Source organism: Bactrocera neohumeralis, chromosome 4, assembly GCF_024586455.1.
Source record: "Bactrocera neohumeralis isolate Rockhampton chromosome 4, APGP_CSIRO_Bneo_wtdbg2-racon-allhic-juicebox.fasta_v2, whole genome shotgun sequence".
Lineage (NCBI taxonomy): Eukaryota > Metazoa > Arthropoda > Insecta > Diptera > Tephritidae > Bactrocera > Bactrocera neohumeralis.
In genome coordinates this window covers 51,912,183-51,969,840 of record NC_065921.1, presented here as the reverse complement: position 1 = coordinate 51,969,840, position 57,658 = coordinate 51,912,183, and the positions used below count along the sequence as shown (strand labels likewise).

General features: G+C 35.2%; 1 protein-coding gene and 1 pseudogene across 1 annotated transcript; both read left to right on the top strand.

Moving 5' to 3' along the window:
* Positions 1-9,043: 9,043 nt before the first annotated feature.
* Positions 9,044-35,275, top strand: LOC126755751 (uncharacterized; annotated as a pseudogene).
* Positions 35,276-36,139: 864 nt separating this feature from the next.
* Positions 36,140-42,203, top strand: LOC126754519 (dynein regulatory complex subunit 6). Its single transcript, XM_050466573.1, has 4 exons — positions 36,140-36,422; positions 36,578-37,828; positions 37,898-38,494; positions 41,196-42,203. The coding sequence occupies exons 1-4, from the start codon at positions 36,315-36,317 to the stop codon at positions 41,343-41,345; spliced, it is 2,106 nt and encodes a 701-aa protein (XP_050322530.1). The 5' UTR covers positions 36,140-36,314; the 3' UTR covers positions 41,346-42,203.
* Positions 42,204-57,658: the final 15,455 nt, after the last annotated feature.

The following is a 57,658-nucleotide window of genomic DNA, read 5'->3' as shown; positions in this document are numbered from 1 at the left end:
ACAAGAAAATCGACTTTATACCTAAATATGAGATTATGGAATTCATCCAAATGCACTGGCATTATGGATTTATGTCAACTTCAGTGAGATGAAGAAGGTTAATTAAGTTAAATATGTGAAGTTATTGATTTGGAGCAACTCCATGCCAATTGCTAAATGCGTATATACAAGAAAATCGACTTTATACCTAAATATAAGATTGTGAAATTCTTCCAAATGCACTGCAGTTATGGTTTTATGTCAACTTCAGTAAAATGAAGAAAGTTAATTAACTTAAATATGTGAAGTTAATGATCTGAAGCAACTCCATGTCGATTGCTAAATGCGTATATACAAGAAAATCGAATTTATACCTAAATATAAGATTTTGCACTTCTTGCAAATGCACTGCCGTTATGGCTTTTTATCAACTTCAATAAAATGAAAACGGTTAATCAAAAATGTGTATACACAAGAAAATCGACTTTATACCTAAATGTGAGATTGTGAAACTCTTCCAAATGCACTGGCGTTATGGATTTATGTCAACTTCAGTAAGATGAAGAAGGTTAATTAACTTAAATATGTGAAGTTAATGATCTGAAGCAACTCCATGTCGATTGCTAAATGCGTATATACAAGAAACTCGAATTTATACCTAAATATAAGATTGTGCAATTCTTCCAAATGCACTGCCGTTATGGTTTTATGTCAACTTCAGTGAGATGAAGAAGGTTAATTAACTTAAATATGTGAAGTTAATGATCTGAAGCAACTCCATGTCGATTGCTAAATGCGTATATACAAGAAAATCGAATTTATACCTAAATATAAGATTGTGAAATTCTTCCAAATGCACTGCAATTATGGCTTTTTGTCAACTTCAGTAAAATGAAAAAGGTGAATCAAAAATGTGTATACACAAGAAAATCGACTTTATACCTAAATATGAGATTGTGAAATTCTTCCAAATGCACTGGCGTTATGGATTTATGTCAACTTCAGTAAGATGAGAAAGGTTAATTAACTTAAATATGTGAAGTTAATGATCTGAAGCAACTCCATGTCGATTGCTAAATGCGTATATAGAAGAAAATCGACTTTATACCTAAATATAAAATTGTGAAATTCTTCCAAACGCACTGCCGATATGGTTTTATGTCAACTTCAGTGAGATGAAGAAGGTTAATTAACTTAAATATGTGAAGTTAATGATCTGAAGCAACTCCATGTCGATTGCTAAATGCGTATATACAAGAAAATCGACTTTATGCCTGAATATAAGATTGTCGAATTCTTGCAAATGCACTGCCGTTATGGCTTTTTGTCAACTTCAGTAAAATGAAAAAGGTGAATCAAAAATGTGTATACACAAGAAAATCGACTATATACCTAAATATAAGATTGTGAAATTCTTCCAAATGCACTGCCGTTATGGCTTTATATCCACTTCAGTAAGATGAGGAAGGTTAATTAACTTAAATATGTGAAGTTAATGATTTGAAGCAACTCCATGTCGATTGCTAAATGCGTATATACAAGAAAATCGAATTTATACCTAAATATAAGATTTTGGGTTTCTTGCAAATGCACTGACGTTATAGTCATGTCAACTTCAGTAAGATGAGAAAGGTTAATTAACTTAACTATGTGAAGTTAATGATCTGAAGCAACTCCATGTCGATTGCTAAATGCGTATATACAAGAAAATCGACTTTATACCTAAATATAAGATTGTGAAATTCTTCCAAATGCACTGCCGTTATGGCTTTTTATGTCAACTTCAGTAAAGATGAAGAAGGTTAATTAACTTAAATATGTGAAGTTAATGATTTGAATGCAACTCAATATACCTAAATAAGATTTTGGATTTCTTGCAAATGCAATTGCTAAATGCAAAAATGTGTATATACAAGAAAATCGACTTTATACCTAAATATAAGATTGTGAAATTCTTCCAAATGCACTGCAGTTATGGTTTTATGTCAACTTCAGTAAGATGCAGGAAGTTAGTTAACTTAATTATGTGCACTTAATGATTTGGAGCAACTCAATGTATATTGCTAAATGCGTATATACAAGAAAATCGAATTTATACCTAAATATAAGATTGTGAAATTCTTCCAAATGCACTGCCGTTATGGCTTTTTGTCAACTTCAGTAAGATGAAGAAGGTTAATTAACTTAAATATGTGAAGTTAATGATTTGAGCAACTCAATGTCGATTGCTAAATGCGTATATACAAGAAAATCGACTTTATACCTAAATACAAGATTGTGAAATTCTTCCAAATGCACTGGCGTTATGGATTTATGTCAACTTCAGTAAGATGAAGAAGGTTAATTAACTTAAATATGTGAAGTTAATGATTTGAAGCAACTCCATGTCGATTGCTAAATGCGTATATACAAGAAAATCGACTTTATACCTAAATATAAGATTTTGGAATTCTTCCAAATGCACTGCCGTTATGGCTTTATGTCACTTTCAGAAAGATAAATTGCTAAATGCGTATATACAAGAAAATCGACTTTATACCTGAATATAAGATTGAAATTCTTCCAAATGCACTGCCGTTATGGCTTTATGTCAACTTTAGTAAGATGAAGAAGGTTAATTAACTTAAATATGTGAAGTTAATGATTTGAAGCAACTCCATGTCGATTGCTAAATGCGTATATACAAGAAAATCGAATTTATATCTAAATATGAGGTTATGAAATTCTTCCAAATGCACTGCCGTTATGGCTTTATGTCAACTTCGGTAAGATGGAGAAAGTCAATTAACTTAAATATGTGAAGTTAATGATTTGAAGCAACTCCATGCCAATTGCTAAATGCGTATATACAAGAAAATCGACTTTATACCTAAATGTGAGATTGGGAAACTCTTCCAAATGCACTGGCGTTATGGCTTTATGTCAACTTCAGTAAGACGAAGAAAGTTAATTAACTTAAATATGTGAAGTTAATGATTAATTGCTAAATGTGTATATACAAGAAAATCGACTTTATACCTAAATATAAGATTGTGGCATTCTTCCAAATGCACTGCCGTTATGGCTTTTTTTATGTCAACTTCAGTTAATTAAATATGAAAATGTTAATTAAAAAAATATATACAAGAAAATCGACTTTTTATACTAAATCCAAATAATGGATTTATGTCAACTTCAGTAAAATGAAGAAGGTTAATTAACTTAAATATGTGAAGTTAGATGATTTGAAGCAACTCCATGGATTGCTAAATTTCAAGAAATCAAAACTGCAGTTATGGATTTTGTCAACTTCAATAAAATGCTAAATGGTATATCAAAAATGTGTATATACAAGAAAATCGACTTTATACCTAAATATAAGATTGTGAAATTCTTCCAAATGCACTGCCGTTATGGATTTATGTCAACTTCAGTAAGATGAAGAAGGTTAATTAACTTAAATATGTGAAGTTAATGATTTGAAGCAACTCCATGTCGATTGCTAAATGCGTATATACAAGAAAATCGAATTTATACCTAAATATAAGATTGTGAAATTCTTCCAAATGCACTGCCGTTATGGCTTTATGTCAACTTCAGTAAAATTAAGAAAGTTAATTAACTTAAATATGTGAAGTTAATGATCTGAAGCAACTCCATGTCGATTGCTAAATGCGTATATACAAGAAAATCGAATTTATACCTAAATATAAGATTGTGAAATTCTTCCAAATGCACTGCAGTTATGTTTTTATGTCAACTTCAGTAAGATGAAGAAAGTTATTTAACTTAAATATGTGAAGTTAATATTCTGAAGCAACTCCATGCCAATTGCTAAATGCGTATATACAAGAAAATCGACTTTATACCTGAATATAAGATTGTGGAATTCTTCCAAATGCACTGCCGTTATGGTTTTATGTCAACTTCAGTAAGATGAAGAAGGTTAATTAACTTAAATATGTGAAGTTAATGATTTGAAGCAACTCAATATCGATTGCTAAATGCGTATATACAAGAAAATCGACCTTATACCTAAATATAAGATTGTGAAATTCTTCCAAATGCACTGCAGTTATGGTTTTATGTCAACTTCAGTAAGATGAAGAAGGTTAATTAACTTAAATATGTGAAGTTAATGATTTGAAGCAACTCAATATGTCAAATCAGTATTGACTGCTAAATGCGTATATACAAGAAAATCGACTTTATACCTAAATATAAGATTTTGAAATTCTTCCAAATGCACTGGCGTTATGGATTTATGTCAACTTCAGTAAGATGAGGAAGGTAAATTAACTTAAATATGTGAAGTTAATGATCTGAAGCAACTCCATGTCGATTGCTAAATGCGTATATACAAGAAAATCGACTTTATACCTAAATATAAGATTGTGAAATTCTTCCAAATGCACTGCCGTTATGGCTTTACGTAAACCTCAGTAAGATGAAAAGGTTAATTAACTTAAATATGTGAAGTTAATGATTTGAAGTAACTCAAATCGATTGCTAAATGTATATATACAAGAAAATCGACTTAATACCTGAATATAAGATTGTTGAATTCTTCCAAATGCACTGCGTTATGGATTTATGTCAACTTCAGTAAGATGAAGAAGGTTAATTAACTTAAATATGTGAAGTTAATGATTTGAAGCAACTCCATGTCGATTGCTAAATGCGTATATACAAGAAAATCGACTTTATACCTAAATATAAGATTGTGAAATTCTTCCAAATGCACTGCCGTTATGGCTTTTTGTCAAGTTCAGTAAGATGAAGAAGGTTAATTAACTTAAATATATGAAGTTATTGATTTGGAGCAACTCCATGTCAATTGCTAAATGCGTATATAAAAGAAAATCGACTTTATACCTAAATATAAGGTTGCGGAATTCTTCCAAATGCACTGCCGTTATGGCTTTATGTCAACTTCAGTAAGATGAAGCTAAATGCGTATATACAAGAAAATCGACTTTATACCTAAATATAAGATTGTGAAATTCTTCCAAATGCACTGCCGTTATGGATTTATGTCAACTTCAGTAAGATGAAGAAGGTTAATTAACTTAAATATGTGAAGTTAATGATTTGAAGCAACTCCATGTCGATTGCTAAATGCGTATATACAAGAAAATCGACTTTATACCTGAATATAAGATTGTCGAATTCTTCCAAATGCACTGCCGTTATGGTTTTATGTCAACTTCAGTAAGATGAAGAAGGTTAATTAACTTAAATATGTGAAGTTAATGATTTGGAGCAACTCAATGTCGATTGCTAAATGCGTATATAGAAATAAATCGACTTTATACCTAAATACAAAATTGAGAAATTCTTCCAAACGCACTGCCGATATGGATTTATGTCAACTTCAGTGAGATGAAGAAGGTTAATTAACATAAATAAGTGAAGTAAATGATTTGAAGCAACTCAATGTCGATTGCTAAATGCGTATATACAAGAAAATCGACTTTATACCTAAATATAAGATTTTGCAATTCTTCCAAATGCACTGCCGTTATGGCTTTATGTCAACTTCAGTAAGATGCAAGAAAGGTTAATTAACTTAAATATGTGAAGTTAATGATTTGGAGCAACTCCATGTCGATTGCTAAATGCGTATATACAAGAAAATCGACTTTATACCTGAATATAAGATTGTCGAATTCTTCCAAATGCACTGCCGTTATGGTTTTATGTCAACTTCGATAAGAAGAAGAAGGCTAATTAACTTAAATATTTGATGTTAATGATTTGAAGAAACTCAACACCGACTGCTAAATGCGTATATACAAGAAAATCGGCTTTATATCTAAATATAAGGTTTTGGAATTCTTCCAAATGCACTGCCGTTATGGCTTTATGTCAACTTCAGTAAGATGAAAAGGTTAATTAAAAAATGCTAAGAAAATCGACTTTATACCTAAATATAAGATTGTGGAAATTCTTCCAAATGCACTGGCGTTATGGATTTATGTCAACTTCAGTAAGATGAAGAAGCTTAATTAACTCAAATATGTGAAGTTAATGATTTGGAGCAACTCCATGTCGATTGCTAAATGCGTATATACAAGAAAATCGACTTTATACCTAAATAAAGGGTGGAATTCTTCCAAATGCACTGCCGTTATCGTTTTATATCCACTTCAGTAAGATGAAGTTAATTAACTTAAATATGTGAAGTTAATGTGTTGAAGCAATGCAAAATCTATTGCTAAATGCGTATATACAAGAAAATCGACTTTATGCCTAAATATGCTAAATGCGTATATACAAGAAAATCGGTTTTATACCTAAATATAAGATTTTGGAATTCTTCCAAATGCACTGCGTTATGGATTTATGTCAACTTCAGTAAGATGAAGAAGGTTAATTAACTTAAATATGTGAAGCTAATGATTTGGAGCGACTCAATAAGTATTGCTAAATGCGTATATACAAGAAACTCGACTTTATACCTAAATATGAGATTGTGGAATTCTTCCAAATGCACTACAGTTAAGGCGTTAGGCCAACTTCAATAAGATGAAGGAAATGAGTTAACTAAATTATGTCAAGTTAATGATTTGAAGCAACTCCATGTCGATTGCTAAATGCGTATATACAAGAAAATCGAATTTATACCTAAATATAAGATTTTGCACTTCTTGCAAATGCACTGCCGTTATGGCTTTTTGTCAACTTCAGTAAAATGAAGAAGGTTAATTAACTTAAATATGTGAATTTAATGATTTTAAGCAACTCAATATCTATAACTAAATGTGTATATACAAGAAAAATGACTTTATACCTAAATATTAGATTGCGGAGTTCTTCCAAATGCACTGCCGTTATGGTTTTATGTCAACTTCAGTGAGATGAAGAAGGTTAATTAACTTAATGATTTAATGATTTGAACCAACTCAATATCGATTGTTAAATGCGTATATTCAAGAAAATCGACTCTATACCTAAATATGAGATTATGGAATTCATCCAAATGCACTGCAGTTATGGCTTTATGTCAACTTCAGTGAGATGAAAACGGTTAATCAAAAATGTGTATACACAAGAAAATCGACTTTATACCTAAATATGAGATTATGGAATTCATCCAAATGCACTGGCATTATGGATTTATGTCAACTTCAGTTAGATGAAGAAGGTTAATTAAGTTAAATATGTGAAGTTATTGATTTGGAGCAACTCCATGCCAATTGCTAAATGCGTATATACAAGAAAATCGACTTTATACCTAAATATAAGATTGTGAAATTCTTCCAAATGCACTGCAATTATGGCTTTATGTCAACTTCAGTAAAATTAAGAAAGTTAATTAACTTAAATATGTGAAGTTAATGATCTGAAGCAACTCCATGTCGATTGTTAAATGCGTATATTCAAGAAAATCGACTCTATACCTAAATATGAGATTATGGAAATCGTCCAAATGTACTGCAGTTATGGCTTTATGTCAACTTCAGTGAGATGAAAACGGTTAATCAAAAATGTGTATACACAAGAAAATCGACTTTATACCTAAATATGAGATTATGGAATTCATCCAAATGCACTGGCATTATGGATTTATGTCAACTTCAGTGAGATGAAGAAGGCTAATTAACTTAAATATGTGAAGTTAATAATCTGAAGCAACTCCATGTCGATTGCTAAATGCGTATATACAAGAAAATCGACTTTATACCTAAATATGAGATTGTGAAATTCTTCCAAATGCACTGCCGTTATGGCTTTATGTCAACTTCAGTAAAATGAAGAAAGTTAATTAACTTAAATATGTGAAGTTAATGATCTGAAGCAACTCCATGTCGATTGCTAAATGCGTATATACAAGAAAATCGAATTTATACCTAAATATAAGATTTTGCACTTCTTGCAAATGCACTGCCGTTATGGCTTTTTGTCAACTTCAGTAAAATGAAAACGGTTAATCAAAAATGCGTACACTCAAGAAAATCGACTTTATACCTAACTGTGAGATTTTGAAATTCTTCCAAATGCACTGGCGTTATGGATTTATGTCAACTTCAGTAAGATGAAGAAGGTTAATTAACTTAAATATGTGAAGATAATGATTTGAAGCAAATCCATGTCAATTGCTAAATGCGTATATACAAGAAAATCGACTTTATACCTAAATATAAGATTGTGAAATTCTTCCAAATGCACTGGCGTTATGGATTTATGTCAACTTCAGTAAGATGAAGAAGGTTAATTAACTTAAATATGTGAAGTTAATGATCTGAAGCAACTCCATGTCGATTGCTAAATGCGTATATACAAGAAAATCGAATTTATACCTAAATATAAGATTTTGCAATTCTTGCAAATGCACTGTTATGGCTTTTTATGGCTTTTCAGTATCAAGGTTAATTAACTTAAAATGAAAAATTTGGTTAATCAAAAATAAATGTATATACAAGAAAATCGACTTTATACCTAAATATAAGATTGTGAAATTCTTCCAAATGCACTGGCGTTATGGATTTATGTCAACTTCAGTAAGATGAAGAAGGTTAATTAACTTAAATATGTGAAGTTAATGATCTGAAGCAACTCCATGTCGATTGCTAAATGCGTATATAGAAGAAAATCGACTTTATACCTAAATATAAAATTGTGAAATTCTTCCAAACGCACTGCCGATATGGTTTTATGTCAACTTCAGTGAGATGAAGAAAGTTAATTAAGTTAAATATGTGAAGTTATTGATTTGGAGCAACTCCATGCCAATTGTTAAATGCGTATATACAAGAAAATGATTTATACCTAAATAATTGCAAAATGCGTATATACATCAACTTCAGTAAAATGAAAACGGTTAATCAAAAATGTGTATACACACGAAAATCGACTTTATACCTAAATATGAGATTATGGAATTCATCCAAATGCACTGCCGTTATGGCTTTTTGTCAACTTCAGTAAAATGAAAACGGTTAATCAAAAATGTGTATACACAAGAAAACGTTCAACACCAAAGAGGCAAGCGCAAGACAGAGCAACCCGATATAGCGCAAGCGTCAACGACGACAGAGGCAACGTTAGACGAGAACGTTGTGAGCAGAACGAAAGCGATAGAATGACGACGGCACGCTTTGCAACAAACTTTCGCGACGTAGAAGACAGCATTCGTAACTTTGATGGTACTAATTCTATGCCTATTGAAGTGTGGGTAAATGAATATGAAGAACAATCCGAATTAATGCGATGGGATGATTTTCAAAAGTTTATTTTTGGAAAAAAGGCATTAAAGGGAATTGCGAAATTATTTGTAGCAAGCGAACGAGGATTGAATTCATGGAACGCGTTGAAAGTAGCGCTGCTAACAGAATTCAAGTCCACTGTAAACAGCAAGCAGATACACGAATTGCTCGCTCAGAGCAAACGAGGTAAAGCCGAAGATGTTTTTGAATTTTTTTATCGGTTGAAAGACATTTCGTCAAGAGGGCATATTGACGACGACGCTCTAATGCAATATGTGATAGACGGAATAGACGGTAAAGCAACAAATGAAACAATTTTGTATAATGCAAAAAATATAACTGAATTCAAAGAAAAATTGAGAGTGTACAAAATAATGAGCGAAAAAGAGAAGAGAGAGACTATAGTGCATGTAGAGACAATTCAAAGAAGAAGCTAAAAGAATTGCTTTGTTTTAATTGTGGTGAAAAGGGACACGTTTCAAAAAATTGCCAAAATAAAGAAAAGGGTAGAAAATGTTTTGATTGTAACTCGTACGGCCATATTGCAAAAAATTGCAATACAAAGAAAACAAGTGACCCAGTCAGAAAAGTAAACACGATTGATGCAAAGAGCAATATAATGCATAAGACGGTAAACATTGGTGGTTGTAATTATTTGGCTCTGTTTGATACAGGGAGTAGTGCGAATATTATGAGCAGTGAAATTTATAATAAATTAATTAATCCACGGTTGAACAGTTGATCAGTACAATTGACAGGTTTTGGCAAATCAGCTAGTGTTAAGCCGTTTGGCCAATTAATGCAAACCATTGTAGTAGACAATGAAAAATTTGACTTACTTTTTTATGTTGTGCAAGCAAATCACCTTGATGTAAATGTAATAATAGGTGCGGATTTTTGTTTAAAGGCCGAAATTTTAATAAATCCATCTGGTTTAAAGATAAGAAAACTTTTAGATACAAGTCAACATGAAGAACTGTCAGTGCTTAATATTGACGTGACTGATGAGAATGAGTATGTTGACATATGCGATACGGTGAGTGCATCGGCCAAGCAAGAAGTGTTTGAACTTATTTTAAATTATAAACCCTTAAAGTCGAAAACAACAAACATTGAAATGCGTATTATTTTAAAAGACGATTTACCAATATTTTCGCGACCACGTAGAATGGCGTTATCTGAACAAGATATCGTTGACGATCAAATCGATGAGTGGCTAAAAAATGATATTATTGAAGAATCGAACTCTGAGTTTACTAGCCCGATAGTTCTTATTAAAAAACGTGACGGTTCGCCGCGACTTTGCGTAGACTTTCGTAGAATCAATAAGGTAATTGTTAAATATCGTTTCCCTTTACCATTAAGAGAAGATCAGTTAGACAGACTACAAGAGGCAAGAGTATTTAGTACCATTGACCTCAAAAACGGGTTTTTCCACGTGCCTGTTGCAGAGTCAAGCCGAAAGTATACGTCGTTTGTTACGCAAAACGGCCAATATCAATTTCTGAAGGTGCCGTTTGGGCTGTCAAACTTACCAGGCGTGTTTCAACGACATGTAAACGCTATTTTCAGGCATCTGTCGCGCAAAGGTATTGCTTTGCCTTACGTTGACGACGTTATTATACCTTCTAAGGACGAAAACGAAGCTGTACAGAATCTCAAAGAAGTCATCAACGTATGTAAAGAGTATGGCTTAGAATTAAATTTGAAAAAATGTAGTTTTTTAAAGACGCGAATACAGTTTCTTGGTCATATCATTGAGAATCAAAAACTGTACCCATCTACAGAGAAAATTGATCAAGTAATTAGGTTTAGAACTCCACAAACGTTAAAACAGTTAGAAAGTTTTTTGGGCTTAACCGGATACTTCAGAAAGTTTATCCCAAACTACGCAGTAATTTCAAAGCCGTTGTCGAATTTAACTAAAAATAACGTAAAGTTTGTAATTGGTATACAAGAAGAAGCCGCAATCAATCTTCTGAAGAAACTTTTAACTGAGAATCCAGTACTGAACATATACAACCAATCGTACGAAACTGAGGTGCATACAGACGCTTCGATATATGGATTCGGTGCAGTTTTATTGCAGAAATTACCAGACGACTCCCAGTTACATCCAGTATATTTTATGAGCAAAAAGACGACAGAACTTAGCGAAAGTATACTAGCTATGAATTAGAAATATTGGCGGTGATTGAAGCTCTGAGAAAATTTCGAGTTTACTTGTTGGGAACACATTTTAAGTTAGTCACCGACTGCAACGCTTTCACGAAAACCTTAGAGAAGCAGAATTTGTGCACGAGGGTTTCACGTTGGGTTCTTTTCTTAAAAGAGTTCGACTATACCGTTGAGCATCGTGCTGGACGGCGTATGCAGCATGTCGACGCGCTCAGCAGATACCCGATATTGACGATAACTAAAGATGACGCTTGTGTTGGCATTGGTAGAGCACAAGCAAACGACGAAAAATTAAAAGCAATTAAAGAAATTATCAGCGATGAAACAAAAACATATGAGAATTATTTTCTTAGAGGTGATATTTTATACAAACTAGTAAACGACGTTGAGCTGCTGGTAGTTCCAAAAGCAATGCAAAGGCAGATCATTAGCAATGCGCACGACAGAGGTCCTTTTGCGGCAAATAAAACAAAAGAATTAATTTGTAGATCTTATTATATCCCACAATTGGAAGACAAGATTAAGCAGTACATCGAATGCTGCATACTCTGTATCATGAGTAACCGTAAACGAGGCAAACAGGAAGGGTTTTTACATCCGCTTCAAAAAGAAGACGTTCCATTATATACTTACCATATTGATTTCTTAGGTCCACTAGATTCAACACATAAAGACTATAAACACATTTTAGCCGTTATAGATTCTTTTACTAAGTTTTGCTGGTTATACCCAACGAAGTCAACAACGTCGAAAGAAGTAATTACACGGCTTAGCAATCAAAGTTCATTGTTTGGCAATCCAGCGTATATTATATCTGACAGAGGTTCTGCTTTTACCTCTCAAGACTTTACTAAATATTGCGATGACGAAGGCATCAAGTTGGTTAAGACGACAACAGGTTTACCACGAGTTAATGGTCAAGTTGAGAGACTGAATGCAGTCATTATCTCAGTCCTCTCTAAGCTAAGCATCAACGATCCATCTAAGTGGTATAAGCACGTTAGTAAAGTACAACAGGCGATCAACTCAACATTCTGCAGAAGCATAGACGCAACTCCTTTTGAATTATTGATTGGTACAAAGATGCGAACTCGAGAAGATATTCAGTTACGAGACTGTATCAGCAAAGAATTTTTAACCACGTTTTATGACAATCGAGATGACTTACGAGCAAAGGCAAAAACAACTATTTTGAAGGTACAAAACGAAAACAAGAAGACATATAATCTACGGCGTAAAGCAGCACGACAGTATAAAATCGGAGCACATGTAGCTATAAAGAGAACGCAGTTTGGTAGTAACCTTAAGCTGAAGCCAAAATTTTTGGGTCCCTATCAAGTCGTTAAGGTCAAGCACAACAATTCATATGACGTTCAGAAGATAAGCAGCGGTGATGGTTCAAAGAATACAACGACTTGCGTAGAATATATGAAACCATGGTCCACGTCCAAAGACGACGCAGATAGCAACGAAGCATCCGAGACGGATACTTAGTCAAAATGGCCGAATGTGGGAATCTAAGGTGAATGGGCATTAGAAGAAGAGGAAGATTAGAGAAAACGGCAAGGAAAGAAGTAGTTGTAATTCAAATCGATTGATAAATGTGTATATACAAGTAAATCGACTTTATACCTAAATATAAGATTGTGAAATTCTTCCAAATGCACGGCCGTTATGGCTTTATGTCAACTTCAGTAAAATTAAGAAAGTTAATTAACTTAAATATGTGAAGTTAATGATTTTAAGCAACTCAATATCGATTGCTAAATGTGTATATACAAGAAAATCGACTTTAGACCTAAATATAAGATTGTGGAACTCTTCCAAATTCATGGCCCTTATGGCTTTATGTCAACATCAGTAATACGAAGAAGGTTAATTAACTTAAATATGTGAAGTTTATGATATGCAGCAACTCAATATCTTTTGCTAAATGTGTATATACAAGAAAATCGAATTTATACCTAAATATAAGTTTTTGCAGTTCTTGTAAATGCACTGCCGTTATGGCTTTTTATCAACTTCAGTAAAATGTAGAAAGTTAATTAACTTAAATATGTGAAGTTAGTAATTTGAAGCACCTCATTGTATATTTCTAAATGCGTACATACTACAAGAAAATCGAATTTATACCTAAATATAAGATTTTGGGTTTCTTGCAAATGCACTGCCGTTATGGCTTTTTATCAACTTCAGTAAAATGAAGAAGGTTAATTAACTTAAATATGTGAAGTTAATGAATTTAAGCAACTCAATATCGATTGCTAAATGTGTATATACAAGAAAATCGACTTTATACCTAAATATAAGATTGTGGAACTCTTCCAAATGCATTGCCGTTATGGCTTTATGTCAACTTCAGTAGGATGAGGAAGGTTAATTAACTTAAATATGTGAAGTTAATGATTTGAAGCAATTCAATATCGATTGCTAAATGTGTATATACAAGAAAATCGACTTCATACCTAAATATAAGATTGTGGAACTCTTCCAAATGCACTGCCCTTATGGCTTTATGTCAACTTCAGTAAAATGAAGAAGGTTAATTAACTTAAATATGTGAATTTAATGATTTTAAGCAACTCAATATCTATAACTAAATGTGTATATACAAGAAAAATCGACTTTATACCTAAATATAAGATTGCGGAGTTCTTCCAAATGCACTGCCGTTATGGTTTTATGTCAACTTCAGTAAGATGAAGAAGGTTAACTAACTTAAATATGTGAAGTTAATGATCTGAAACAACTCCATGTCGATTGCTAAATGCGTATATACAAGAAAATCGAATTTATACCTAAATATAAGATTTTGCACTTCTTGCAAATGCACTGCCGTTATGGCTTTTTATCAACTTCAGTAAAATGAAAACGGTTAATCAAAAATGTATATACACAAGAAAATCGACTTTATACCTAAATGTAAGATTGTGGAATTCTTGCAAATGCACTGCAGTTATGGCTTTATGTCAACTTCAGTGAGATGAAGAAGGTTAATTAACTTAAATATGTGAAGTTAATGATCTGAAGCAACTCCATGTCGATTGCTAAATGCGTATATAAACGAAAATCGACTTTATACCTAAATATAAGATTGCGGAGTTCTTCCAAATGCACTGCCGTTATGGCTTTGTCAACTTTAGTGGGATGAAAAAGGTTAATTAACTTAAATATGTAAAGTTAATGATCTGAAGCAACTCAATAACTACCTTATACATACGCATTCATCAAGCGATATCGAGTTGCATAGAAACATTACATTGTGTTATTGCAGTCGTCGTTAAGCCATAACGGCAATGCATTTAGAAAAATTTCACAACCTTATATTAAGGCTTAAAATCGATTTTCCTGTAACTTGCTTATACACATTTAGCTGTCAATATCGAGTTGCGTGGAAACATTATTTGCACGTATTCGAATTAATTCAACTTCTTCATGTTATTGAAGTTGTCATAAAGCCATAACGGCAATGAATTTGGAAAAATTTCACAATCTTATATTAAGGTTTAAAATCCATTTTTTTATATGTATATACGCATTAATCAATCGATATCGAGTTGCGTGGAAACAATAATTTCATATACTCGAAAAAGTAACTTTCTTCATGTTATTGAAGTTGTCGTCAAGCCAAAACGGTAGTGCATTTAAAAAAAATCCAGAATCTTATCTTAAGGTTTAAAGTAAGTTTCCTTGTAAATTATATATATGCATTTATCAATCGGTATCAAGTTGCGTGGTAGCATTAATTTCACATATTGGAATTAATTTAAAATCTTCATGTTATTGCAGTTGCCATCAAGCGATAATGGCAATGAATTTCAAAAATCTCCACAATCTTATATTAAGATTTAAAATCGATTTTCATATAACTTTCTTTTACACATTTAGTTGTCAGTATCGAGTTGCGAGGAAACATTATTTACACGTATTCGAACTAATTAAACTTCTTCATGCTATTGAAGTTGTCATAAAGCCATAACGGTAATGCATTTGGAACAATTTCTCAATCTTATTTTAGAGTTTAAAGTCGCTTTCTTGTAACTTATATTTACGCATTTATCAATCGATATTGAGTTTCAAGGAAACAATAATTTCACATCCTCGAACAAATTAAGCTACTTGATATTATTGCAGTCGTCACGAAGCCATAATGGTAATGCGTTTTGAAAAATTCAATAATCTTATATTAAAGTTAAAAGTCGATCTTCTTGTGACTTGCTGATACACATTTAGCAATCGATATCGAGTTGCATGGTAACATTAATTTCACATATTCGAACAATTAAACCTTTTTCATATTATTGGAGTTTCCATAAAGCCATAACGGAAATGAATTTGAAAAGACTCCACAATCCTTTATTAAGGTTTTTAGTCGATTTTCTTGTAACTTATATATACACATTTAGCAATCGATATCGAGTGTCGTGGAAACAATAATTTAATATACTCGAACAAATTAACCTTCTTTGTGTTATTGCAGTCGTCATGAAGCCATAACAGCAGTGCATTTGGAGAAATTTCATAATCTTATATTAAGGTTTAAAATCGATTTTCCTGTAAGTTGCTAAAACTCTATCTGATTCTGTCAGTTCAGTTAATGTACACGAAGCGAACTGTTTGTCTTCAAATCAGCGACAGAGAACAACTTTGTATCACTAGTGATCAGCTTATACCTGATTTGTTTATGAACGTTCGTATCACCAGAAAATACCCAAAGTGATGCAAACTCATGCTTCAATGATTGAAATGATCAACGGAGTTTGGTTCGTATAAACCACTGATTTACTAGTGCATTTTTGTTCTATTTCAAATACATATGTTTGTATATACATGTATATATGTACATATCTTATATATATAAAGGAAATTCCATCGAATACATACATACAACTAATGTATGTATATACGTACATATGTACGTTCTCGATAGAGTTTCCATTGTTTACGCTTCGGAAATTTGTAACATACGCACATTTTCAAAGCTGATACATTTTTTGCCCCACATGATTCAAATCAGTCCAACAGAACATTGTTGTTGTTTGCTGTACTCATAGATTTACCCATAGATTTACTCGAAAACTTACAAATAGCTTACCCAAAGTTTCATTTCAATTCAAACAATTGTCACAACGCTATGAACTGACATGATACGATTGCAACCGAAGCCAACCAAAAATACTTTTACACGATCGTGATTGCCGAAGAACATATTGTTCGTGTTGCATCAGGTCAGTTGACGCTGGCAGATACACGAATTGATTAACAATGTTGTCTATGCTGATCTGAATTGATTGGATTGTGTTTTTGGCACGACTGTTTGTTTTGATTTTATCATACTCGTTGCAGCTACCTGTTGCTAATACACATTTAGCTGTCAATATCGAGTTGCGAGGAAACATTATTTCCACTATTCAAACTAATTAAACTTGTTCATGTTATTGGAGTTATCATAAAGCCGTAACGGCAATTAGAAATGGATATCGAGTTTCGTTCACATCCTCGAACTAATTAACCTACTTCGTGTATTTGCAGTCGTCATGAAGCCACAACCATAATGCGTTTGGAAAAATTCCACAATCTTATATTAAAGTTTAAAGTCGATCTTCTTGTGACTTGCTTTTACACATTTTGCTGTTAATATCGAGTTGCTTGGAAACATTATTTACACATATTCGAACAGATTAACCTTCTTAGTGATATTGCAGTTGTCATGAAGTCATAACAGTAGTGCATTTGGAAAAATTCCCCAGTCTTATATTAGGGTTTAAAATTGATTTTCTTGTTACTTGCTGATACACATTTAGCAGTCGATATCGTGTTGCGTGGAAACCACAACTTCATATACTGGAACATATTATCCTTCTTCGTATTATTCGAGTCGTCATGAAGCCATAACGGCAGTGCATTTGGTAAAATTTCACAATCTTATGTTAAGGTTTAAAGTCGATCTTCTATGCACATTCTGATGCACATTCAGCAATTAATATCGAGGTGCGTGGAAACATTATTTGCACGTATTTGAACTAAATAAATTTCTTCATGTTATTGGAGACGGCGAAAAACTCCACATAAAGTAGAAAGTCGATTTTCTTGTAACTTATATCGGGTGATAAGAGCTTGATAATTAGGTGGTCCATTCGGAAAGTCCAATTTTGGGCAACTTTTTCGAGCATTTCGGCCGGAATAGCCCGTGGAAACATTATTTGCTGGCTTATTTCGTATTTGAACTAAATAAATTTCTTCATGTTATTGGAGACGGCGAAAAACTCCACATAAAGTCGATTTTCTTGTAACTTATATATATCGATATCGATGATTTCTTGTTAGAAAAAATTCAAAGCATACTGAGCATCTTTCTCTTTGCCACCATGTCTGAAATCCCACGTGATCTGTCAAATACTAATGCATGAAAATCCTAACCTCAAAAAAATCACCCGATATATATCGATATCGAATTGTGTGGAAACAATAATTTCATATCTTCATCTTTATTGGTGTAGACACCGCTTACGCGATTATAGCCGAGTTAAGGACAGCGCGCCAGTCGTTTCTTCTTTTCGCTACGTGGCGCCAATTGGATATTCCAAGCGAAGCCAGGTCCTTCTCCACTTGTTCCTTCCAACGGAAAGGAGGTCGAATGCGATATTCGCAGTGACCAACGCGCAAATGACCGTAAATCTTTCGCAGAACTTTTCTCTCAAAAACTCGCAACGTCGACTCATCAGTTGTTATCATGGTCCAAGCCTCTGCACCATATAGCAGGACGGGAATTATGAGTAGAGTTTGGTTTTTGTTCGTTCAGGCCCATCCCAAGTGAATGGCAATCAGAGAACTTTCCTCACTTGCGTGAACACATGAAATTCCGTTTGATTCTTTCGCTTTCCAGTACACAAATAAAGAAGTAATTAATAATGGGTTGTCAAAAAAGTCTTGCGGTATTTCTATTGATTTTTTTTTTATTTTTATTGAAATTGAAATGAATTTTTGATGACTCATGCCCAGCTCTTGACCGATGCTACGGCTGCTACGGAAATTTAAACTGTATCGGGTCCATAAACTGCACAAATTTTATTGGCGGCTTGAGATGCATTTTTGCCTTTATCGTAGTAGTACTGTAAAATATGCCGTATTTTCTCTTTATTTTGCTCCATGTTTGTGAAGCTATAACTCACGAACGACTTAAAACAAACGACAATCAAACACGTGTTAGCGCGTGAAATGAGCTTTCCAAAAAGATATAGCATGACCCGATGCGACGAATAAAAGTAGAACTACGCGCTTTCAGCGCCAACTAGCGGAAATACCGCAAGACTTTACGCATATAACATGCTCGGTTGCAACCGAACTTAGCCCTTCCTTACTTGTTTTATTTTAATATATTGCATTATTATATTCAATCATGCATTTTTAATCATTTTTATTTATAAAATAACTTTAAATAATTTTGTCCGGTTTTTGAGACCAAAAGCTCCTATGTGCGTCGGCCAGCTTATCAAGTTCTTCGTACTCACGCATTTCGGCCTCTCTCGTCTTTTGTCTGCAACAACGTCTCGCTTTCCTCTACAACTCTCGGTATCTTGCGCATCCCGCACGTGTTGTGGTCGATTGCGAAATCATATCATCGTACCAGCTGTTCTTTTGCCTTTTCGTTCAATGGTTCGATTTATTTTTTTCGGGCATTACCCCTGTCGGTCAGCTTGTCTAGCTCTTCATACTTATGCATTTCGGCCTCTCTCCTTTTTTATCCTCCCGGTATCTATCCCATCCCGCACATGTAGTGGTCGACACATTGCACAACACGATCGATCTGGTTCATCTGGATAGCTTGATGAAATCTCCAAGCTGGAGTCTAGTACTCATAGAAGACATCTTTGGTCACATCGTCCTTCTTTTCCGTCGGGCAAGGGCGTGGGTAGGCGTTCATCCACCAGTCTCTCTCCTACCACGAATTATAATCCTTTATATGGCCACTGTAGTAAATGCTACAAGACCCTACAGGCCTCAGTCTTTGCCCGTCCATCGCATCCTTGGGGAGGGATATTTCGCCTTCTCACTTTAGTTTTTGGGCTACGCAGAGGATACTTATGTAATTATATGTATATAAAAGAATCGTTTCTGGTCACTACTAAGCGAATGGCGCTTTCCTCACTTGCGTGAACTATGGTAAGCAATGCTATTCGCACACTTGGAACTTTAATCATTTTTACCGCTCACCTATCCAACTTCGACAGTTGACTGGATCTGGTAGGTTCTGCCATTTCGCAATTGGAATGGCTGGAGCGTCGATTGTGGCTGAGTTAACAACATCGCGACAATTCGAAATCCCAAGCGAACCCAAGTCCTTCTCCGTTTGGTCTTTCCAGCGGAGTGGACGTCTTCCTCTTCCTATTGACCTCTAATGTCAGTTCTGTTTTGACATTTGTGTAGTAAACACATGCGAAATATACATAAATAAACAAGGGGACACTGCGTTTTTTTTTTTTTTTTTATAGTAGGGGAAAGCATCGAAAGCTGAAGTGCGGAACTTTAACCCGCTAAACCTAACCTACTCCCAACTCAGGACTCTCCCACGGAACCACCGGCTAGGTATTACTTCGTGGGAGGGACAAGACATTTAAGTCTCCTCTATTGCGCGGACTGACGGACGCCTAGTCTGTTGAAAAGATCTCAGTTTATTCAATGAGTGTCGTCAAGTTATCGACCGTAAAACTACCACCGAGTGTGGTTTTTAGCTGTTCTCTTGTATTCGAAAATCGAGGGCAATGAAATAATACATGTTCAGAGTCTTCTATATGCTCTGTACACGTCGGACAGTTCGGACTAATGTCATTGTGGAATCTGAAAAGGTAGCTTCTAAAGCATCCATGTCCACTAAGTATTTGGGTCAGATAGAAATCTAAGTCGCCATGTCGTCTGTCTATCCACGAGTGGATGTCCGGTATAAGTCGATGGGTATGAGTAAAACTTCTGTTTTTTCCTCCGCCCGTTTCAGACTCATAGATAAGAACCATTGGCGTAGACTATTTAAGCACTCATTATATTTATTTCTCAGGTCGGCTAATTGTTTGGCGACTGCTACCACCATGAGGTCGTCCGCTACATAAGCTACTAGTTTCACGTCTGTTGGTTGCTGTCTTCTTAGCACCCCGTCATACATAAGGTTCCATAATAGTGGGCCTAACACTTAGCCTTGTGGTACTCCACTTGAGGTAGAGTAGCTCGTGGTGCCTTCGTCCGTCTCAAAACTCAGCTTTCTATTTTTAAAATAGCTCGTTATTATGTTTATGAGGTACTCTGGGGCCCGTATTTCATCCAGGGCTTTAATTATGTCTGCCCATTTTGCTGAGTTGAACGCATTTTTGACATCCAGGGTAATCAGCGCACAATACTTTTTTGTGCCACCTTTCCATCTTTTGCCACTTACTGCACATTTCGCAATATCGACGACTTATCGTAGTGCGTCAATAGTGGATATCTTTTTTATGAAGCCGTATTGTCTCTCTGATAATCCGCCGGCTGTTTGGATAGCTAGTTCCAAGCGGTTTCTTCCAATACTTTCGTACACTTTCCCAATCGTGTCGAGCATGCAAACAGGTCGATATGATGAAGGTTCTTCTGGTGGCTTTTTTGGCTTTGGAAGTAGAACCAGACGCTGAATCTTCCACGGATCGGGGAACACCTCTTCTAATATGCACGCATTGTACATGTTAATAAATAAACTGGGTCTAAGAGTTATGGCTTCTTTAAGGGCTCTATTTGGTATACCATCTATTCCAGGCGCTTTAGAGTTTTTGCCAGTCAATAGTTCGTCTTCTGTGACTTATAGAGGTGGCTCCGTAGCTTCGTTTCTTTTAATGTAGGAAATAGATGCATGTGTGGGGATAACGCTTCGACAACATTTTTCATAAATGATGCGTTCTTAGGTTGCAGCGACTTATTTTTGAATTTCGACATACAAATTTTGTATGCCGATCCCCAGGGGTCTATGTTCGCTTCCTCACATTGCTTTTCGAAACAGAATCTCTTACTACGGATAATGGCTGACTTCAGGAGCTTTCTTTGGCATTTAAATGCTTCTCTGAGGCGGATTTCGTTTTCCCCTCCCTGGTTTTGTTGTGCGCGACGTCTAGCTGAGTGACAGAGCTTCCTCAGCTTGGCAATTTCGTCGCTCCACCAGTATACCGGCTTTCGATTGTTATTATATCTCGTCCTGCGCATAGTTGCGTCGCATGCTGCAACTAGTTCCTTCTGCACAGCGGATACTAAGTGGTTGGCGTCTTCGCCTGGTGCCTTTGCCGCACTCCAGACGCTCTCAAAGACGTCGGTATCAATTCCTTTTCACGCCAACTACGTTTTCGAGAGGGATTTCTGCGAGACAGTTCCCTTTCTTGGGAGAATATGGTCGCAATTTATGTAAATATCTGACACCTTCCACTTAATATGTCTGCTAAGCGTGTCGTTAGCAAACATTAGGTCTATTATAGAACCTTTATTACCCTTTTGAAACGTATTTTTTGTGCCATTGTTTGGAATCGTGAGGTTTGTTTGACTCAAAAATTCTAACTTCTTTGGAGCGGGATGAGAAAGCTTGTCCTTTGCAGGCCCATATTGCTGCCTTGCCACTTCTATCTTTACACCAAGTGCTCTCCGAACGCAGTCTATATGGTTCGCTTAGTAAGGCGACATGTATATTCTCTTCTTGAACTGTTTCTTTTAGCAGATCTTGTGCTGCAGCGCAGTGATTAAGGTTTAGCTGTAAAAGCCTCATTTTTGCATTGTTTTCATCATTTGTACGTACTTCGGACATGTCGTACTTAAGACGGAGTGCTCTCTTTGCAAAGGATACAACTCGGAGCATTTTTGCATACTTTTGCTACGTGCCCTGCAGCTCCGCAGCGTGTACAAAGGGCTGACCGATCAGTCTGACTGACACATTTGTGTGCTATATGACCCAGTTGGAAGCACCTAAAACATCGGGTAATGGGTGAGTATTCTCTAAGACGACAGATAGACCACCCTATCTTCACTTTGCCCAATTTTAGTGCAACTTTAGTGTCTTGAGCGCGCAGACAAATAAGAGCTATTTGTGTACCACCTCGGGTTTTCCTCATATTTTTGACGCTTGATTTCTCCAGGTTTTGGAACCCACAATCTTTTTTTAGTGCCTCGCATATTTCTTCTGGTGTTGTAATTTCGTCTAAGTCCTTACACACTATTGTAACGTTATGGGTTTTTGGCTGTATCAGCGCCATTTCACCCACCGCTCCCTCTAAGACGGTTTGAAATGATTCGGCTCTCTTGTCTGCCTGGCCGCGCTCTAAAAAAATAACCCTGGCCGAGCGAATACCCGGGGTGACTGAAGTAATATCGCGTAGTACTCCTTTCTGCGTTGGCGGCCTTCGGCCGCGCTCTAAAAAAATAAACCTGGCCGAGCGAATACCCGTGGTGACTGAAGTACTATCGCGTAGTACTCCTTTCTGCGTAGGCGGCCTTCGGCCGCGCTCTAAAAAAATAACTCTGGCCGAGCGAATACCCGGGGTGACTGAAGTACTTTCGCGTAGTACTCCTTTCTGCATTAAAAATAAAAAAATATATTGACTTTTTGTTATAAAGTGGTTATATTCTTTGGTTATTATGCATTCATATTCAAACAAAATTTAAGTTTTCGTTATAAAATTGATAAATTTTGATTATTATTTCTGTCAGCGATTTCCATTTATTTTTTATGATACATTGGTTTGTATATTAGGTGATGGTATATATAGTATTATATTTAAAATATGAGTTTGAGTGCATAATAACCAAAAGATATAACTACTTTATATCCAAAACTCAAATTTTGTTTCAATATGAGTGCATGATAACCGTAAAATATAACCACTTTATATCCAAAACTCATATTTTAAATATAATAATATATATATCGTCACCTAAAATACAAACCAATGTATCATAAAAAATAAATGGAAATCGCTGACAGCTACAAGAACCAAAAAAATTTACTACTTTATATCCAAAACTCAAATTTTGTTTCAATATGAGTGCATGATAACCATAAAATATAACCACTTTATAACCAATATTCAAACAAAATTTAAGTTTTCGTTATAAAATTTATACATTTTGGTTATTATATCTGTCAGCGATTTCAATTTATTTTTTATGATACATTGGTTTGCATTTTAGGTGACGATATTTATTTTTTTATTTTTATTTTATAAAAGCTTACATAATAATACAATTATTATACAAACTTAAGAAAATACGCAGCACTAGCATCATGGGCTATCGGCCGACTGGTTATGTTATATGCGTCGAAGAAGGTCGCTGTCTTTCAAAAAGTTGTAGATTTTCGAAATGTTGTTGCTAGAGGGATCCATCAATAAAATTATTGGATCAGTACTATTGAAGTTTGACAGTCTATGAGTTTGAAGTGCTGGACAATGTTGCAGAAGATGCAATAGATTTAAATCTGAATCACAAAATGGGCATTGGTTGATCTGAGTGATAATGGAGTGGCCAATGCGAAGTCTGATATATGGAATGATATAATTAGATGAAAGCGATGACGGAAAGGATGGTTTGATACGATTTGAATTTATTCTAGAGTAGTGGTGTCTGTAATTCATCCAATCAAGCGCCAATTTAGTGGATCTTTGTTGAATAATAAGCCGTTTTATATCACTCTTAACAAACAAGGCAGATGTAGTTGTTGGAGTGATGCACACCTCCTTAGCCACCGAGTCCGCAAAAGTATTTCCAATGATTCCAGAGTGACCGGGTATCCACATTATTTTTAGTCTATGTGCTAACGAAAACAACAGCGATCTAATGCCAATAATGACGTCATTGTAGTTACTGCGGTTTTTTAAAGCTTGAAAACACGATAGACTATCTGTACAGATGATGAATTTACCAAGGTTTTGTTGGGCATACTGGACAGCTTTGAGAATACCCGTAGCTTCAGCGGTAAAAATTGAACAAAATGGAAATAATAAACCATACGATATTCTTTGTTGGTTATCATCAACTACAGCAAAAGATGTATGCGACGATTTGGAGCCATCAGTATATATAAACTGCCAACCAAAAGATTTGAAGTGCGCAGATAATTCCAAAAATCGAGATTTATACACAGTGCTTGGAGTGATGGATTTGCGAAGAAAAGTAAGATCACTAATGAAAGAAGATTCATTTACTTTCCACGGTGGAATATATTTACTGCAAGGCAGCAATATTTTAAGCGGCAACTCATTGGTTTTAGCAAACAAAGCACTTTTAAAAATAGAAGACGGTATTTTAGGAGACCTCTTTCTGCAAAGTGATGATTGAAAGTCCTTTTTTATAGTAAAATTCTTGCTGAGTATGAGTTTTGAATAAAGCTTATTTAAGCTATCTTCCACTGCATCTTTTAGAGAAGGTAGGCCAGCTTCCGTCAGTATGTTTTTAATTGGCGATGTTGGAAACACTCGAAGAGAACAACGAACTGAAGAATGATAGGGCGCAGCAAGCATTTTTAGATGATTCTTAGAATGATGTCCATAAATTTCCAAGCCATAATTAATTACAGATGAGATGAGGGCTTTAGTGACGTTGACCAGTAAAGCCGAGCCGATGAGTGAGCGCTTACATGAGAGGTATTTAATAATATTTAAATTAACAAAAAGTCTTTTTCTTATATACTGACAATGTTTCTTAAATGTATACTTAGAGTCTAATACAATACCAAGGAACTTAATACTATCTGTACACAAAATGTTTGTATTATCAAATGTGAGCGTTGGGATAGTACATTGATGTTTTTTACAAATATGAAAAAGTTTCGATTTAGGAAAAGATATTGATGTGCCTGAAGTAGAGGACCAACGAGAAAGACGCAATAAAATTTCAGAGAAAGTAATTGTTACTGAAGTCAAATTTGAAGTTTTTGAAAATAAAATTAAATCATCAGCATAAATCTGATGCCGGATAGTAACAAAATCAGATAGAATGGTACTGATTTCATCAAATGCAATAGTAAATAGGATCACCGAGAGCGGTGACCCTTGTGGGGTACCATTATCTAATGGTAGAACAGAGGATGAAACATTGGATATGATAACACTTAATTTACGGTTGGATAGGAAAGATTTGACAAAGTTAAAAATACGAGAACCCACTCTCCACCTACTAAGCTGTCTTAACACTACATGAATCCCAATCCTGTCAAATGCTTTTAGGAAATCTAAAGAAAGAATAGAAACATGATTTTTGTGGGACAGAGTATCAGAGATAAAGTGATCAAGGTGCAGGAGAGCATCCAACGTACCCTGCCCCCTCTTGAACGCAACTTGGTTGTGCGAAATGAGATTATTAGATTGAGCATACCAGGCGAGTCTAGTAGCAATAATCTTTTCAATCAATTTACCAAGGCAAGGAAGAAGGGAAATGGGACGATAACTGCTGACCACACCAGGAGGTTTACCAGGTTTTAAAATAGGAATAATCGCGCTAGTCTTCCAGAGGACAGGGTAGTTGCCACTGAGAAAAATACTATTGTAAAGTTTGACTAGACGGGATATAAGGAATGGAGGAAGGTGCTTGATGATAAGGTAAGAGATTTTATCAATGCCAGGAGTTTTGCCCTTGACTGACGAGAGGGCTAAATTAAAATCAAGTTCAGATATATCGGCATCTAAATATTCAGCTGATTGAGATAAGGTGGAAGGAGGAAGGTAAGGAGAGCAAAGAGAAGAAAGTTTACTAGAGGAAAAATCAGAAGAGAAATTGGAGTCCAAAGAAATATTGGAAAAGTGGGTGGCAAACTCTAAGGCTATATCTTTGGGATATAGTAGAGTGCCCCGAGGAGTATTTAAATAAGTGATAGGAGAAGAAGGTGATAAACCAGCCAGTCTTTTCATATCAGTCCAGATTTTTCTAGAATCCGAAGAAGAAGTGATATTATTCGTAATTTCTTGGAAACAATGAACCTTAGCAGCCTTAGCTTTATGGCGAAAAAGTGCATTGGATTTTTTGTAAGCTATTAAGTTTGCACTAGAACGTAAACGTTTAAATTGATGCCATGCGATCTGTTTCAGATTTCTTAGTGCAGAAAGCTCATTATTCCACCAAAGAGGAGCAAGCTTGACTGGTTTAGAAGAAGAAAGGGGAAAAGAATAGTTAGAAGCAGAACGTATAATTTTTTGGATTCTAGAAGCCTCTTGATTTATATTGGAAGAAAAGGAGAAATAACGTGAATGCGAAAAACAGGCTTCTTCAAACCTATCCCAATCAGCCGAATCAGTTTTAAACCGAATCCTGGGCTTAAAAAATGAATGAGGGCGAGAAGTAGATATTTTGGAAAGGATGGGAAAATGATCACTGTCATGGAGATCATCAATACAACACCAGGATATTTTTGAGGAGAGGGAGGCAGAACATATGGAAAGATCAATATTACTGAAGGTAGAGTGAGTGGAAAAATGGGTGGGGGAACCATCATTTAAAACAATGCAGTTGGATCTTAGTAAGGCATCCTCAATGCTACGTCCCTTGGAGTTAGCCGAAGCAGAGCCCCAAAGGGGACTCCAAGCATTGAAGTCACCACACAAGATAAAAGGATTTGAACCGGAAGGAATAAGATTTAAAAATTCAGTAGTAGAAAATGATTGATCAAGAGGGGAATAAGCACAGATGATTGAAATTTTATAGGGGGCGAGGATCTCAATAGCTACAGAAGAAAAAATTGAAAGGGGTATGGGAAGTAATACGTGAGGTAGATTTCTTTTAACTAGGATGGCAACTCCCTGCTTGTTGGTGGTGTTATGTGGGAGATTAATAAAATATCCCACATAAGCCCTAGGGGTAAAAGCTGAGGCATTATAAGATAGGTGAGTTTCATTCAACAGGATAATAGATGGATTGTACGATCCCATAAGTAACTCTAAGTTAATATAATTATTAACATAACCGTTAATGTTCCATTGAAGAAGTGTAATCATATCATATGTAAACTTATAAAAGAAAAAAAGTTAAGCTACGAATATTTTATTTAAACTAAATGTCTTCATTGTAAGAAGGAAAATTGGGTAATGCAAGAGGATCTTGCGAGCAGGAGAGGGTGGGGGAGGGTGTGATAGGACAGGAGGAAAGGATATTGAGAGGAGAGTCAGAGATGGATAAAGGGGAAAAGAGAGGGGAAGGAGAAGTGACAGAAGAGGAGGTAGGATGGGTTGGAAGGGATTGTTTAGATGAATTGATGTCTGTAGTTGTTGTTAGATTAGTTTTGGTAGGATTGTTGGATTTGTTATTAGGTGTTGTTTCATTATTGATTTGATAAGTATTGTTAGAAATTTTAGCTATAGAGGCAAAAGAGTTTGCATTAGAAGTTGTATGAGAAAATTGAATTTTATACTTGGTAACAGCTTCACGCATACTACATTTATAAATAGTTTTAATTTTTAATATTTCTTTGGATTGTTGATATTTAGGGCAAGTATTAGATGATGCCGGGTGGTCGCCCGAGCAATTTGCACACATTATTCTCTTACATTCAGTAGGTGGGGTATGATCGGAAGGAAGATTGCATGAGACACAAGAAGGTGAATTACGGCAGTATTTTGCTGTGTGGCCAATTAATTGACATTGCTTACAACGCATAGGATTAGGGTAATACGGACGGACAGTGAGGTTCCTCCAGGCAACATCAATTCTTTCAGGAAGTTTGTATTTATCAAAAGTTAATAAAACTACACCCGTAGGATTACGGGAGCCGTCAGCAATTCGTGAAAACTTATGTACAGCAGAAACACCCTGCTCCTTGAGACCATCAACAATATCTTCTTCTGATAAGTTATTCAGGAATGGGGCATATATGGTGCCTTTAACCGTATTCAAAGTATTATGAAGCTTGACATTGATATGACCTCCGCCAGGTAAAATTTTTGCAGAAAGAAATTTGCTAGCTGTTTTGTTGTTATTTACAAAGAGCAGTAGGCTACCATCACGTAGCTCAGTAACTTTACTTACTTCCTTACTGATTGCTTGAATACCTTTATACGTAGCGAAGCATGATAACGAATTAAGTGGCTTGTTGTCGTCCAGCGATGGCATGACCAAAAATTTTGGATCATCCGTGTTTGAGACTGGTAATTCTGGAAATTGGTCTAACGGGATCGGATTTGGTTTTTTTCTTTTCTTTTTCATTATTGGAGATAATAGGGAAAACCTATTATCCCCTAATTTGGTGGCCCCAGGGGCCATAGTAAACGCGAATTTTAGTTTAACAAATTAAGAAATTAAGTGATTGAAAAGATATAAAACGATAAAAAATTAATTCACAAACAAAGCACGAGCGTAATATAAACGCAGAACAAACCGTTATACCGTTTTAACAAACTCAATAAGCACAGAGCGAAAAGCAACCGGTTACGATGACAGTTCGACGGTGTATGAGGTGACGATATATGTATTATTATATTTAAATATAATAATATATATATCGTCACCTAAAATACAAACCAATGTATCATAAAAAATAAATGGAAATCGCTGACAGCTACAAGAACCAAAAAAATTTACTACTTTATATCCAAAACTCAAATTTTGTTTCAATATGAGTGCATGATAACCATAAAATATAACCACTTTATAACCAATATTCAAACAAAATTTAAGTTTTCGTTATAAAATTTATACATTTTGGTTATTATATCTGTCAGCGATTTCAATTTATTTTTTATGATACATTGGTTTGCATTTTAGGTGACGATATATGTATTATTATATTTAAATATAAGTTTTGGATATATCGGGTGATTTTTTAAGAGCTTGATAACTTTTTTTTTAAAAAAACGCATAAAATTTGCAAAATCTCATCGGTTCTTTATTTGAAACGTTAGATTGGTTCATGACATTTACTTTTTGAAGATAATTTCATTTAAATGTTGACCGCGGCTGCGTCTTAGGTGGTCCATTCGGAAAGTCCAATTTTGGGCAACTTTTTCGAGCATTTCGGCCGGAATAGCCCGAATTTCTTCGGAAATGTTGTCTTCCAAAGCTGGAATAGTTGCTGGCTTATTTCTGTAGACTTTAGACTTGACGTAGCCCCACAAAAAATAGTCTAAAGGCGTTAAATCGCATGATCTTGGTGGCCAACTGCCCATGCATCCCGAAAAATGCACTGTTTGGTGTGGTTTGTACGCTGGTGGAATCATTGGACCGTATTTTTTCAAAGATGCTGTTGGACGCAACGTTACGGTGAATGGCGATCGCTATCGTTCGATGCTAACAAACTTTTTGTTGCCAAAAATGGAAGAACTGAACTTGGTTGACATGTGGTTTCAACAAGATGGCGCTACATGCCACACAGCTCGCGATTCTATGGCCATTTTGAGGGAAAACTTCGGAGAACAATTCATCTCAAGAAATGGACCCGTAAGTTGGCCACCAAGATCATGCGATTTAACGCCTTTAGACTATTTTTTGTGGGGCTACGTCAAGTCTAAAGTCTACAGAAATAAGCCAGCAACTATTCCAGCTTTGGAAGACAACATTTCCGAAGAAATTCGGGCTATTCCGGCCGAAATGCTCGAAAAGTTGCCCAAAATTGGACTTTCCGAATGGACCACCCAAGACGCAGCCGCGGTCAACATTTAAATGAAATTATCTTCAAAAAGTAAATGTCATGAACCAATCTAACGTTTCAAATAAAGAACCGATGAGATTTTGCAAATTTTATGCGTTTTTTTTTTTTAAAAAAAGTTATCAAGCTCTTAAAAAATCACCCGATATTTTACGGTTATCATGCACTCATATTGAAACAAAATTTGAGTTTTCGTACTGTACTGTAACCTTACACTTTATTACGTAACATTATTATACATATAATATTACTTATACATATGTATATATAATATTATTATATAATATTACTAATACATGTATATAATATTACTTATTTGCTTAATAAATTTAAAAAACAAAATATCCATATGCATGAATAGAGGAATTTTTGCGAAAAAGAGGAATTTCAGCGAATTGCCTTGTCATCACATGGCAGCGCTCCATTTCTTCGTAATTTTTGGTAAACAAATGAGGTTCAAACGAGTGTAAAATGTAATTTTTAAAATAAAGATTTTTTTTATAAAAAACCTGCTAAAAGTGTAAAATGTGGATTTATTTAAAAGATTATAGTGTAATTTAATTTATTTGAAGAGAAAAATGTGAATAAAGTAGGTTTAACGTGGTGAAATAGCTTCTTGAAATGTTCGAATTTTGCGAATTTTTGAACTTTAAGGTCGAATATCTTTTTTAATCAGGAGGACTTCATCTTTCCAACGGTACCTTCAAATCGCGGCGCCAAAGAAATCGGAATTGTGCCAGCATTGTGAATTGAATGTCGTGTGTGTAATTAAAATTTTTAATACTTCTTCTTCTTCTTCTTAATTGGCGTAGACACCGCTTACGCGATTATAGCCGAGTTAACAACAGCGCGCCAGTCGTTTCTTCTTTTCGCTACGTGGCGCCAATTGGATATTCCAAGCGAAGCCAGGTCCTTCTCCACTTGGTCCTTCCAACGGAGTGGAGGTCTTCCTCTTCCTCTGCTTCCCCCGGCGGGTACTGCGTAGAATACTTTCAGAGCTGGAGTGTTTTCATCCATCCGGACAACATGACCTAGCCAGCGTAGCCGCTGTCTTTTAATTCGCTGAACTATGTCAATGTCGTCATATATCTCGGACAGCTCATCGTTCCATCGGATGCGATATTCGCCGTGGCCAATGCGCAAAGGACCATAAATCTTTCGCAGAATTTTTCTCTCGAAAACTCGTAACGTCGACTCATCGGTTGCTGTCATCGCCCAAGCCTCTGCACCATATAGCAGGACGGGAATTATGAGCGGCTTATAGAGTTTAGCTTTTGTTCGTCGAGAGAGGACTTTACTTTTCAATTGCCTACTCAGTCCGAAGTAGCACCTGTTGGCAAGAGCAATCCTGCGTTGGATTTCCAGGCTGACATTATTGGTGGTGTTAATGCTGGTTCCTAAATAGACGAAATTATCTACAACTTCAAAGTTATGACTGTCAACAGTGACGTGAGAGCCAAGTCGCGAGTGCGACGACTGTTTGTTTGATGACAGGAGTTATTTCGTTTTGCCCTCGTTCACTACTAGACCACAGAAAATTCCTTGTCCAGCCTCGAGAAAGCAGAACTAATGGCGCAGGTGTTGAGGCCGATGATATCAATATCGTCGGCATACGCCAACAGCTGTACACTCTTATAGAAGATGGTACCTTCTCTGTTTAGTTCTGCAGCTTGAACTATTTTCTCCAGGAGCAGGTTGAAGAAGTCGCACGATAGGCAGTCGCCTTATTTGAAACCTCGTTTAATATCGAACGGCTCGGAGAGGTCCTTCCCGATCCTGACGGAGCTTTTCGTGTTGCTCAACATCTGTTTACACAGCCGTATTAGTTTTGCGGGGATACCAAATTCAGACATCGCGGCATAAAAGCAGCTCCTTTTCGTGCTGTCGAAAGCAGCTTTGAAATCGACGAAGAGGTGGTGTGTGTCGATTCTCCTTTCACGGGTCTTTTCCAAGACTTGGCGCATGGTGAATATCTGGTCGGTTGTTAATTTTCCAGGTCTGAAGCCACACTGATAAGGTCCAATCAGTTTGTCGACGTTGGGTTTTAATCTTTCACACAATACGCTCGATAGAACCTTATATGCGATGTTGAGGAGGCTAATCCCACGGTAGTTGGCGCAGATTGTGGGGTCTCCTTTTTTATGGATTGGGCATAGCACACTTAAATTCCAATCGTTGGGCATGCTCTCGTCCGACCATATTTTACAAAGAAGCTGATGCATGCTCCCTATTAGTTCTTCGCCGCCGTGTTTGAATAGCTCGGCCGGTAGTCCGTCGGCCCCTGCCGCTTTGTTGTTCTTGAGGCGGGCAATTGCTATTCGAACTTCTTCATGGTCGGGTAATGGAACGTCTGCTCCATCGTCATCGATTGGGGAATCGGGTTCTTCTTCTCCTGGTGTTGTGCGTTCACTGCCATTCAGCAGACTGGAGAAGTGTTCCCTCCATAATTTAACTATGCTCTGGGCATCAGTGACTAGATCACCTTTGGGGGTTCTACAAGGGTATGAGTAAGAGTATCAAATAGATGTTATAATTTGTGCATTTTTGTGAAATATGTAATTTGTGCGTTATATCTACATATGTACATATATATGTATATATATACATACATGTGTAAATGTAAAAAATGTAAAATCTAAATTTAAACGAATTGTGCGGTTACAGTTATAATTGTGTCGACTTTAGAATACCGTCCCAAGATTTCGGGAATAAAATGGGTATGGTCGGATAGAGGAGGTCTTTCAGATCAATATTGCAATCCTTTAGTTTATGTTAAATAAATATAATTGAACAATAACTTTAATATTTAAAATAATTCACACAAATTAGTGAAGTGCTAGTGGACAGAAAAATGCGAAATATAAGTGTAAAATTAGTTTTAAATCGAAAAAATACGTTCTTCAAATAGTGGTCATTTTCAGCTTTAAACGCAAACATCTCGAATATTCCCGCGAGTATATCTATATATATTATTGAACTGGAGAACCTCCTCTATAACTAAAAATGTTCATTTGTTCGTCCAAGATATCTGTTCGTACGCAGAATATCTAAAATTGTTTAAAATAAAAACAACATTAGTGTTTCATAATGAATAAAAGTGAATATAGTTCGAATATATGTACATATACGTATTTCTGCTCCGAAGCAAGATTTTAAAAATTAAATTAAAATTAAAATAAAACTTTTCAAGCAAATGAGGAGTGTCTTTTAAAAAAAGGATATTTACATTTTAATTTTTTTAAACTATTTATATAGTCTTGTCCTTAGTGCTGAAATACACAACTTCTTTACTTGGATGTTGATCTCAATAAGATATTTCGCAAGTAAAAAAAAGGATAAATTGTGAGTCCTAAACAGAAATACTATTACTCAGTAAATCAGTAAATATTTCTCTTATAATGTTTTCTCATTTTATAAAATTAATTAAGAAGTAGATATTCTCCTTTAAAAAGACACTTCTCAAATATTGCATCAATAATATATCAGATTTAGGCATACTTGTAGGTAAAGTTTCAGAAAATGAGGTAGTTTTAAGTAGGTTAGATATTAAATATAAGTATTTTTCCATGCCTATAGATGATAAAATTCTTTTAGTTCCACTCATTCATCACCTTTTTTTATGATTTTTCATAGAATGAATTTCGATGACCTCGTGGAAGAAATGGATTCCGAACTGGAATGCTCACAACCGTTAAGCCCCCATAGAGGTTGTATTGAACCTAAATATTTTGCATTTTCTAATAATATTTTTTTTCAGATAAAGTGTTTAAAAAATGTCTTATAATCTCGTTTGCGCTCGTCTGGCGGACATGCAGGTATAATGTATTAATATGTAAATATATGTGACCTGGTCTACGAAAAGGGAGATAACGTGCGAAAACTAGTTTTCTGGGAAACAGCTGTTCTCAACTCATCTTCCTTCCGAATCAACTAAAAAGTGAAAATTGATTTTTTGACACCTAAGCCCCCTTTCCGTAGACCAGGTCACATATTAGTATTTGCTTTATAAAAGTACATTTATGTATTTCAGATATAATCCAGAAGTTGGATGCCATTGACACCCGTCTCACTGCCATTGAAAAGGCCCTAAAAGACAAAGCAAGTAACGCAGTATTACATTACCAAATTAAAACAAAAGCTAATTTATAGGTTGTCAAAAAAGTCTTGCGGTATTTTCGTTAGTTGGCGCTGAAAGCGCCTAGTTCTAGTTTCATTCGTCGCATCGGGTCATGCTATATCTTTTTGGAAAGCTCATTTCACGCGCTAACATTTAATTGATTGTCGTTTCTTTTAAGTCGTTCGTGAGTTATAGCGTCGCAAACATGGAGAAAAATAAAGAGAAAATACGGCATATTTTACCGTACTACAACGATAAAGGCAAAAATGCATCTCAAGCCGCCAATAAAATTTGTGCAGTTTATGGACTCGATACAGTTTCCATTTCCACCGCACAACGATGGTTTTAACGTTTTTGTTCTAGTGTAGAGGTGGTCGAAGATGCGCCACGCTCCGGAAGACCTGTCGTCGAAAATTGCGATAAAATCGCTGAATTGGTCGAAAGAGACCGGCATAACAGTCATAGCATCGGTCAAGAGCTGGGCATGAGTCATCAAAAATTCATTTCAATTTCAAAAAAAAAAAAAAAAACAATTAATAAAAATACCGCAAGACTTTTTTGACAACCCATTCTCTTTATTTTCTAGATGCCAGAAAAGGCAGAGGTGTGGGCACAAAGTAAACTATTGCGCGAATGCCGCGTCATAGCGGCAAAAACGCACCATTCAATTAGCCGCATCACCGGTGATTTGGTGGTCGAGCATTACGTGGAGCTCGCTTCGAAACTGCCCATGTCATCGGAAGAGCACGTGCGCTTCGTGGAAGACAAACTTTTTCAAAAGGAAAGCACGGATGCTATGGTAAATATTTCGTTTTTAAATATTATGCGATTGTAATATAATTTACCTTTTTTTTACAGATACGGCTAATATTGAAGTCAAAGGGCGCAAAAGGCAGTGTGGACGGCGTACTGCGTGGTATGTTTTCTGACGATCTAATGTACCACTACAATTTAGAGAGGCGCAAGGAGAAGGAATCCCTACTAAAGCTAAAGTACGTAGGGTTAGCTTTTGGTAGGTTTTTTTTTTACTGATATACATATATTTGAATGCCTTAACTTATAACGTTTCATTTTAGATATATTTCCTGACAAGGATAAAAACACTATCTGTGGGGAGCTCCGGAAATTTGTGACCTTAAGCCACAAACGTTTTAAGCAAAAAAGCATAAACTTAAGGCAAAACTAATATAAGTTTTCTTATTATTACTTACATATATTAGTTTTAAGTTGTAAATATTAGTTTTAAGTTGTATAAATTAGTTTTAAGTTGTACATATTAGTTTTAAGTTGTAAATATTAGTCTTAAGTTGTATAAATTAGTTTTAAGTTGTACATATTAGTTTTAAGTTGTACATATTAGTTTTGAGTTGTAAATATTAGTTTTAAGTTGCACATATTAGTTCTAAGTTGTAAGTTGAAGTTTCTAATTTTACTGATACAAATATGAATTTTTAGAATTATAATTTTTATGCTGAAATAAACTTGTAATAAATTTGTATTATTTTTCTGCCGAATGTAATAATAATAGGCATTTTATTAGTTTAAGTAAATATTGCATTATTTTGATTTTATTATTAAATAAAGCGAAATAATAAAAAAAAAAACAGGATTTTATTTAAAAGAATTGAATTTGCTAGAAGTAACAAATGGGTAACAAATAATCTTGTTACTGCTTATTCCTACTAACATGTTTATATGTTATAGGTAACAAACTGATGACCAAAATAATAACACTAACAGATATTCGAAGAGATTTGCCAACAAATGTATGTATTCTGTTAGAATAAGCCAGCATGCGATATTTGCCATTGGTTAGAGCGAGATAGCCATTGAACATTAAATAGCTATGTGTTACTTTTTTCCCACTCTCTGACCAAAAGTAACAAATACTTTAACGAATGTAAAAGTGAACAATAACAAGTCGCTCACACGTTTGCTTACAGCTACCCGTCTTGCAGGGATTATTCTTTTAATAGATTTTTGTTATCTTTTCTTTGTTATCGATTTGAATATTTTTTTATAGACCGATTATTATCAGCTTAGAAGTAACAATCGTTAAACATACTTACATACCTATGTGCTTAAGTATGTGTTGCTATTTCCAAATTTGTGTTATATTCATATACAATGTTCGGAATGGAATAGTTTATAAATTTGCCTTTGAATAATATACATATGTATATATACGTATGTGCAAGCAAGTGTCAAGAGTAATACAAATTGACTGTCGATGCAACAAACGTCCAATTTTTTTATTCCAAAAACAATGGAGTCTTTTGAATTAAATGATAAGGATTATAGAAGTTGGAAGCCCAGTTATGGTGAATTACCAATGGAGGTAGGAATTGATGTTATTTAATAACATTATTTCTTCTAACAGTGTTCACGTGATATTCTATTATGGTATTACATATAGTATATAAAACTTTAAGCATATACATACATACATTTGTGTTTGTTCGAAAGAGTTTAAGCAAAACATATCTATTGCAGATTATTCAACACATATTTCGTTACTTAAGCTTCCCAGATGTACAGGTAGCCGGAAAAACTTGTCAGCGATGGCGTGAAGCTTCTTTTAACACTGAATTTTCTAAAAAAAATATGATTAGATTTTCAAAAGTTTGCCTTTCTGACAGGAGCTCACCTGCTCAAGACTTCCTTATGAGCAACAGACCTTTTCGCAATTACTACTTTGAAGAAGTTACTTTTGGCCCAATAAAAAACATAATGAGTTACATTGGAAATACTGCAGAGGAAATAATATTTGATAATGTTGATGTGGGTGATAAACAGTTTTATGCTATAATGACCCTTTTACCAAAAATTCGTGCAATAACTATAACTCGTTGTTCGTCGCTTTTCATGTCTGGTTCTTTTTTAGACAACATTGATGATCGCTTGTCTGTCTGTATAAATTTTTGCAGAATACAAGATCTTTCCTTGAAAGATAATCAATACTTATCAGATGCCATTTTATTACGCATTACAGAAATGATGCACAGTATTAATACATTGGATTTATCTGGATGTCATATTGCATATCACAATGCTATTCAACGACGGTTTTATCCCAACGATGTAGACGTCACACCAAGTGAATCTATATTGACGTTCAAGTTCATTATGAGTATAATATCAATGCATCACCAAAATTTACGTAGCTTAAATCTTAGTAATACATTAATAGGTCCTACATCACTAATTGCTTTAAGTGATCTAAGTTTCAAAGGGTTCCTATTACAAAATGTGGGGCTTGCTAATTGTAGGCAAGTAAACAATATATCACTTCAGTCATTTTTAAAAAAACAGAATAAGCTATTGACACTGGACTTGTCCGGTACCATCTGCGTTAATGATAGTTGCATAGATGTAATTGTAAAAAATCTTCCATTACTGCAAGAACTTAATATTTCCGGCTGCATTAATATTACAAACAATGGTTCATCATTTTTGGGTGAGCTTAAATACCTAAAATGTTTAAACGTGTCGCGCTGCGATGGTATACAATCAGAAGGTCTTACCCATGGTATCGCAGCGAAACCAAATGCAACACTTTTATATCTGCAAATGGCTCATTTGCAGGTATGCGAAGAAGCTATAATGGTACTAGCGAAAAATCTTCCAGAACTCCGTGTTTTGAATTTATCGCATTGTGTGAATGGTGTTACCGATGAATCAGTTCAATGTATTATTCAAAACTTGCGTTGGTTAAGAGACTTATCTTTGGAAAATTGTTTTCGGGTAAGTTGTAAATTGACACAGTCCTATGCGAATTCCAATGATATTAAAAAATAAGGATTTATTTTCAAGATTACAGATGTAGCATTGACAGGCATTAATATTTCGCAAGTAGTTCATGCGCCGAACTCACAGAATTCAATTGATAAACTACATCAACTGTCACTTTCTTCTTCAGCTGAAGGAAATATTTCAAACGATAGCAATCATTCAATAAAGATTTCGTTAAGGAGTAAAGCCGAAGAAGAGATAGTTCGAGATGCCATAAGAAAAAAAGCCATGGTTGCAACTTATGAAATGAACTTGATTGGAGAATGTGATATGGAGGGCTACAGTATTAAGCAACTCCAAGGACTAAAATCTTTATATTTAGGCGGTTGCAATAAAATATCAGATGTTTCTTTAAAATATGGACTAAAATTTGTGGAATTACAAAACTTATCGCTTTCGAATTGTCAACAAATTTCGCTCTCAGGTATTGAGCAAATGGTACATGCTTGTCCTTCAATAGAAACACTTGATCTGTCTGATTGCGAAAGTATTAATGACAAAGTTATACAATCGATTACAGTTAATCTAACTAGACTTCGAGCGTTGCATATCAATGGATGCAGCCAGCTAACTGATCACACTTTAGACGCTATTTTAGTAAACTGCAAAAATCTTCAGGTAATAAATTATATTTTGAAAGTATTAAATATTTAAGTTTTTATTATTTTTAAAAATATTCGTTACTTTATTTTTATGAATATTTGAAATTTTTATTTGAATATTTTATAGCCAGCATAGTTGCCAAGATTTTGCTTACTTTTTTTCTTGCTTAAAATATCCTTATTTATTGAATATGCCTGTTTGCAACGTAACAATAAGTAATAAGTCCTAAATCTATATTTAATCTAATATAAATCTCTTAAAACTAGACAACTCAAGGTCGTAGTTGAGCCTTTTTGGTAGTATTTTTATATTAAGGCTTATGTTTAAGCGGGTTTGATTACCTTATTGGTCACCATATTTACGAAATGGACGAAGAAGTAACGACTGAACCTCACCATTTCGGTCGATGATGACAAAATTCCGACGGTTAAAATTTTAGGTGTTAGGCCATAACAGGATCCTCGATTTTCTGACCGGTAGCACTTAGGGTAAAGACGAAAAGACGTTGTTGGCAAGATACAAACATATATGGAGAAGTTACAGACCTGTCAGAATAGCCATACTCCGGAGTATAATTGAATTTACCCCATCGAACATAAACACAGTGAGGCCCGCGAACTTCCTGTAAAGGAGCATAATATTTTCTCTCCAAGCAGGTCCTGCTCGGTTTCGCAGAAACTATCCCTGCAGTCACCTGCTTGGAGCGGAGCCGCCTCATAAGAACATCAGAAAAACATTTTTCCAACGACGAACTCGAGCAATTTGTTGATCACATTTCGGATGCGACTAATTTCCCACAGGCACGGATCGCCATTCACAGTGGAGCCAATGGCGTAGTTCGAGTTGCGACGGGAAACAAGAATGACTCTAGCGCAACTTCTTTCTGGGTATTGTAGTTGGACGTGGCGTTAGGTGCTTTTGATGATCGAGGAGTTTAAGTTCATATTCCTTCTTCCCAAATGAATACCAAGATTAGTTAGATCATGTACTTTTGGTACTAAGATACTATTCAATTGAATCCGCCACGAATAAAACACACCCAATGAAAAAGAAACCACCCTTAGGAGGGATGGTTCACTTTCAAACGGATATTCTTTGCCTACCCAGAGGATACTTGGTCAAAGACCGGAAGTCGTGAGCTGGTTGAGCCATACGTAAAAGAATGTCTGAATTTGGTATAATCACAAAACTAATACGGCTGTGTAAACTGATGTTGAGCAATACCGACAGCTCCGTCAGAAACGGGAAGGACCTATCCGAGCCGTTCGATACCAAACGAGGTTTCAGACAAGACGACACACTTTCGTGCGACTACCTCAGTCTCGAAATCTAACGTAGAATAAGGGGATGTTCGAGTCTCAATCACTGCGGCAATATTGCAAAGCATCATATTCGACGCAAAAATGTAGCAACTTTTGCAAATGTCAAACGTTCGAGCAACTCAAATTTTGACATTTCTTGCGCGCAAAAGTGACAAAATCGGCATCAACAAAATTTATGATGGAAAAATCAGGCAAGCGAAATCGCTCTTTATTTTTGTTTATAACTAATTATTATCATTAATTATGTTTCACGAGACATCCGAAATGTGATAAATATTTATCTGGAGGATAAAATCGAATTGTTTTAGAGAAGTTTTGCGATTCCACTATTGCCCTCTTCTTAAAAATTTCAGTCATAAGCCACTTTTTTACGCAAAAAACTTTTTTTCCTTGCTTTTTTGTATTTAAGAAGCAAACTACATTTACTATCTACCAAGTTATCCACTGTTAAATTTATTAAAAATTCATTTTTTATACTTCTTAAACTTCACTTCTTCAATGCACCTGCACGCCGCGCAAAATATTTGTTTAAGTATCAGTTGAGTATCTGCAAAAAAAACGTCAGGGTTGCAATATTGCCGCAGTTATTTGCTTGCTCGAACATCCCCTAACTCTTGCCAACAGCAGCTACTTCGGACTGACTGACACATGCCCTTATGAGGCATGTATTACGTCACATTAGGGTTGTGCCATTCTGAAAAGTAGATGTCAGCACATTCTTACCTGGTGTAATGTCTGCTGTATATAAGAAATATAGAGTTGGAGTTAGCCATGTGTTAGGCTCGGTAGTACATCAACCCTTATCCAACATTAATGCGATGTGGAAAATCTACTAATACTCGTAAGTTTCCTATTCTTAAAAAAAGACTACTGTTTTATGCAATTCAAAAAGAGATATTGTTTTCATTTTATAACCTTCATGCTACAACTTATCGAGTGCCTGCGCTTGCTTCGTTAGAATTATATCATTTTCGTAGAGGAAAGGAGGCAGCTTTGATAGTAACTTTGCAAATATTTGGAAATGCGGGGTAGGAGGCTTATTTATTTGTCTGTAAGAAGGCAGCTACGTTAAGTCTTCCCGGGGTTTATCTATCATGATGATTGCATGACTTGCATGCAACTTTTTGCATGAATTTGGATAATATTCGAAACTAATAATTTCATTAAAGAATGTGTTTTTTTAGGTAATTTTCTTATACTTCAATACGATTTATTAACTTGTATATAGTTCTTTCTGACATTTATAATCCTATCAATTATTTTTTTTTTAATTCTAATAATCCAATTAAAATATATTGCGACCTTTTGGCATTCTACTACTTATCATGCTATTATATTATGCAGCAATTGTTTTAATAAAAACTGCAATTTTATAAATTTTTTTATGTTTGTAGACACTTTCAATACATCGCTGTCGACGTATATATACTGATATTGAAGATAGACTTTCAGAAATGTCTACATTACGTGATTTAAAAATAGATAATTCACCAAATATAGACAATGCTTGCTTACTTCGATTGAAAAAACGTATTGATTACTGATACTTCGCAGCCATCTCTTTTATTTTATTTTTGTATTATTTTCAGCTGAATAATAATGTTTAAAATGCAAAGACATTTTAATATAGCAAGATGTTATAGCTACTACATATGTGTTTATACTTGTCAATAAGTCTGTTATAATAGTTGTAAATTGTAGCTTTATGTACAAAACTGTTTTTAAATAAAGTATTTATATGTATGTATTGAAGTTTTGTTAAATTAGTACGTTTGAAATAAAATATTTAAAACATTTTAAATAATGATACATTAAGTGCCGTTTTTTCAATGTCTGGTTAGCACCCGTTAGCAACATGGGGCCACTTAACTTACGGTTCACTCCTTGTGTGTCTTAAGGCCCGAGCAGGTCTTAAGCTGGCTCCATCCATTGCATGTATTACACCTGATCGAGGCGTATGTTGGACGGAGCCTTTTAGCGCAAAAGCAGAAAAATTCCTACGGGCTCAGGTTAGATGTTATAAAGAATACTATTTTCAAAGAATACGAATATTTATTAATTGAGTTTTCCAAAGAATTGTTTGTCCAAGTGCATTTTCGTTAGCGACAGTTAATAAAATGTACCACTAATTCCACTAACGAAAATGCAACAGTCAACAACTCCGAAGAATTTTAATAATTTGTATTTATTGTTCATTCAAGTGCATTTCCGCTAACGAAAATGCAACAGTTAACAAAATGTATAATAACTTTATTAACTGTATTACTTTGCAAAATGCACAAGACACATTTCCTAAGAATTTTTACGCAAGCATTTATTTTTAAGTTATTGCAAGAAAGCAAAATATTAGTATTTAAGAAAGTACAAAATAAAACGGGGCTGATTATCGATTAAACCTTCAACTCAGTTGTTTAATTTGTCGTTGTTCATCACTTCGGTGAAATAAGTGGCGCAGTCGGTAGGATACCCGTGTATCCATGTGTGTAATAATTTAAAATCAAGTTACATAAGAAAGGATATTGAATATTTCTATATTCGTAACGGGTAGAAAAAAAAATAAGAACAACGAATCCTTTAAAACATACAAAACATTTTTGCGAAAACGTTTAGTGAAAGTGACATTTGAACTTCATAAGATTGAAGAACGAATCCTTTAAAACATACAAAATATTTCTGCGAAAACGTTTAGTGAAAGTGACATTTGAACTTCATAAGATTGAAGAACGAATCTTCTAAGCATACAATATAATTTTTGCGAAAAAGTTTAGTGAGAGTGACATTTGAACTTCATAAGATTGAAGAACGAATCCTTTAAAACATACAAATTTTTCGAAAATAATACAAAAAGGGGGTGAAGAAAACCTACAAACATATGACGAACTGTCCCAACTAGTTTTTCGGACTTAATAAAATCAAAGCTAAAAGGAAGAGCAAGACAGGCAATAGAAATAAACTGCCACGCGACCTCATGGACAGAGATTAAAAACATACTACAGAATAATTTCGGGGATACACGTTCTTGCGAAGAACTCTTTGACGAATTACGAAGCGTGACCTTTAGAACAAACACTTTAGATTTTTACAACGACATGAAAACCAGGTTACACAGGTTAAATAACAAGTTAGTAACCATTTTAGGAGAAACCGAAGCAACTAGAGAGTGTGCGATGAACAACAAACGCACTGCCCTCAATATCTTTAAAAACAAACTTCCTGAACCAATGAAATCAATCCTTTTCTGTAGGAACCCAGAAGACTTGGAACATGCTATGGACATACTGTTCCAAGCCGGGTACGCACATACAGGGAACAATAACGTGAACAACAGCACAGAATTTAAAACTCATTCAAGTAATAGGAATACTGACTATAGAAACAATACACAATACAATAAAAAAGACAGTAGGAATAGAACACAATACGGGAATTCCCAACAACTATTCAACAGAAGGAATTTCCAACCAATGCCCCAAAATAACGGAAGAAATTACCAACAATCCCAGCCATACCAACAAGCAAACCCACAAAACCCTAGTCCTCAAAACCCATCCTTCCAGAGATCAAATTTCAGAAACCAACCGGAACCTATGGACATAGGAAAAATAGAAGTGGCTGAAAATTTTCAGGAATCAGCCTCAAGAATAAATTACCATTTATATAATAATAAAAACAAAGATAGGTTTTATAAGACTTATAATAGACACAGGCGCAACAAACTCCATTTTAAATCCGGGTATCTGCGACCCCAAAGAATTCATCCAACTAGCCCACTTTTAATTAAAACTCTCCAACATCGAATTTACGTTGACAAAAAGGCAATAGTACCCATGTTCCAAGAATTTAGCGACATTGGAACTAATAAACAAATAGAGTTTTATATAATAAAATTTCATAACTTTTTTGACGGTCTAATAGGTAACGATATATTGAGACCACTAAATGCCTGTATCGATTATAAAAAGAACGAAATAAAGATCGGTAACAAGACACTCCCTATGCACTTCGAAAACGAAAACTTAAATGAAAGAAAGATAGTAGTACCAGATGACTCTGACCTAGTATATTATAAGGAAGAAAACAGCGGAAACATTGTAAGAGAGGGAATTTTAAATGTAAGAAATCAAGAAGCAAAGATAAACTTACTATCTGAAACCAATCGGGTGACTACGCAAAAAGTAGATCACGAAAATTTTAACATAATCGAAAATAAAGAATCTAAACCATTGGCTGACCAAATTAGAATAGGGCACTTGAACCCCGAGGAAAGGTCACAATTGTTGCAAATAATAAAAGAATATCGTAATATTTTTTATCAGGAAAATGAAGGACTTTCATTTACTTCAGCAATAAAACATAGATTTAGAACTACAAACAACATACCTATATTTTCTAAGTCATATAGGTACCCATACGTACATAAGGAAGAAGTCACAGATCAAATCCAAGAAATGTTAAAACACGGGATAATTAGGAATAGCAATTCTCCCTACTCAGCCCCAATTTGGATCGTGCCAAAGAAGGCCGATGCCAGCGGGAAACCAAAGTGGAGACTTGACTCCGACTATCGTAAACTGAACGAAGTAACGATCGATGACAAGTTTCCCATCCCGAACATAGACGAGATTCTTGAAAAACTGGGAAGAGGCACTTCACTACACTCGATCTGGCGAAGGGTTTCCACCAAATCGAGATAGAGGAAGAAGACATCCACAAAACTGCATTTAGTGTCGAAGGAGGGCACTATGAATTTCTGCGAATGCCTTTCGGGCTAAAAACATCCCCTGCAACATTCCAGAGATTGATGAATAATCGACTCCAAGATTATATCAACAAAATCTGCCTAGTATACCTGGACGATATAATCATATTTTCAACATCCTTACAGGAACATATGAACTCACTTAGACTTATATTCGCAAGATTACAGGAGGCAAATTTAAAAGTCCAGCTAGATAAATCAGAATTTCTAAAAAAGGAAACAGAGTTCCTTGGGCACATAATTACAACGGAAGGAGTCAAGCCCAATCCTAAAAAGATAGAATGCGTTGTTAACTTCCCAATACCAAAAACAGCAAAACAGATCAAGCAATTCTTAGGGCTCACAGGCTACTACAGGAAGTTCATAAAGGACTACTCGGCTATAGCTAAACCAATGACTAGGTGCTTAAAGAAAGATTCACAGATAAATATAAATGACTCGGACTACGAAAAAAGTTTTAACACCCTCACGACCCTACTAACACATGATCCAATATTAACATACCCAGACTTTTCTAAAACACTTACATTGACAACGAACGCGAGTAATTACGCTTTGGGAGCGGTACTTTCGCAAGATAATTATCCAATATGCTACGCCAGTCGCATTACAAATTATAGCACAATAGAGAAGGAATTATTGGCAATCGTATGGGCTACAAAATATTTTAGGCCATACCTTTTTGGTCGTAAGTTTATAATAGAGACAGATCACAAGCCACTGTCATGGCTCTTTTCTATAAAGGAACCAAATTCAAAACTTGTTATGATATTAGGTACAAGAAAGGAATAAATAATAATAATGCCGACGCTTTGTCAAGGATTGAAATTGAACCCAGCATTAATACACTAGAGTGCGACAGGGGAACGATAAAAAGTACTACTTCACCAATTAATATGTTTAAAAATCAAGTAGTTATAATGAAAACTACCTCTGGATCATTAAGAATAAAAAATAAATCTGTTTTTAAAAATAAAAGAAGAATAATTTCTATGAAGGAAATGGACAGGGAAACAGCAATTACAATACTAAAGAATCATTTTAATCCAACACAACTGAATGCTATTTTTATCGAAGACGAATTTTATACTATGTTTAAAACTGTTTACGAAGAACTATTTTCAAATAACCCAAATTTTAAAGTACTTAGATCTACACTCATGACGGAAGACATAGAAGACGAAAATCGATTAACTGAAATTATTAAAAACGAACATCTTGACAAAAACCATAGAGGAATTCATATAAAGAATTAATTACGCGAATTTACAATCCTAAATTAAAACAAAGGATAACTCAGTTCATAAATAACTGTGAAATTTATAACTTAGAAAAATACGATAGGAAACCCCCGAAGATCCCTTACAAAATTACAGAAATTCCATCCAAACCTCTGGAAACATTACATATAGACGTATTTTATACTTTAGGTAAGAAACTTTTTATGACAGCAATTGATAAATTTTCGAAGTTCGCGTTAGCATTTCAAATAAACGGTAGGAGTTGGACAGAATTTAAAACAAAACTTTTGCTGATAATCAATACTTATGGGAAAATAAATAAAATTGTTGTGGATAATGAACTAGCCTTTAAATCTATACCGATGCAAGAATTTTTGAAAAAGGAGAACATAGATATTCACTATACTTCCAATATGTAGTAACCATACGTCTAACGCCGACATTGAGAGACTACACAACACAATCAATGAGCACATACGCTTGTTAAGGCACGATAAAGAAAACAAAGACGAAAGTATAGAAGATAAAATGATAAGAATAATAGGTTTTTATAATAATACAATACATAACACGACCGGTATCAAACCGATTGATTTTGTAAATGGCAAAGTACATGAAGATAGATACAAAGAAATTCATGATCTTATAAATTCAAAGAAAGAAAAGTACATTCAGAAGTTAAATGAAAACCGGAAGGATATAGAATTAGAAGGCGGACCAAATTACATTAGAGAGATAAGAGGGGGTAAAAATCACAGAAAATACAGGAAAATTAATGCTGAAAAAATAGATGATGACCACTTACAGATAACAGAAACTGGACATAAATATTATAAAGCTCACGTTAGATCTAAGAAGAAATACCAAGACAAGAGTAACCCCAAAATCAAAGCTACAATTAAATAAATGTAATTTTTTTTAAATGATTAAATGGATCATAATGATGGCAACACTTACCTCAACATTCAAGACTCAAACCATCGACCTACAGGACGTATCGAACAATAATGGATACATACCGATAAAAACAGGAGAGACTAAAACTGTAGAACACTACATAAAAGTGCTACACATAATAAACACCACAGAATACGAACGAACTATGGAAATAATCAAAACCAACATTGACATCCTAAAGATATCCAGCAGCGAATCAAAAAAATTAATAAATACAATAAATAAAAACTTTATGCTATTAAGAGCAAAAATAGAAAACCTTAACCCACATTTCCGAAGGAAACGGGCTCTCTTAAACATTATAGGAAAAGGTCTAAAAATTATTGCAGGTACAATGGACAGTGACGATGAAGAACAAATAACTAAAACTCTTAAATTACTACATACGAACGATGAAAACTTAACTAACGAAATGAACAAACTAACCTATATAAACAATGTCATGAACTCCCAAATCCAGAATATAACTAACCACATAAACTATCAGCAAAACATTATCGGGGACTACTTAAACAAAGTCAAGAATATTATAGGGAATAAAATTTCAACCATAGAGGACGAAATAACATTTATAGAGCACATATACCAGATTAACAACGACATCTCACTCCTACGGCATCACGTAGACGACATAGGGCAGATTATTTTCTCCGGGGAACTGGGAATCATCCCCACAGATATTCTCAGCCAAACCGAACTCGAATTAATCACAGACTTCGACAGTTATACTAATATTAAAGTAGCCATAGCACTTCACGAAGGTAATATTATAATAATTCTCTCTATACCACAATATTCGCAAGATTCACTATCCATGGTGACATTCGTACCCATTCCTCACAAAAATAATAAATCCATAAAGGTTAGCCACTCTGATGTTCTCATAGATTCAGAAAGCAATATTTATATCACATATATTAAAGATAATCTAAAAAGAAATCTTATAAAAATTAACGATGATTGTTTAAACAAAATACTAAACTTTGAAGAAGCTAATTGCAAAATGCAAACATTAAATACACAAGAGATAAGCGAAATAATTCCTGGAGTATTAATTCTTAAACATTTTAACAGCACAATATCCCATAACTGCAACAAAGCTAAATTAAACATTTCAGGAAATTACTTAATCAAATTCGAAAATTGTGAAATAAACGCGTTAAACAAGACTTTTACAAATGTCAAAATAAAAATACAAGACAAGTTTATTCTACCTAATATCATTACAAAAATTAAAGACAATAGTAATACAACACAAGCAGACATAAAAATTGAATCTTTATATCTGAAGCAAATAGAATACGAAGAAACACTGAAAAATATACTATATACAGATAAGAACTCAAAAATACTTAGTTTTGGTATAGATATCTCAATTACTATATCAATATGTATCTTAATTATTTTTATATAGTACCTCTTTAAGAATACAAAAACATATATTCCAAATGTACAATTAAAAAATGAAACTACTATAAACAATCCGGCAAAGATAATATAATTTCGTCGGAGCCTCAAACTACTCAAACCTCAAACTGGACGTGGGGGTGTTATAAAGAATACTATTTTCAAAGAATACGAATATTTATTAATTGAGTTTTCCAAAGAATTGTTTGTCCAAATGCATTTTCGCTAACGAAAATGCAACAGTTAATAAAATGTACCACTAATTCCACTAACGAAAATGCAACAGTCAACAACTCCGAAGAATTTTAATAATTTGTATTTATTGTTCATTCAAGTGCATTTCCGCTAACGAAAATGCAACAGTTAACAAAATGTATAATAACTTTATTAACTGTATTACTTTGCAAAATGCACAAGACACATTTCCTTAGAATTTTTACGCAAGCATTTATTTTTAAGTTATTGCAAGAAAGCAAAATATTAGTATTTAAGAAAGCACAAAATAAAACGGGGCTGATTATCGATTAAACCTTCAACTCAGTTGTTTAATTGGTCGTTGTTCATCACTTCGGTGAAAAAAGTGTTAGACTCAATGCCAGTACGAGTCAGGAGGATACGGAGCAACCGACAAACTTAAGATAAGACTTACCGATCAAAACAGAGTTAGATCACCATTATCTCGATCAAGAAACCTCCCGATTTTTTGGTGGACAACCGTACCATCGTTAACTTTAAATTGGCTCCACAGAATTTACTGCAAACACTTCCCCCCTCTACCCATTCCTGCGGACGTAACCGTTGGCGAACGCCGATTCCGCAAAGTGATCGCAGCAGCTACCGCTCGCTTCATTCCGGCTGAAAAATTGCGGAACTCCGCCCTAATTTCCCAGCCGAAACAGCTGTAGTATCTAAGGAGCACGACAGCTTACGCCATGCCGATCCCGGTGATCCACGAATAAGGGATCTCAATTTGGAGATTCGGCGGTTGGTAAATCAACACAAGCGGACGAAATAGATAGAACACGTGAAGTCCTGCAACCTCTCCACCGGTGTGAGTAAGCTTTAGTCTACTGTCAAGGCTTTATCTAATCCGAAGGGACATGATGACCGAGTTGAAGTTCAATTCAATGACCATGCCTGTTCGGACCAAAGAGAGGTGCGCGAGCTATTTTAGCCGACACTGCACCCTTCGGTAGACAAAACCAAAAGATGTGTTACCCGACGGCTGCGCAAAATGCCAAAAGACTGCGCACCATTTACTTACAAGAAGTGCACGAGCTATTTTAGCCGGCACTGCACCCTTCGGTAGACAAAATCAAACGATGTGTTACCCAACGGCTGCGAAAAATGCCAAAAGATTGCGCACCATTTACTTTCACTGATGAGGACGTTCACAATGTCATCAACAAGGCAAAATCATCTAAATCCATTGCCACTGATAGAATCAACATGCTTATGCTAAAGCATCTAGGCTCGACAGGAGTAAGTTATCTCACCAAGGTCCTCAACCCGTTGCTGACCACTCTTCCAATACCCGATATGTGGAAAGTCTGAAGAGTCCCACTACTGAAACCTGGGAAGCCCCCAAACCAGTGGCGTAGCTACAACTTTGGGCGCCCGGGGCCAAGGATGTTCTGCCGCCCCCCCTTTATCTACCTACCTACAAGTTTCATGAGGTGGTTCGAACAAAAGTGAATTTTTACAAAATATCTTCGTTATTAAGGATATAAAATTTCGGTACTAGAAGCCACGCAAATTCTGAAGTCCCAAAATTTTCACAATACTATTTATTGATAGTAAATTTACAAGACATCTTATTAAAAGCCATAGATAGTTTTTAAATACCATTTTTGAAAATTTGGAGAAATAAAAGTATTTGTTACATTCAAAGCATAGGGTAACTGTGAGAGTGACACGTCGCTAGACAAAGCTGGAAAAGTGCATCTTTAAGTTCTATCACTATTTTTAAGAAAGATATAAGACAAATTCAAAGACTAAAGAGTATTCGAGTAAAAATTAAATTTTACATTGTTATTCAGATTATTACATTGTGAGTGTATAACTCTTTATCTTTTATAATAAATTTTGTAAAAAAAAATTGTGGAATTATTTTTCTGAGTATTAAAAAACAGCTAAGATCGCTTTGCCGCCCCCCAAGACGTTGCGCCCGGGGTGGACGAAGGAGTACAGACTTGACCTTAATATTGTAGTCAATAATCCTAAGATTTTAGATGTCACACTATATTACCGTCAAGACGTTGTTGGCAACTTACAAGGCAATCGTCCGGCCGGTCCCCAGCTACGCCACACCAATATGGTCGCCTGGATGCAGTAGAACGCAGACTATAAAGCTTCAGACTTGTCAGAATACTGCTCTCCGGACTACGACAGGATGCCTTTTGATGTCTCCTATTGAACACCTACATAGTGAAGCCTGTATGCTCCCAGTTAAGTACCTCCTCTCCAGGCAGTTCCTGCTAGGATGCTTTCGCAGAAATCACCCCTGAAGTCACCTACTGGAGCGGAACCGCCTCCTAGGAACATCAAGAGGTCATTCCTCAATTATGTCAACGACATTAGACAGTACACCGACCAGACATATTCAATATATGTCTTGCGTGCAATGAGTCTCCGCATAACACTAGCCATCTCTTTGCATGCCCCACCTACCGCACTTATCTAACACACCTCTCCCTTTGGTCCGACCCCGTCGAAACAGCATGATTCTTTGGTCATCCGTTAAATGACATCGACGACAACTCAGCTAATCCTTACCATCCTAACCCGCTATAACAACAACAGCCACAGGACGATCTTCGTATCGTTGGACTTGTCAAAAGCCTTTGACACAGTCAAACATACAACGCTTCTTCAGTGCATTGAAAAATCCACCCTTCCTCTTGGGTTGAAGAAGTGGACTATGAACTGTCAGAGCGTACGGCAATCATCGACGAAATGACTATCCGTTCCCACGGCAGTAGGGTCTACGTAACGGGAACGGACCCGGGCAAGGACTGTCACAACTCGGCATAATTCTGTCGCTTCAACAACAACAACGAAATGACGATTACGATCGTATCGCGTATAGGATTATATGGAGTGTACTCTGTGCACATCGTAATTAAAATGATTCGATCTTATCAGTGTGGCTTCCGATCTGGTAAATCAACAATTAACTAGATATTTACGATGCTACAACTTTGGGATCCAATAGAAACAGATCAACATAAGTCACATTGTTGTCGATTTCAATGTTCTTTCAAAAACACAATACGGGATCATCTGTATCCCACAGTATCTGAATTTTAACTTTTTTCAAAACCTATGACGTTGAGCGTCACCACCACCTTCGTCAGAAAAGGGTAGGAATTCTGCAAGCCGTTCGATACCAAACGAGGTTTCAGACAAGGCGACTCTTTATCGAACGGTTTCTGTAACAGAATGCGTGTGAACATAATCTGAGCTACAGATTTTAATCGTACTGACACTATCTTTTTTAGAGAAGACTGTGTGTGCAGCATTTTCATTTTTAGAAAAAGAAGCGAAGCAGATGGGCCTTGTGGTAAACGAGGAAAAGATGAAGTACTTCCCGTCATCAAAAAAAGGGTCTCAACGATTGGTAAATCACGTCATTGTTTATACTTTGAGGTTGTAAAAGACTTCGCTTACTCTTACCAACAGACAATTAAAAAGAAAAGCCTTTTGTTGGAAAACCAAACTTACGTTCTGTAGATTACTCGTAATACACGTCCTATGTATGATGCAGAAACATGTATGTATGTGTCGAATAGCGATGGCCATTCTTTAAGAGCGTTCAAGGAAATGCCCTCAAAAAGATTTTTCGCCCCCTAAGCGTGGGCAACAGTGAGTACCGGATTCGATTGAATGATGTCCTTGATCAACTTTTCAGCTATATGGGAATAGTGCAGACATGTTGCTTGAGAAAAGAACAGCGCCTCACAAAATGTAGAAAGGTCAAGTAGATGATATATGTAAACTTAAAATCTCCAAATGGTGCCGACGTGTGCAATGCAGAAACGACTGTCAAAGACACTACCCTCAGTCAAAGATAAAATGATATCAAACTCTTTTCTTATTCTCTCGCTTTGCAGCCGGCAGCGGGCCCTGAACATATCCCCAGCGGGATAATGGTTTACCGCTTACATTTTTCTTTGAAGAATGCTTCGAAGAAAACTCTACGTAGAATTCTTCGATACCAGGTTATGCATAAAAGTAAGCTATGCGGAATAATGGTTCCCCGCTTACACTTTTCTTTGAAAAATGCTTCGAAGAAAATTCTATGTAGAATTCTTCGATACCAGGTCGACGCATGCATAAAAGTAAGCTATGCGGCTAAATTCTACTGTGTTCATATTTACAAGTCAAGTAAGTACATGAAGTACATACAAATACAAATTGATGGAATAAAATTTATAAGTAAATTTTTTAATTATTTCGTCAAATTATCAAGCAAAAAGTTGGTCGTGATCAGGTGAGCTGCTATTTTAATTAAAAATTTTCTTTATTTTTGTGTTTAAACTTAGAATAAACAAGTAAGGAAGGTCTAAGTTCGGGTGTCACCGAACATTTTATACTCTCGCATGATAAAGTGATAATCGAGATTTCATTATCCGTCATTTACATATTTTTTTTATTTTGCCGTAAAATTAATTAGATTAGTATTTCCTGAGATATGGTTTTTGATCCATAAGTGGGCGACGCCACGCCCATTTTCAATTTTTAAAAAAAGCCTGGGTGCAGCCTCTTTCTGCCTTTTCTTCCGTAAAATTTAGTGTTTCTGACGTTTTTATACCCTGAACAGGGTATATTAAGTTTGTCACGAAGTTTGTAACACCCAGAAGGAATCGTCGGAGACCCCATAAAGTATATATATAAATGATCAGTATGTCGACCTGAGTCAATTTAGCCATGTCCGTCTGTCTGTCTGTATATATACGAACTAGTCTCTCAATTTTTAAGATATCGTTTAGAAATTTTGCAAACGACATTTTCTCTTCAAGAAGCTGCTCATTTGTCGGAACGGCCTATATCGGACCACTGTAACATATAGCTGCCATACAAAATGAACGATCAGAATCAAATGCATGTATGGAAAACTTTCACATTTCACAAGATATATTCACGAAATTTGGTATATATTATTTTCTAAGACAACAATGTAATCTCCGAAGAAATTGTTCAGATCGGTTAACTATAGCATATAGCTGCCATACAAACTGAACGATCGGAATCAAGTTCTTGTATGGACAACTTTCCCATTTGACAAGATATATTCACGAAATTGGTACATATTACTTTCTAAGGCAACAATGTAATCTCCGAAGAAATTGTTCAGATCGGTTAACTATAGCATATAGCTGCCATACAAACTGAACGATCGGAATCAAGTTCTTGTATGGACAACTTTCACATTTGACAAGACATATTCACGAAATTTGGTATATATTATTTTCTAAGGCAACAATGTAATCTCCGAAGAAATCGTTCAGATCGGTTAACTATAGCATATAGCTTCCATGCAAACGGAACATATAGTTACTAACAGAAATGCACCTGTGAAGGGTATTTAGCTTCGGTGCAACCGAAGTTAACGTTTTTTCTTGTTTGTTAGTCGGTTAACGCACTTTTAGTGATTTTCAACATAACCTTTGTATGGGAGGTGGGCGTGGTTATTATCCGATTCCTTCCATTTTTTAACTGTATATGGAAATGCCCGAAGGAAACGACTCTATAGAGTTTGGTTGACATAGCTATAGTAGTTTCCGAGATATGTACAAAAAACTTAGTGGGGGCGGGGCCACGCCAAGTTTCCAAAAAAAATTACGTCCAAACGTAATTACGTCGGGAAGATCATTTCGACATATCAACCTTCAAATCCGCTTACTGCCGCACTTAAACTGGAAGATTTAAAGTCAAATTCCGGGAGACTTGCGCTCATACAAATCGATCGATCGTCTTGACAATAAGACGAAGCCGCGAATTATCAAGTGGAATTTCTAAGTGCTTTGGAGAGGCTTGGTATTGCACCGCATTATTTGCGTCTCAAAGTTGGATCTGTCGTTATTGTGTTTCGCAATCTTCAAGCACCGAAACTGTGTAATGCAACCCGACTGATTGTAACGTAGCTATCTTATAGAATGGGGCATAATGTTTGACTCTACGAATTCCTCTGAGCTCCAAAGATTTGCCATTTCAGTTCAAACCTTTTCAGTTTTCAAAGAGTTCTACAATTTTCCATGTCAGTTCCAACGCATTCCGTTTCCAGTGAAAATTGCATTTGAGATGAGAATCAATAGGACACAAGGATGGTCGCTAGAAGTGTGTGGCATAAATTTGGAAATTATATGTTTTTCACACGGCCGGATATACGTGGCGTGCTCACGAGTTGGAAAACCATCTTCTCTGTACATTTACGCACCGAAACAGAAACAAAAAAATATTGTTATTCAAGCTTCGTTACATTGAAAAAATTTGGAAAAATCGAAAAAAAATGATTTTCAACACAGTATAAATTCAACTTTCTTTTCATTTCAAAACACATAATTTCAGGCAGGACAACGGCTGCCGGGTTAGCTAGTTTAATATAAAATAAATGGATGGAAACACGCATTTCATATAGTTGAATTTTTGAAATTTAAATGGAAATATTTCTAAAACCAAAGTCAGCGGCAACTACGAGTATATATACAATATATTTTTTTCTTAATCTGGAGGACCTCTTCTATCCGTACATACCCATTTTAGCCCCGAAACCGGGGGATGCGATGTTTTCTCAATAAATCAACTGATTGATGCCATGTGTACAAAGTGCACATTCTTTACAGAACGTGAATTTTCGTAATAAAGTTGATCGATTTGTAAATGTTATTCCTAAAGCAGTAGTGATTGAAACTAAGGTACTAGCATATAGTAATGTATACATACATACATACATACATATGTACATACGTACATACAAATTATGTATGATGCTACAACATTAAATATAAGAGTATTAAGAGAACTTATCGTGACAGCATAATATTTAATAATAAGAGAAATTAGAATAAGCTCTATGTTATTTATGCTTAGTGATAATATAAGAAAATAAAGAAAACCAGTTCTTAATCTGACACTGAAGATTGTTTTTCATTAAAGAATATTAATGGCGACGAGGATTAAAACTTAAACAAAATTTAAGAAGATTTAAATATTGTTCACTCTGTGCATCTAAAAATTGAAAAATTGGTGAATTATACTAATTTCAAAGGCTTAAAAGTTATAAGGAAATACGGAACAATAAATGTGAAAAACGTCAAGTTAAATATAATAAGTAGCAGCATCAAATTATAAATTTGGTGAAATTTGTGAAAAGTGCGTTTGTAATAACGGCCTTTAATTAGGTCAATGAACTTGAATAAGGTGTTTATAACTGTATAACAAATCAGTTAAAAATAACTGAGTTTGAACACGACCTCTATGAAGGTTAAAGACGGTCTGCTTAAAACAGCAACATATTAGTGATTTTTCTTAGTGCAATTTCAATTGCGATATCTACGAAGGTTAGAGACTTAGTTCTTACAAAAACAAAAACGCAGAAGTGCAAAAACAATTTCGACCTCTACGAAGGTTAGAGACTTAGTTCTTACAAAAACAAAAACTCAGAAGTACAAAAACAATTTCGACCTCTACGAAGGTTAGAGACTAGTTTAATATAAAAACAAAAAAATTCAGTGAGTCCTCTGAAATACAATAACAATTGCGACCTCTACGAAGGTTAGAGAAAAACTTCTTGCAAAAACAAAAATTCAGTGATTACTCTGAAGTGCAAAAACAATCGGGAACTCTTCGAAAGTTAAAGCATACCCATTTATAAAACAAAAACTACTTACATATATTTGGAATACATAAATACACAAGCAATTAAATAATACCAACAACAAATTACGGATTCTCTCAAATAAAAATGCGATTGTGACCTCCACAAAGGACATCAAATTTAACAACACAGCACTTGTAACAACGCAACGAACGAGAGCGAGAAGTAAATTTAAAGAACATCAGAAGAAACAACAATTTCAATAATAACAACTAGTAATAACCATCGATAATCGGGGGACCCCGTTATTTAAAATGAAAAAAGTAAAAAATTTTTTTTTATAAAAACTCAATTTATTCAAGTACTTCATGGAAAACTACATTCGTAGTGGTTTTATTTTGGTCGTAAGTCTTAACTTTGATATCTTGAGAAGATCGTACTCGACTCAATGCGACATACAGCTGGCCATGCGTAAAACAATCCTCCTTGAGGAAAACACCAACTCTTGCTAGAGTCTGCCCTTGAGATTTGTTTATTGTTATTGCGAATGCTACAATTATTGGAAATTTATACGGGGCAACAAAATTTGTTTCCCTTGTGATTCACCGGTTAAAATTTCGACCTCCAAACAATTACAATGTAGTGCTTTTACTATCAAGCGAGTCCCATTGACCAACCCTTCATATGTATTAAGATTGCGGATTAACATCACAACTGTTCCAACCTTAAGCCTTAACTCATGAGGCGCTACTCCACTGAAATTAAAAGAGTTTAGAAATTCTGTAGGGAATCTGACATGCTCTCGAGGGTCTTCAGAAACGACAGTATCCACGCTATAATATACCCTTTCTTCACCGGGCAACATATTTACTATTTCGCTATTTATTATCGTACAGTGATCATTTTTTGGACACAAAATTGCCCGATCCTTCAAATGGTTTTGACTAATAACACCAGACTGGGGCTGAAATACCCAATCCACTAAATTTTCATTTAGCAAAATTATCTCTTCTGGTATATTGATTTTCGACTCTGGAGAGAGCTCTCGACCTTCTCCAACACGCAAAAGAAAACTGTTGTATAAGGATTCTTTTATACGCATATTCGTTGAGAGTTTGAGACACCTAAAAAATTTCCAAAGTGAACACCGTTTCAAACAATTACCAACTATAGCGGCGCGTGAGCTATTGGGCACTACAGGAAGAACTTGCCTGAAATCACCACCTAATAAAATAACCTTTCCACCAAAAGGTATTTCATTTTGGTGAATATCACGTAATAATCGATCTAAGCATAGTAATGCAGACCCTGGAACCATGCTAGCTTCGTCCCATATTATTGCTGTAGAACATTTGATTGCTTTTCCGAGGGTGCTATCTGGCTTAATTAGAGAAACAGAAGATTCAGTCAAAGGTATTGGAAATTTGAATATATTATGTGCCGTTCTTCCGCCAGGAAGCAAAATAGAGGCAATCCCTGTCCAAGCCACGGATATCACCTTCTGTCTGAGGCTACGAATATGGTGGATAATACTCTTATGAAAAAAAGTTTTGCCAGAGCCGCCAGGACCATCAACAAAGAATGCCTTTACGACATCGTTGCTACTGAAAATTGCATGGGTTATTTGGTCGAATATAATCTTTTGCTCATGATTAAGCTGTTCCTTTAGTGTTT

Bases quoted from the DNA above. Each gene is read 5' to 3' on its own strand.
- LOC126754519 (XM_050466573.1), top strand. From the start codon at position 36,315: ATGCAACAAACGTCCAATTTTTTTATTCCAAAAACAATGGAGTCTTTT. The intron at 36,423-36,577 runs GTAGGAATTGAT...TATCTATTGCAG, and splicing joins ATGGTGAATTACCAATGGAG to ATTATTCAACACATATTTCG. The intron at 38,495-41,195 runs GTAATAAATTAT...TTATGTTTGTAG, and splicing joins TAAACTGCAAAAATCTTCAG to ACACTTTCAATACATCGCTG.